The sequence below is a fragment of the Ursus maritimus genome, unplaced genomic scaffold (assembly GCF_017311325.1).
Source record: "Ursus maritimus isolate PB19 unplaced genomic scaffold, ASM1731132v1 scaffold_23, whole genome shotgun sequence".
Taxonomy (NCBI): domain Eukaryota; kingdom Metazoa; phylum Chordata; class Mammalia; order Carnivora; family Ursidae; genus Ursus; species Ursus maritimus.
Genome location: NW_024424786.1, coordinates 282,818 through 354,906, shown reverse-complemented (window position 1 = coordinate 354,906; position 72,089 = coordinate 282,818). Strand labels below are relative to the sequence as shown.

General features: G+C 44.0%; 1 protein-coding gene and 1 non-coding gene across 4 annotated transcripts in view; one reads left to right on the top strand and one right to left on the bottom strand.

Annotated features, from left to right (window-relative positions):
• Window positions 1-32,080: 32,080 nt before the first annotated feature.
• Window positions 32,081-32,153, bottom strand: TRNAR-CCU. Its single transcript has one exon. It is a non-coding gene; the product is annotated as a tRNA-Arg (tRNA).
• Window positions 32,154-68,704: 36,551 nt separating this feature from the next.
• ZBED5 (zinc finger BED-type containing 5) overlaps window positions 68,705-72,089 on the top strand; it is a 5,245-nt gene continuing 1,860 nt past the window's right edge. Inside the window, exons 1-3 of one of the 3 annotated variants that reach the window (XM_040638809.1) lie at window positions 68,705-68,933; window positions 70,496-70,608; window positions 71,657-72,089. The exon at window positions 71,657-72,089 is cut by the window's right edge and continues 1,860 nt beyond it. In XM_040638809.1, coding sequence (XP_040494743.1) covers window positions 71,793-72,089 — 297 coding nt within the window. In that variant the 5' untranslated portion in view covers window positions 68,705-68,933; window positions 70,496-70,608; window positions 71,657-71,792. Of the gene's footprint in view, window positions 68,934-70,495; window positions 70,609-71,620 lie in introns of all 3 variants that reach the window. The other 2 variants (XM_040638808.1, XM_040638807.1) reach the window with 2 other exon arrangements.

Sequence of the window (72,089 nt, the reverse complement as noted above, 5' to 3'; positions counted from 1 at the left end):
CCCTAAACAGACTTGGAAGGCAAAGCGAGGGGATAGCCTGTCTGCAGGTCCATAAGGATATAATACACGGGCTCATGCATGGCTGCAGGGCTGGCCGTTCTCCGTTGAACCCATCTGTCTGTACCAAATGTCTGTCCTGGTTTGTGGCTTCCTGAACCCGGGACTCGTACCGAAGCTGTAGTCAGGCTGTGGTGATTAATATAAACCTAGCCTCGCTCTCCTCTCAGGGCCTCAGTTTCCTCATCTGTCAAGTCTAGAGACCGCTAGTATCTGACAGTGACTATAAAGTGAGCACATCTGGTCCAAATCAGTTCCACAATTAATATATGGCCATTTAGTGGGTGTCCCTTGAGACCTGCAGGAAGGCTCATCAGAGCTCTTAAAGCACCCCTCCCCGGGGGCAGCGTGTATGCTAGTATGCAGATTCCAAACTGAGATGATCAAGAAGCTTCTCTTCCCAGGGGGCCAGTGCTTTGCAGTCGTACAGGATATCTTGACACCCAGCAGACACCCCTTCACACGCATATAAAAAATCATACTGAGCAAAATGCAGGGCAAAATGTCTGGCTCACAGAAGAGCCGGCAGAGTTCACTCTGCAGAATCACGCAGCAGCCAGTGTTCCCTTGACTTCAGTTTGGCGACTGCATAAAAACTAAACAGCTTTCCCTACAGAAGGAAAAGAATCTGGGACCCAGCAGGACAGAGACTGGAATAACACACAGTCACAGAGGCCTGCAGGGGTCAGCAGGGGCATCCAAGAACCACATGCAAGCATCCACGGGGTCCTTTTGGCCAGCCACCTCAGACCCATCCAGCAGCAACGAGCCCATTCAGGAAGGCCCTGCTGAGACCTGGGGATGGAGAGCCTAGGACCAAACTCTAAGGAAAGAGCACTGAGACGACTATGCAGAGAATCAGGACCCGGGCATGCAGGGTCAGGGCTCCCAGCCTCCCCTGGATGTCCCCACCCAGCAAAGAATCTGGTGGGATGAATGCTGATTGAATTGGGGCTGGATTGGCAGAGTGGTGGGGCCTGGGGGAGGGGGAGCAGGGAGAGGAGGAATTCAATGCAAGCCCTGTGTCAAAGGCTAAGAGAAACTTAAACTGAGGGCCTCAGAGGGCAGGGGGGTGGGGGAATGGGATAGACTGGTGATGGGTAGTAAGGAGGGCACGTATTGCATGGTGCACTGGGTGTTATACGCAACTAATGAATCATCGAGCCTTACATCGGAAACCGGGGATGTACTGTATGGTGACTAACATAATATAATAAAAAAAACATTAAAATAAATAAATTTAAAAAAAAGGCTAAGAGCGCCTTTGACTTGGTGGCTCTGGAGCCTCAGGGCTCCCCCAGGCATGTGAAATATCAGGTCCCCAGTAGCAATTCCAAACCCACCCTTGAGGCCTCTGGGCCAAGTAGGATGGGTCCAGGCAGGGTTGGAGGGTGGAAACCGACATTGCAGTCATTCGACCTATTCTTCTGGGGCCCCAAGAGAGGGCATTNTGCTCCACCCACCTCCAACCAATCTTCAGCACACCCTATCTGTGGGTAGAAAGCGGTGTAGGCAAGGGATAAGATCTGGAATCAGATGAATGGACTTGACTCCTGAACCTGAATTCATTAGCTTTGTAATGCTGAGCAAATTATGTAACCAAACTAAGTCATTATATCTTCATCTGCAAAAGGGAAAATAATTGTACCTGCTTCCCAGGGTTGTTGTGAGGAATCAGTGAGATGATGGACGTAAGTAGTTCAAGTGGTTACCATAGTGCCTGACACCCGGTATGCTAGATACGTGTATATTCCCTCTCTCTTACGTAAAATGTGTAGGGCTCGTGCGTGAGGTGAGGATTGTCTGCAGGACAGAATCCAGAGGCAGGCTAAAAATCCCTCAGTTTCACAGTTAAAATTCCATGCAGCCCATGGCACTTGGGGCTCCCAAGACTGTTTCATGTCTCAAAATAAGAAAATCAAAAAACAGGAGGTCTATTTTTCCAGGTCAAAAGAGGCTGTCGTCCCAGTCACTTGTAGTTCTGGGAAAAGGTGCCCTCTCCAGGCCTCACTCACTTGTCCCCAACTAATTTTTTTTTTAAAGATTTTGTTTGTTTGTTTGCTTGACAGGCAAAAGGAGAGGGAGAGCACCTCCCCACTGAGCAGAGAGCCTGACATGGGACGTGATCCCAGAACCCTGGGATCGTGACCATGCTTAACCAACTGAGCCACCCAGACGCCCCATCGCTTGTTCCCAACTAATTAACCATTGAGCTCGCTTCAGCCCCAGGACACTGTCTACGGTCCCTCCTCTACGCTGGGATATGAGAGAGGCGCCTGTCTCAGGGAAGACTCTGCTTGTATCCCCTCACCACCCCTCCCACTGAAAACAGAAGGAGAGGCCAAAAGATGTGCATCCCCCTTGCAGAGCCCTGAGCGCTCCAAAAACATGCTGCTCAGAGACATGGCCGGCATTACGGGAGCCGGACTGTGCAAATGAGTGTTATGGTAGACTCCCTAAAGATGCCCGTGTCCTAAGCCCCAAACCTACAAATATGTCACTTTCCATGATAAAGAGAACTTTGCAGATGAAATTGAGTGAAGGATCAAGATGAGGAGAGTAGCCTGGGCTAGGCAGGTGAGCCCAGTGTAATCACGAGAGTCCTTACACGGGAGAGGCACGAGGGTCAGGGTCGGTCAGGCAGGTGTGATGAGGCAATCAGAAATCAGAGTGATGTCCCAGGAGCCAAGGACTGCATTCAGTCTCTAAAACCGGAAAAAGGCAAGGAGTGGATTCTCCCCTAGAACTTGGAAGGAACATAGCCTTTGATTTCAGCCCCGTAAGATTTGTTGCAGACTTCTGACCCCCAAAACGGTAAGATAATTAGCTTGCGTTGTTTTAAGCAGTGGGGTTTGTAGCGTTTGGTGAAGCAGGGATTGGAAACTACTGAAAGACCCAAAGAGGTAAAACCCAGAGTTACACAGCTAGCACCTGGAGGGGCTGCAACGGGGCTCCTTCTCCTGGCACTCCAGTACTCGGGGGTACCCAGAAGCCAAGTGCTCTGTCCAAGGGGAGAAGGGACAGCTCTGCATGGTGCGCGTACCCCTCCAGGGCTGTGGACTGGTTACACCTGTGCCAGTCCTTGCTGATCCCCTGCTCCCCAGACACCACTATCTTTATAACAGATCACTGTCCATAGCAACAAGGTCTGATATCCTCAAACAGTAAACAGCTGACAAACAATATCTAAAGAGTTCTGCCATTTTTAAAACTGCCTACAGTGCTTAAAGGCTGAATTTTTTTTTTTTTAAGAGAAACATGATTCATGCAAGGGTAGCATTTTAGGGCTGCAGACTCCAATTGAGTCCCTACTGCTTGGCTGTATTTATGTATTTGGACGTCCCACCATATTTCAGAAAGACTTCGTACATACATAGTGCAAATGCCCTTCTGAGCAGGGCTGTGTGATGGATCAGAGGCAGAAGCGGTATGTGTGCAGCAAAGAGCCCTTGCCTAGGGGCCAGGAACCCGGAAGTCTGGTTCGGAGCTCAGCTAACTGGAGTGTGATCTGAGTTCACTCGCTTCCCTCCATGCTGCTACAGTGGGAGGCAGCCCAAAGGAGAGGTTGAGTCAGAGATCTTGGCTGCAAACCACAGAAAGAACTCTGGTTAAGTCGAAGGGAATTTACTGTAAGCCTATGGAAGGCTCAGGATCAGGGGGAGTTGGAACCCCAGGCTCAGTCTGAACCTGGCAGAACCCAGAGAAGCCTCGTCACTGGAAATCCAGGCAACACACTGATAGCTACGGCCCGATCAGCGGGAGGCTGCTATAGCCCCTAAAAACCTCCCACCCATCCGGCTGAGTCTTGCAACGTGAGCTCCAGACTCTCAGAAAAAAATCCGCTCCATTGACTAAGGTCAGCTCCCAGAGCATCTCTGCCTATACCTGGGTACCCAGTGGGAAGATTTTGGAGTCTTTGGCTTTAAAACGGAAGGTACAATGGCAGACCATGTGAGAAAAGTAATTCCTTCACAGTGGTGGTCCTCAAAATGTGGTCTTGGACCAGCAGCACCATTATCTGGTTCCTTTTTGGAAATGCACATTGACAGGACCCACCTTAGACCCGCTGAATCAGAAACTGGGGTGGGGCCCAGCCAGCTGTTTCAACAAGCCCTCCGGGTAAGAGTGAAGCACACCAGTTCGAGAAACGCTGCCCTCCAGGAAATTCAAGCTGCTAAAAAGATTGATCATTGGCCATCAGACCACAACTTAACAATTGCCTAATATGTAGGTTAAAAGTCAGAGGTCAGAGCAAGACTGGCAAAAAAAAAGTAAATAAAATGTTGGGAGAAAGGGCACCTATTTTTGTCCTTACTGATGTGTGTGTAAAGAGATTCACAACAAATCCCCGACCCCTCCTTCCAACCACCTTGCGACCCCTTAACTTCTCCTATAAAAACTCTGGACCTTCCTGTTTCTCAGCCCCCACTTCAGACTCCTTCTATCCTCCCTCAAATTATTCAACCCCCAGGAAGTGGTCCTCCCACTCTGCAAATCTAAAACTGTCCGTTGAAACCCTTGCAAGCGAAGAGATCACTGTCCTCCGACCTGAGAAATGTTCATCGGTTCCCCTATGCCGCCAGCACGGAAAAGCAGGCTCTGTGGCTTAGGGTCCTCTTTAAAGAGCCCTCGCCGCCCAAGCAGGCGAGGACGGATGGAAGTGTGGTCTAAAAGTTTTAGACTGAGCTGGGGGGACACCATGTGGCCATACCCGGCATGACACATCAAACCAGGGGGTTCTGTTCTTTACCTGGTGGTATTTTGTAAAGATTACGAGGCACTAACAATGATAAAGATATTTTTGAGAATTAAAGTGAAAGTCACCCACAATTATGCCAACAGGGTTATTTTTATTCCTACTGTTAAATATTTTCTGACCATTACAACCACAACACCCAATCCAATGAGCCTCTCTTTCTTGTCCACGGAAATATGACCATCAGCATTTTCTATGCTCATTCGGGGTTTCTGCAGTCATTCTCTTCAATGATTGTCAGGAGCAGACCCTTAAATGTTAGTGCAATGCAATGGAATGAAAAGGCACTGAATTTGGGGGAGGCATGTGATGAAGAGCTCCATTTCTGGAGTGACACAGGCCGGGGTTCAAAACCCAGCTCTGCTACTTCCTGGCTGTGTGATCTTGGGCACGTCTCTTACCCCTTCTGGGTCAGGAAGAAGAATGTTACCTACTGTACAGAGTAGTTATGGGAACTGAATAACTGTGCGAGAGGACACTTACCCCAGAGCCTGACCACAGCCCTAACAGCAGTATTGTTACTACCACTTTAAATGCATCCCCACTGGAACCATCACAACTCACGCCCACCAAAGACCTCTCTTGGATGGGATCCCTGAATCTGCAAATCTATGAGTTGACTCATGGCTGGAAAAACATAAAATAAGGCAGCCTAGACTTTAGCAACTAGGACCTTTGGAACAGGCAAATAGGATTCCAGTCCAGGGGTCCCTTGTCCCACTCCTCAGTGTCACTACCAAGCTATATGTATGTCCCTGGGCCAGTTTCCTCACCTACAAAGAAGGAAAGAAATTCCCTATCACTACCTTCATCTGAAATATACTGTGCTCAGAAAAGTGGAAACAAGCTTAGGATTCTCTCCAGGGCACATGACCCTACAATGTACATAAAATTCATTCAAGGGCAGCTTGACATATCTGCCTGAGATCTGCTGTATACTCTGCCTGGAAATTTCTATAGCAATTATGCTACCAAGGAAGCCCTAAGAAACAAAGGAAAACAGAGGGAAGAAAAGTCCAGAGACCCCCTAGAAGAGTATGTAAGGGGTTTCTTGCCCACTGGCATCTTCCAGAGAGCTAGACAGCCCCTTGGTGAACAAGTCTTCATGAGATCCCCTGCATGTGTCAGGCCAGGGGATAAAAGATCCATCAGGCCCTGCCTCCATCCTCAAGGTCTCATGTTTTTGTAGAGGACGGGCATAAGAGAGACATAGACCAATAACTTTTTTTTTAAGATTTTATTTATTTATTTGAGCAAGAGCAAGAGTGAGAGAGAGAGACAACAGAGGGGGAGGGAGAAGCAGACTCCCCGTGGAGCAGAGAGCTTGACATGGGGCTCCATCCCAGGACCCTGAGATCAGAACCTGAGCCAAAGGCGGACGCTTAACTGACTGAGCCACCCAGGCAACCCTCTACCAACAGCTCTTGATGGTCTTATAAGTGCTGGAATACAGCGATGTTCAAAGTGCAAGGGAATGGAGAAGTGAGCCATTAATTCTTCTCTGACTAGTCAGGGGAGGCTTCACAGAGGAGACGTCCCTTGAAAGAGTCAGAGTACGGGTAGAGAGGCTAAAGTAGGGCTGGACCCATAAGAAAGCGGTTTAGTCTACTGAACACCATAAGGCCTGAACTAGGACAGGGCCCTGGGCTAGAGGGGAGGGGAGGGGTGTGTCAGAAGTGTCTGGGAGAGCAAGTTAAAATTCAGACTCCCGGGCCCGGCCCAGAGACCCAGATCTGGTAGGTCTGAGAGGCCCAGATATCGAAGAGTTTGCAAGTCCCTCCCTGGGGGTGGTGTTGCACAGATCATCTGCATACCTACCGTGCTCATTACCACAGTCATCCTAGTCGGCCCTCCCATGGCGTCTGCGCCTCTGACTGAAAGATTCTTCCCATTCTGCTCTCATTTGGCAAACGCCTTCTCCTTCAAGACCCAGTAGCCCAAGCACTAATAGGTAAAGCCTTGTAGAGGATCGTGTTTTGTGCCAGGCACCGAATTACTACTTTCTATGGGTCATTTCATTTAATCCTCAAAGCAATCCTATGCAGGAAGTCTCCTAATAAGCCCCATTTTACAGATGAGGAAACTGAGGCACAGAACAGTAAGTGACCCGTGGTCCTACTGCTGGGATGTGTGTTTGGTCTGCATCCCCCACTGGCTTGCTCACACGAGGAGTTCTGTCTCCGCAGCCCCGAGCCCGGGACGGGCACTGCACTGCAGTTGGGTAGTAAACACGTGTCAACAAGCACTCCCCTCTTCTGTCTGTGGCCCTCAGCCAGCGTCCAGGCCACCAATCTGCCCTCTCCTTCTGCTCTCCTTCCTGTCTTCCCACTGCCCTCTCCTCTCCTTTTGGGGGGGGGGGGGTGAGGGCGCAACAGAGACTGGGACGTCCTGGTGCCTCCAGGAAGTATTCAACTGCGCTGAGCACAGCCCCGCCCTGGTGTTGACTAAGTGACAAGAGTCCCAAGGAATGTGCTTTCCCGGTTTGTTGAACCTTTCTATTTGGTAATCTCAGAGCTGGAGCGCTCTCCTCTCTCAACTGCCGGGCGGGTCTCCTCCAAGTCTCCTCCTCCTTCGGGCTTCCCGCCAAGCCTCTCCCCAGCAGTTGCCCTCCCTCTGGCTCCGCTCTTTATTGGGCCTCCTTTTTGCTCCCCACCCTGCATTCTTTCTACCTGCCCTTCCCTTTTTTCCTTTCCACTTCTCCCTAGGTTTTTCTTTCTCTTTCCTTCTCTCTCCCCTGCCCTCTTCCTCCCTCTCTGCCCGCTGGCTTCTCCCTTTCTTTCTGCTGATCTCTGTGTGTATCTGTTTCTTTCTGTCTCTACTTCTCTGGCTCTTTCCGTTGCTCTGTGTGTGTCTCTCACTGTCTCTTTCTCTCCGCTTCTCTCTCCTCTCCTCTCCCCTCTTCCCTTCCTCTTCCATCTCCCCTTCTCCTTCTCCCCTTCCCTTCAGCTCCCTTCCCCCAAATTGGGCACTATTTCTTCCCTGACTTCTCCCACACACACACCCCCACCCCACCCAGGAGGTCAGTCATCTGCCCTGGCTCCGGCCTCTCTCTGCATCAGAGCTTCCAGGCCCGTGGGGACTCTGGGCCCTTCCCTCAGCATCCTCGACCTGCCTCCCCCCCGCCCCTTTCTCCTGTGAGTCCTCATTACTGCCTTCTCACCTCAAACGGTGCCCCACCTTGCTCCTGAGGGCTGCCTCCTTCTCCCTGCTGGGGACCTTCTCCCCGAGCTCCCCACACTCTGCCTCCCCAGCTCCCTTCAGGCAGCCACCAAAAAAAAAAAAGTAGTATTCCCCAGCCAAGCGGGGAGGGGGCACCCTCCCCTTCTGCTGCCCTCGGACAAACTGCACAAGTGCTGGAGGGGAGCCGAAGGGCCGGTCCCGTCTGGAAGGCACCCAAGCAAGAGGCGGAGGGGCCTCCTGAGCCCACCCAGCCAGCCGCATCTTTTCCCTGCAGCGTAGGGCCTCACCCTGGCCTCTGGGGCCTAACTGACTCGCCGAGGCCTGGGGATTTCCTGCTGCTCCCGCCAGCCCCCCTCCAATGGTTGAGCTGGCGGGGCGCACCCTGCTCCGACTCAGGCCCTGGAGGCCGCGAGCTCTGCAGGAGCTCACAGAAAAGCCCAGATCCCCAGCGACTTCATGACCGGTCCTGCCCTGGCCTCCTCCCTGCCTGCAGAACCTTTGCTCCGGGGATGGAAGTCGTCAGGGGGCTTCCAAACTGGCTTAGGGTGACGGTGGGCGGCCCAGAGGGGGCCTAGCCAGTGAGCACAAAGGTCGCGCTGCGAGGGGAAGAGGAGAGCCTTTAGAGCCGGTACTGGAGGGGAAGAGGAGAGCCTTTAGAGCCAGTACTGGAAACCTGCAGGCAGTTCACTGCGTTCCTTCAATAAACACCTCAGTGAGGGAGAGCCCGACCCGGACCTCCTGGGTGTCAGAGATAAGAGAACACTGCCTCTGCCCTCTAGGGCTGGTGGGAGAGAAAACGAGCAAGCCGCCAACCCAGCGTGATCAACGCAGTCCTCGAAGTGGGTAATTACGGGAGGGGCCGTTTATTGAGCCCACGTGAAATGCTGTCAACTGGTCTAAGCATCTGACAGATTTCAATCCTCGTTTTATGGGTGAGGAAACAGGATCAGTTAGCGGCCCGGCTAACAAACCGTGGAGCTGGCTTCATAACCTGCCAGACTGAGTCCAGATGATGGCCTCCTACTGAGCAAGTTACCCCGGGTCAGGTCACCCACACCTGCGCTCGCTGGGCTTGGGGTACAAGTGGGCAAACCGGGGGGAAGGCTTCAAAGACGAGGGGAAGCTGCTTGGTGTTCGAAGGGTGAGTAGGAGCTGCCCTGAGGACCGGAGTACAAAGCAGGCCCCGGAGGGCTGCGGGCCCTCTCCTGGGATTTGTGTTCATTTTTTCTCTGATGAAATTTCTAAAATCGAAATAATTTCTGGTCACTATAAAATTGTAAATAACTTAGTTAATATTGAATCCGAAATTCCCTTAGGGTCCCCACATGATTGGGCTCCCAAAAAAAGCCAATTCGCATTCAACAGTAATAGTAAAGTCTGCTTTAAAGAAAGGACAAAAAAATCCTCTGAACATGGCTTTTTAGTTGCTGTCGCTTCCTGCCACTTCCTGTCAGTAAATGCACACATGCGTAGCCGTGTGGAAGGCGACTCCGTTAGTTTGCTCTGTGAGCGTGGCCACACGGATGTGAGGGTCCTGGATGGGATTTGCAGATGTTCTCTAAATGGTTGTTTCAGCATTTGTAAAGGTTCTCTGAGGCGTTTTTGGTTTTTTTGTTGTCGTTTTTGTTTTGTTTTGTTTTGTTTTGTTTTGTTTTGTTTTTTTGGTGGAAGAGAACCTAATATCCCTACGGAAATCATTCATTTCTTGCTTTGCAAAGAAGACACATCTGGCATTTATGTACCTGCTTCGGGGAACTGTCTTCACAGAGGATGCTGAGTCCTTACCTGGAGGCCAAGGCCCAGGCATCCTCCCCAAATGAATCTTTTGCTCCCCAAACCTGTGCTAGCGTCAAGCAGCCATGCGGACCCCATGTCCTGAGAGCATGCCATGCGGACCCCATGTCCTGAGAGCATGCCGGGTACGCTCCCATCTCTGAGTCTTTGCCCTTCCCTGTCCCCTACCTCCAGTATTTTCCTCTCCTCTCTGCTCTCCTCAGATTCTGTAGCATCCAAAGGAAGTCCCATTTTGTCAACAAAGCTTTTTCCAAATCCTCAGGGATTTTTCCCACCTCTGAAGCCCAGCAGTTCTAACAATCAGTACCACTCGTGGCTTTGTGCTGCTGTGTCTCTTACGGGCACACTCCATCTCCTAGANGTAAAGTCAGGACTAGATCCTGTTTCTCCTCCTCGGCCTTCTGCTCCCAGCTAACCCTTTGCCAATGTGTGCTGATTACAATATGCGGGTCATATGTGATAAAAAAAAAAAAAAAAAAAAACAGTAGCATTTCCAGCCGTAAGAGAAGAGCATGGACTTGGAGGTCAGACTGAGCCAGATTCAAATCCTAGTGCATCCATTGACTAATGAGGTGACCTTGGGAAATCCTCTGAACCTCCCTGAGCCTTAGTTTCCTTATCTGTAAAATGGGGACAATAAAAGCATTATTGGGAAAGTATAATAAGGTAATGCTTAGTGAGATACAAAAAGTCCTTACTACATATTAAGCACTGAATACATAGTTGCTGCTATTATTTTTTTGCTATTACTAATAACAAAAAATAACAGGACATTAGAGTTTGCAAATACATCTAAAATAGCTCAGTTTAATAACAGTCATACTCTACTGACATAATAAAATTGCCTATGAAAGAATTTCACATTAAAAACTAATGACAGGATGCCTGGGTGGCTCAGTCGGTTAAGCGTCTGCCTTCGGCTCAGGTCCTGGTCTCAGGGTGCTGGGATCGAGTCCTGCGTCAGGCTCCCTGCTTCGCCCTCTGCCCCTCCCCCTGATCATGCGCTCGCTCGCTCTCTCTGACAAATAAATAAATAAAATCTTTTAAATAAATAAATAAAAACTAGTGACAATTGAGCGGTTCTAGGGACTTTGCACTTGAGTAGAATTCCATGGTTCTGGGATTTCACATTCCAGTGAAATCAGCCAAATGTCTGTGACCCCCCTGCTCACAGTGACCAAGGATATCTAATTTGAACAGTCATTACATTGAGATTTCTGAACGACCTGCCAAGCTAACTCAGTCACCTAGGATGTCGGAAGTCGGAGCTACTTTGGGGACTGCCCACCCCCCCCCTCCGGGGCACAGGGAAGTGGCAGCCCTCAGAGCGTCACCTGGCAGGTGAGGGGCCGAGCCAGAGCTCCGAATCCGAGTATCCCAACCTCCAGCTCAGAGCCCCGCAATCACCGCATCAGGCTGATTCCTTGGAGAACAAGCCGCTCCGGGATCACCGGGTGCGCGGGATTTGGTCTCGAAGGGTGTTTACTCCCATGAGCTCCGCCGAACGGCTGTGGTTACAGACTACGGGAGAGAGTGTGACTTGCTCAGGAGCTCTTACATGTGAAGCAGCTCTATTGCTAAAACCTCAGACCTCCTCCAGTGACTGCTAGCTAAACTTCCCATTTTCTGATAGTGAGACTAGTTCAGGCACAAGGCCGCAAAGCGACAGCCACGACGTACGTCTTCGCGAGCGTTCCTGCTCAGCGTTTGAATCCAGCCTCTATGCGGTGACCTCACTGCTTTAAAAGGCAGCTCTGGGGAATATTAAAGAGTCCCCAGACTGCCTGGGATTCCTGTGTAGAGACACTTCTGTGTGTGGAGGCAAACAGGATGAGAAGGGCTGCACAGAAGCAGGCCCTGCTGCTGGCCCAGCGTGGGCCCAGGTAGACGCTCTCTCACTGCTGCAGCCTTGCCTGGGAGGAAAGCAGAAGAAAAAGAAATGTTTGTTGAGTGAATGACTGATTCCCAAAGACAGAATTCAGTAATTACCCACCGCACCATCAGTCATTTCTGAGCAAGTGAAACTTCACCGACGAAATCGTCACCCCCCTGGCTTTCAGGGCAGAGCCTGGCTCCTGTCTCCATGTTCTAGGGCTTTCTCAGATGACACACGGTAGGAGTTCTGGCATATAGAACTTGTGGTAAAATTTGCCCAGTGGTGCATCTTGCCTGAATCAAATTGAACAGTCATGAACTCCCCATTAAACACTTGGCAAGGGGGGGTTCCCACCCTGCTGAGCAGAGACATGCCCTGCTTGATGAAGGAGCCCCATCAAATGTGAGACCAGGACTAGACCGGGCTGAAGCGCCCTTCCTTCCTCATCCTCTGTGAAATCAGCCATCACTCATTCTGAGAATCCGGCAGACCTGCTTCTGGCTCACTGCCGCTTTATCACAAGCCCAGCCTGGCCTCCTCCCCGCACACGTGGCCTCAGAGCCTTGCACTCACGATTCACGGCGGCACACTTGACAGGTTCGCCCCTCGTGCTAACGCATTACCCGGCTGACACAGCAGGCGCCAGGATCCGCAGTGCCGCCTCCCTTAGAAATCGGGATGTGCGCTTCTCCTCCCGAGCGGGCTTTCTGGGTCTGTCGCTTCCCGTCTACAGATGCATGCACTCCCAGCTGGGCCGGTTTATTGAGCACCGACTTCGTGCCAGGGGCTTAGCTAAACACTTCCTAAGCAGTCTCTTACCTTCCTGATAGCCGAATGAAGAAGAGTTTATTAAATCCATTTTGTATGTGTGGAACACGGAAGCGCAAAGATCAAGGAGCTGGTCTGTGGCCTTACGTCGAACAGGTGGAGGAGCCAGAATCCGTGCCCGATGCGTCTGACTCCAAGCCTCAGGCCTGGCCCCTGGGCTCTACGGCAGCCTCTGTCACATCGTCTGTCATTGCCAAAGTCCAGCCTTGTGCCGCCGTGCGTGAAGGCCAGGCAGTGGCCCCAGCCTAGCCCCCTCCATCCGCCCGTTTATCCACCCCGCAGATGTTGCCGACCGCTGCGGGCCAGGTGCTGTGCAGGAGGAAACAGCACAGGGCTCTTGCCCTCAGCATGAGGACTTCAGAAGACAAACGAGGACGGCTTTTGGGAGCTGCCCGGTCTGTGACCCGTGTGTGTTCACTTTTACCTCCGGGGATCAGCTTTACCAGGAGCTCTAGGGTTGGACCAAGTCGGTTCTTGAGACCTGGATGACGTGAAGCCCAGACCACAGGGCCAGTGTCACTGCCATTGGTCCCACGGCAGATCTTTATCTCAGGGGAACTCAGAGAGTGGAGTCATCCACAACCTCCCCTTTCCCCCTGTCTGGAACTGCGTTTTGGCGACACCCTTGAATGACTTGATAGTAACAATATTTCTGGAGCCCTTACAATTCAACTGAAAGTATTTAGTGTTTCTCCAGTTACTGGCTTTACCTAGACAAGCTCTGCGTCATGGGCCCTACCACCCCCTACCACTCCTGTACTGCTAATGATATTTTCTTCCTTCTCGTGGGACACCAGTAAGAGGAGACAGCTGCTACTCACTCTTGAGCTTATGTCACACCAAGTCTGCATGCACCCTTCCAGAAGACTGTACTTCTTACAACAAATGCAACAGGAAGTGGGCACAAGATGTCTGTAATGATTTCTCTGTGTCCAGAAATTACATTCACTTGTACTTCAGTTATTCTAGTTAAGGACAGAGAAAGCATGCCCACTGGCTGCCCTTCTCAAACAGACGATTGTGCCAATTTCTTGCCCAGGGGAGGTAACTCAGGGAGCTTGACGGAGCTCATGTGATGCTGTTCACGCCAAGAGCTGCAGGAAAATGACTTCTGTCTTCACCCACTCAGGCCAAGTGGGCCATTCCAGCCACGGGGTGCAAACCATTGTGTTCTTGTGCAAAGTAGCAACATACTACTGGTATTTCTTTTACTTCTCTAGCAGCTATGAAAAGAAAATTGCATACGGTGATTCAGCCTTTGTGGGGAACAAATCCACTTCTAAAAGTTATCCTAGGGGCGCCTGGGTGGCTCAGTTGTTAAGCGTCTGCCTTCGGCTCAGGGCGTGATCCCGGAGTCCCGGGATCGAGCCCCACATCAGGCTCCTCTGCTGGGAGCCTGCTTCTCCCTCTCCCACTCCCCCTGCTTGTGTGCCCTCTCTCACTGGCTGTCTCTCTCTCTGTCAAATAAATAAATAAAATCGGCAGCGGTACACAGAGATGTCTCTCGCTGTATTAGATTGATGTAACAAGGAAAACATGCAGGGAACAAGTGTAAGTAAATTATAATACATCCTTTAGAGGAATACCAAGGAGTCATTAGAAACCATGCACGAGGATATCTAAAAATATGGCAAAATATTTTACTATAGATTGTTAAATATGAAAGGTTACCTGGTATGTATGGCATGATCCCAATTTTGCACATGAAAAAGGTTTATGGCATATATACAAGGGAATAAAGATGGTGAAATTATTTCTGGGTTTTTCTTTATTCTCCAATTTTTATTTTATTTTCTTTATTTCGCAGAGTATGTATCTTTTTTCTTGTCATTTTAAGTTGAAAAAAAAGAAGTTACTATTTTGTTTGTGTGTAGGTGCCCATATGTTGCTTCTTTATTTTCTTTTTTTAAATTAACACGTAATGTATTATTTGTTTCGGGGTACAGGTCTGTAATTCATCAGTCTTATATAATATGTTCCTTATATAATGTGCTCATTACAACACATACTCTCCCCAATGTCCATCACCCAGTTACCCCACTCCCCCCACCCCCTCCCCTCCAGCAACCCTCAGTTTGTTTCCCATGATTAATAGTCTCTTATGGTTTGTCTCCCCCTCTGGTTTCGTCTTGTTTCATTTTTTCCTCTCTGCCCCTATGATCCTCTGCCTTGTTTCTTAAATTCCACACATCAGTGAGATCACATGATAATTGTCTTAAAAAGAAGTTACTATTTAAAAAGATAAGATAAATAACTGTAGTAAGACCTTGGGAGGAGAGAGTCTCTATAATTGAGCAATAATAGAGCTTTAAGCTTGCTAACAGCTAAGAAATGGAAAGTTTTCATGTTTCATAGTAATTATTAGATAACTGCTTATCTTCTAAAGACCACTTTTCTTTCTTCTTGCAGTAGACTTGTTAGGTAAGCTTCGATAATACGGAAACATTTTTATACTGTAAACTATTCTAAAGGGTAGAAACGGGGAGGATGATTTGAAAGGACTGTTTGTACTGTGTTCCAGTTGTTTTCACTACACAGTGTACATTTAACTGCTGGCAACTACCCCTAATTTTCCACTCTGGAACCACCCCCACCCTCAGTCTCATGAGGTCCATGTATAAGGGGTGAGGTGATATTTCCCTAATTCCAGAGATGGGCATTAAAACTCAGGCCCTATCAGTCACAGTGTCATAGTCCCCAGCCCATAGTGATTGCTAAGGGACGGACTTTACCCTAATCACAGCCAATGAAATGCAATTAAATTTTTGTAGGACGGCTGAGAGAGAAAAACACATGGTCTTTTCTAGTGGATTTAAATCTGAGAGCACAAAAGGCTAACACTGCCAGAGTCTTCTTTCCACCACTTAGAGTCTGAAAATGAAGCCAATGTAGGGAGAATGAGTGCCAAAAAATAGAGTGAGATTTAGATCTGATGGTGAGCCCCTGGATCAAACTATACCTGAAGTTCTATCTATCCCTGTGCTTTTTAGTTGCATAAGTCAATAAATCTCCTCCCCGTTTTTTTGCATAAGTTTAGTTTTCTGTTAATTGCATCCAAAGGAATCCTAAATGATATGTTCTCAAGTTCCAAATCTCATGGGAATGGGCAAGCACACCTTTTAGAAATTATAAATATCCTGGGGTGCCTGGGTGGCACATCGGTTAAAGCGTCTGCCTTCGGCTCAGGGCGTGATCCCGGCGTTGTGGGATCGAGCCCCGCATCAGGCTCCTCCACTATGAGCCTGCTTCTTCCTCTCCCACTCCCCCTGCTTGTGTTCCCTCTCTCGCTGGCTGTCTCTATCTCTGTCGAATAAATAAATAAAATCTTTAAAAAAAATAGAAGTTATAAATATCCTGCAGAGGATGAAAAACGCCCCATGAGAGTGATGAAGGGAAGCTATGATAACGAAAGTGTTATTACCACATGCATGAATCTCAAACCAGAAGTCTTCTCTCTTTTTTTTTTCCTTTACTTTAATCAGCCTCTTTGACTGGATAATTATACTGCTGAATAATAACCCCTCCCTCAGAGTGTCCTTATGAAAAATAAATGAGGACAACAATACATTAAAATGCTTAGAACCAGGCCTGGCACCCAGAGAGGTCCCAGCAAATTTTAGTTTCCTTCCAATATTATTGTCAAAAACAAAATGCACACAGACAAGATGTCTATAAATTATCAAGACCTCCACAGTTGTCCAAAATAATGGTTCTCTGGGCCTCTTTTGAATTGAAACATGATCATAGCATAGGATATTTGCAAGAAAGCCTCCCCAAAGCAACAATACTGTTATATTTACAAATGGTGGGCCAAAGTACGTGCCTTCTGAGAAGAGCCTCACGGTGGGTACTTTTGGAGGACAGTTGTGGCAACAGGAGAGCTGACGCTGGACGGAGTTTATCACATGGGAGCAGGAAGGCCTACTAAGGATGACGCACAGTGGTGTGTTTGATGTGCAGACAGAGAAGACAAGGAGCATGAAATTCGCTCTAGAGAATCTGAGGGCCACGTCAGTGCATGACTGCAAGGCGCTGTATCTCCCAAAATCTAGACTTCTCTTTGGAAATGTTACAGAGGCTCCCAAGAGGATCCTGTAGCACAGAGAACATAGCTTTTAAGTCACCCGGGCCTAAATTATAATCCCAGCACTGCCACTTTCCTGGCTAAGTAACCTTGAGCTAGTCCTTAAATAGAGTCTCTAAGTCTTGGTTTTCTTATCTGTGACATTTGGATAATAATCTGTACCTTGTAGGAGCTCCTTTCCTCCAAGGCGTGCTGGTCATTAGGGAAGCTCCCAGATAGTCCTGTTCTCATGCCAGGGTTATGGTAGGTCTGCCCTTCCCTATCCCCTTAGAACCTGGGTGTGTTCTTGTGGCTTGCTGTGGAAAATGAAGTTTGAGCAGAAGTGGCTTGTATCTGTTGAGGTGGAAGCTTAAGCACCATGATTTGCTAGGTCCCCTTCTACCTGATGAGATGATTCTAGAAGCAGGTTTCAAGATTGGGCCTCTGTCAGCCTGAATCACCTGGTGTCTATAATGAACACAACTCCCCTGCCCAACTGCCCTGGATATGGATCATGAGTGAAAAACAGGTGTTGTTCCTTATTTCAGCATAACCTAGTCCATCCTGTTTGATCCACCAGGTTAGACCCTTTCCCATACATGAAGTCTTCTCAAGGTATACAGTTAACTCACTCAAAATTTGGAACCTCTCCATATATTACGGTCAATGTTAAGGTACTTCTAGAACCTTAAAAGCAAAATTAGGAAGATTTGGGAGGAGTTAAGATGGCGGAGGAGTAGGAGACACCGTTTTCAGCCGGTCCTCCGAGTCGAGCTGGATAGGTACCAGACCAGCCTAAACAACCACGGAACCAGCCTGAGACGCAGGAAGACGCATCTGGATCTCTACAAATGAACATCTCCAGCGCTGAGTATTGAGGTACGAAGCGGGGAGCCATGAAACTGTGCACAGAGATCGGAAGATAAACGGAAGGGGGAGTGAGCGCCGTGATCGAGGCGGGAGTGGTAGCCACTTGCACGGGAGAGCGGGCGGGGCTCGCGGACGGCACCCGCAAAACAGCAGACTGAGACCGTGAGCCGGGTGCGCGCGCCACCAGGCATCTCGCGGAACACCGGAATCCCGGTGCGCTCACTGGATCCAGACTGAGACTGGGAGATCCGGGAGCACGCGCGGGGCGGCTGGCGGCTGGCGGCATTAGAAACACAAAGGACAGAGACGCGCCGGCCCTGGAAGTGAGGGCTGGGACGCCGGGTGTGGGGCGTACATCCCGGGACGCTGCAGGGTTGAGCAGCACCAACAGAAACAGAGTTAAAGTGGCCAGAACATTAGTAGAGAACGGGCCGCAATCCCTCTGTTCTGTGACAGAGGCTGAAATTTGGCCGCTGCTGCTCTGACTCTCAGAAGAGGCACAGCAAACCGCCAGGGAAAGCCGCCAGAGAACAAAAGCCTGGAAATACCGGCTCAGGGAGTGCCCATCCCCATCCCCCCTCGCAGGGGACACGGAGACTCTACCCAAACAGGGCTGCCTGAGTATCGGCGCGGCAGGCCCCTACCCCAGAACACAGAAGGCAGGCTGAAAAATCAAGAAGCCCACAACCCGGGCGCCTGGGTGGCGCAGTCATTGAGCGCCTGCCTTCGGCTTAGGGCGTGATCCCGGCGTTCGGGAAAGGAGTCCCTCATCGGGCTCCTCCGCTGGGAGCCTGCTTCTTCCTCTCCCACTCCCCTGCTTCTGTTCCCTCTCTCGCTGGTTGGCTGCCACATAAATAAATAAATAAAATCTTTAAAGAAGAAGCCCACATCCCTAAGATCCCTATAAAACAAGGGGCACGGCCTGGGACCCAGTCAATAATTTGGGCTCTGGAAACCCCGCAACCTCTCTTCATCAGAATGACAAGAAGGAGAAGCCCCCCCCAGCAAAGAAAAGACAGTGATTCTGTGGCCTCTGCCACAGAAATAATGGATATGGATGTAACCAAATTATCAGAAATGGAATTCAGAGTAACGATGGTCAAAATGATGAGTAGAATTGAAAAAACTATTAACGAAAAGGTTACTGAGAATATAGAATCCCTAAGGACAGAAATGAGAGCGAATCTGACAGAAATTAAAAATTCTATGAGCCAAATGCAGGCAAAACTAGAGGCTCTGACGGCCAGGGTCGCAGAAGCAGAGGAACGGGTTAGTGAATTGGAGGATGGGTTAATAGAGGAAAAAATGAAAATAGAAGATGGTCTTAAAAAAATCCACGCCCACGAATGTAGGTTACGGGAGATTACTGACTCAATGAAACGATCCAATGTTAGAATCATCGGCATCCCCGAGGGGGTGGAGAAAAACAGAGGTCTAGAAGAGATATTTGAACAAATTGTAGCTGAAAACTTCCCTAATCTAGCAAGGGAAACAAACATTCGTGTCCAAGAGGCAGAGAGGACCCCTCCCAAGCTCAACCACGACAAACCTACGCCACGTCACGTCATAGTGCAATTCGCAAATATTAGATGCAAGGATACAGTATTGAAAGCGGCCAGGGCAAAGAAATTTCTCACGTACCAAGGCAAAAGCATCAGAATTACGTCAGACCTGTCTACACAGACCTGGAATGAGAGAAAGGGTTGGGGGAGCATATTTAAAGCTCTTTCAGAGAAAAACATGCAGCCAAGGATCCTTTATCCAGCAAGGCTGTCATTCAGAATTGATGGAGAAATAAAGACATTTCAGAATCGCCAGTCACTAACCAATTTTGTAACCACGAAACCAGCCCTACAGGAGATATTACGGGGGGTTCTATAAAAGTAAAAAGGCCCCAAGAGTGATACAGAACAGAAAGTCACAGCCAATACAAACAAAGACTTTACTGGCAACATGGCAACATTAAAATCATATCTCTCAGTAATCAGTCTTAATGTAAATGGTTTGAACCATCCCATAAAACGCCACAGGGTTGCAGATTGGATAAAAAGAAATGACCCATCCATTTGCTGTCTACAAGAGACTCATTTCGAACCCAAAGATGCATTCAGACTGAGAGTAAGGGGATGGAGTACCATCTTTCACGCAAATGGACCTCAAAAGAAAGCTGGGGTAGCAATTCTCATATCAGATAAATTGGATTTTAAACTACAGACTATAGTTAGAGATGCAGAAGGGCACTATATTATTCTTAAGGGAAGTATTCAACAAGTGGATATGACAATTATAAATATATATGCCCCCAACAGGGGAGCAGCAAGATACACAAGCCAACTCTTAACCAGAATAAAGAGACATATAAATAAAAATACATTAATAGTAGGGGACCTCAACACTCCACTCTCAGAAATAGACAGAACACCCTGGCAAAAACTAAGCAAAGAATCAAAGGCTTTGAATGCCATACTCGACGAGTTGGACCTCATAGATATATATAGAACACTACACCCCAGAACCAAAGAATACTCATTCTATTCTAATGCCCATGGAACATTCTCAAGAATAGACCATGTTCTGGGACACAAAACAGGTCTCAACCGATACCAAAAGATTGAAATTATCCCCTGCATATTCTCAGACCACAACGCTCTGAAATTGGAACTCAACCACAAGGAAAAATTTGGAAGAAACTCAAACACTTGGAGACTAAGAACCATCCTGCTCAGGAATGACTCGATAAACCAGGAAATCAAAAATCAAATTAAACAATTTATGGAGACCAATGAGAATGAAAATACAACAGTCCAAAACCTATGGGATACTGCAAAGGCAGTCCTAAGGGGGAAATACATAGCCATCCAAGCCTCACTCAAAAGAATAGAAAAATCTAAAATGCAGTTTTTATATTCTCACCTCAAGAAGCTGGAACAGCAACAGAGGGACAGGCCTAATCCACGCACGAGGAAGCAGTTGACCAAAATTAGAGCTGAAATCAATCAAGCAGAAACCAGAAGTACAGTAGAGCAGATCAACAGGACTAGAAGCTGGTTCTTTGAGAGAATCAATAAAATTGACAGACCACTGGCAAGACTTATCCAAAAGAAAAGAGAAAGGACCCAGATTATTAAAATTATGAATGAAAAAGGAGAGGTCACGACGAACACCATTGAAATTGGAAGGATTATTAGAAATTTTTATCAACAGCTATATGCCAATAAACTAAGCAATCTGGAAGAGATGGAATCCTTCCTGGAAACCTATAAACTACCAAGATTGAAACCGGAAGAAATTGATTCCTTAAACAGGCCAATTAATTATGAAGAAATTGAGTCAGTGATAAACAACCTTCCAAATAACAAAACTCCAGGCCCGGACGGTTTTCCTGGGGAATTCTACCAAACATTCAAAGAAGAAATAATACCTATTCTCCTAAAGCTATTTCAAAAAATAGAAACAGAAGGAAAGCTACCAAACTCATTCTATGAGGCCAATATTACCTTGATCCCCAAACCAGGCAAAGACCCCCTCAAAAAGGAGAATTACAGACCGATTTCCCTAATGAATATGGACGCCAAAATCCTCAACAAGATACTTGCTAATAGAATCCAACAGTACATTAAAAGGATTATCCATCACGATCAAGTGGGATTCATACCTGGGATGCAAGCGTGGTTCAATATTCGCAAATCAATCAGCGTGATACATCATATCAACAAGAAAAGACTCAGGAACCATATGATCCTCTCAATCGATGCCGAAAAAGCATTTGACAAAATACAGCATCCTTTCCTGATTAAAACCCTTCAGAGTGTAGGAATAGAAGGTACATTTCTCAATCTCATAAAAGCCATCTATGAAAAGCCTACTGCAAATATTATTCTCAATGGGGAAAAGCTGGAAGCCTTTCCCTTAAGATCAGGAACTCGACAAGGATGCCCACTCTCGCCACTATTATTCAACATAGTACTAGAAGTCCTTGCAACAGCAATCAGACGACAAAAAGGGATCAAAGGTATTCAAATTGGCAAAGAAGAAGTCAAAATGTCTCTCTTTGCAGATGACATGATACTCTATATGGAAAACCCAAAAGAAGCCACTCCCAAACTATTAGAAGTTATAGAGCAATTCAGTAACGTGGCGGGATACAAAATCAATGCTCAGAAATCAGTTGCATTTCTATACACGAATAACGAGACCGAAGAAAGAGAAATTAGGGAATCCATCCCATTTACAATAGCACCAAAAACCATACGTTACCTTGGAATTAACTTAACCAGAGACGTAAAGGACCTATATTCTAGAAACTATAAATCACTCTTGAAAGACATTGAGGAAGACATAAAAAGATGGAAAGATATTCCATGCTCATGGATTGGAAGAATTAACATAGTTAAAATGTCCATGCTACCCAGAGCAATCTACACTTTCAATGCTATCCCGATCAAAATACCGAGGACATTTTTCAAAGAACTGGAACAAATAGTCCTTAAATTTGTATGGAAACAGAAAAGGCCCCGAATCTCCAAGGAACTGTTGAAAAGGAAAAACAAAGCTGGGGGCATCACAATGCCGGATTTCGAGCTGTACTACAAAGCTGTGATCACAAAGACAGCATGGTACTGGCACAAAAACAGACACATAGACCAATGGAACAGAATAGAGAGCCCAGAAATGGACCCTCGGCTCTTTGGGCAACTAATATTTGATAAAGCAGGAAAAAACATCCGGTGGGAAAAAGACAGTCTCTTCAATAAATGGTGCTGGGAAAATTGGACAGCTACATGCAAAAGAATGAAACTTGACCACTCTCTCACACCATACACAAAAATAAACTCCAAATGGATGAAAGACCTCGATGTGAGACAGGAATCCATCAAAATTCTAGAGGAGAACATAGGCAGCAACCTCTACGACATCGGCCAAAGCAACCTTTTTCATGACACATCCCCAAAGGCAAGAGAAACAAAAGATAAAATGAATTTATGGGACTTCATCAAGATTAAAAGTTTCTGCACAGCCAAGGAAACAGTCAGAAAAACTAAGAGGCAGCCCACGGAATGGGAGAATATATTTGCAAATGACACTACAGATAAAGGACTGGTATCCAAGATCTACAAAGAACTTCTCAAACTCAATACACGAGAAACAAATAAACAAATCAAAAAATGGGCAGAAGATATGAACAGACACTTTTCCAATGAAGACATACAAATGGCTAACAGACACATGAAAAAATGTTCAAAATCATTAGCCATCAAGGAAATTCAAATCAAAACCACACTGAGATACCACCTTACGCCAGTTAGAATGGCAAAAATAGACAAGGCAAGAAACAACAATTGTTGGAGAGGATGTGGAGAAAGGGGATCCCTCCTACATTGTTGGTGGGAATGCAAGTTGGTACAGCCACTCTGGAAAACAGTGTGGAGGTCCCTTAAAAAGTTAAAAATTGAGCTACCCTATGATCCAGCCATTGCACTACTGGGTATTTACCCCAAAGATACAGACGTAGTGAAGAGAAGGGCCATATGCACCCCAATGTTCATAGCAGCAATGTCCACAATAGCTAAATTGTGGAAGGAGCCGAGATGCCCTTCAACAGATGACTGGATTAAGAAGTTGTGGTCCATATATACAATGGAATATTACTCAGCTATCAGAAAGAACGAGTTCTCAACATTTGCTACAACATGGACAGCACTGGAGGAGATAATGCTAAGTGAAATAAGTCAAGCAGAGAAAGACAACTATCATATGATTTCTCTCATCTATGGAACATAAGAACTAGGTTGATCGGTAGGGGAAGAAAGGGATAAAGAAAGGGGGGGTAATCAGAAGGGGGAATGAAACATGAGAGACTATGGACTGTGCTATAAAAACTGAGGACTTCAGAGGGGAGGGGGGTGGGGGAATGGGATAGACCGGTGATGGGTAGTAAGGAGGGCACGTATTGCATGGTGCACTGGGTGTTATACACAACTAATGAATCATCGAGCCTTACATCGGAAACTGGGGATGTACTGTATGGTGACTAACACAATATAATAAAAAATCATTTAAAAAATTAGGAAGATTTGAAGTAAAAAATCGACATGATTAGAAAGCGTTGATAATACCCAGTGCCAGTGAGAACATAGGATGGCAAACGTTTTCATAGCCTGGTATGTAATCATGTAAATTGCATAAGCTTTCTGAAGGACAATCCAGCTCTGATCAAAATTTGGCCTACATTAGACATTTCTTCCCAGAAACTGCGAAGATACTTATGCAAAGAAGTATGTATAAGGATGTTCATCGGTGCACTGTGATAAGGGTAAAAACTGGAAATGACCTAAAGGAGTAACATAGGAAGCTAGTTACATAGAGCACGACAAAGGCATACACGGACTGCTGCACATCCACGAAGAGCAGTGAGGTCAACCCGCGTGTTTGAATACAAATACATCCATGATGTATTACTTGTAAAAGAGTAAAGCAGCATATAGCCCTGATTCTGTTTTCATAAGTATATATTTACAATACTGAACAAACTACCTAAGTGTGACTAATGACTATCTTCCTGTAATAGGGCTACAGCTGATTTGCACTTTCTTTTTTCCTTCTGAGTACCTGATTCTTTTCCCTTTTTTTCACAACAAATATATATTATTATTTCTATAATCAGAAAAAGTAATGAAGTCATTTATTCTAAAAAACAGAAGGAGTTGAGTGGGATATAAGAGGTAGAGGCAGAAAGAGTCAGACAGAGAGAGGGACCGAGAGACTTTCATCAACCCTCCATAGCAGAGGTTGTCCGCAAACCATGGCTGAGGACACTGGGAAACACCCAAATTCTGCCAAAAAGAGTTATGTTTAAAATGATTGTAGCTGATCGACTCTATTAGGCCCTGAGAAAAGACATTTTGTGAAGGTTGTTCAGCATGGAGCATAGAAAAAAGAAGTCAAGGGGCGCCTGGGTGGCGCAGTCGATAAGCGTCTGCCTTCAGCTCAGGGCGTGATCCCAGCGTTCTGGGATCGAGCCCCGCATCAGGCTCCTCCGCTGGGAGCCTGCTTCTTCCTCTCCCACTCCCCCTGCTTCTGTTCCCTCTCCCGCTGGCTGTCTCTCTGTCTGTGTCAAATAAATAAATAAAATCTTTAAAAAAAAAAGAAAAGTCAAGCAGCCAAAATGTGTCACTGTGTCTATGCAATAGGACAGACTCTCCAACAGCCACATGTACTGAGCATCTGAAGTGAGGTTAATCTAAATTGAGATGCGGTGAATACTTACCATTTACATCGACGTGGATGGAACTGGAGGGCTATTATGCTAAGCAAAATAAGTCAGTCAGAGAAAGACAATTATATAGTTTCACTCATATGTGGAATATAAGAAACAGCACAGCGGATCATAGGGGAAGGGAGGGAAAACTGAATGGCAAGTCATCAGAGAGGGAGAAAAACCATGAGAGACTGTGAACTATAGGAAACAAACTGAGGGTTGCTGCACGGGAGGGGGTGGTGGCTGGGGTAACCAGGTGATGGGTGGTAAGGAGGGCACGTGATGTGATGAGCACTGGGTATCATATGTAACTGATGAATTATTAAACTCTACATCTGAAACTAATGATGTACTATATGTTGGCTAATTGAATTTAAATTTAAAAAAATTTTAAAAGAAGGTTTATAACTACAAAAAATTTTTAAATTTTTTAAAAATTAAAAAAATAAATTGAGATGTGCTGTAAGTGTAATAAAAACAGTATTTGAAAGACTCAGCATGGAAAAAAGAACGTAAACTCTCAATTTTAACAGGTTATGTGTTGAAATAATATTTCAGATATATTGGGTGAAATACAATAGATTATTTAGTTAACTTCACCTGCTGCTTTTTATTTTTTTTAAGGTGGCTACTAGGAAACTTAAAATGCCGTATGTGGCTCACATTTTCTTCTCACTGGACTGTGGTGGTCTAATTTATTGTCTAGAGGAAAGATTGTCAGCTCTTGTTTAATTCACCCAGACCAATCCATGTACAATTCATATTTACCAAATATACAATGTTTGACATCTGATAGAGCAGTTTCTAACACTTTTTTTTTAAAGCTGGACTTTTTTTCCTATTTGCCCGCTTTTGAGCACTTACAGTGTATTTGAGCCAATGTATGTAAGGTTACTTCTGTCTCAATTTTAAGCTAAAATACTAATCAGAAGGGGAGACTATTCGGAGAAAGACAAATTCAGAAAAAGGGAAACTCACTCCCTGTGACCTGGGAAACAAAATAGCTTTTCACACCCTTCTGTCAAGTCTTTTATTTCTTTTAAGTGAAGAGGGAAAAGGAAGTTGGTTCAATGCAGAGAACTCAGAAGTGCAAATCAGGCCCTTTCTCTGGGTAAAATTTAAGCAGGTAGTCAGAGCCTTTCCATGGATTTCATACCAACATAAATTCCAGATGGATTAAAGAGACACTCTTTATAAGAAAAGCTAGAAGAATAGTAAATGTACTATGTAGTTAACCACTGGGACAAGAGGCTTTTTAAAAAGCAAAGAAGAAGGGGGAGAAAAGAATGGATAGATTAGACCATGTACAAACTTGAAACTTCTAGACATAAAAAAATATAGAAATGAGACAAAAAATATTTAGAACAAATAATATAAATGTTAAGCTTTTTAAATATGTAGATCTAGACAAACTGATTTTTTAAATACTTTGAACCCCAAAAGTAAAAAGCCTGAAACAATAATTCATCCACGAAGAATTACAACCAGCAAGCAAGCCCATGAAAAAATGTTCACTCTCCCCTGTAAACAAATGAAAATTAAAAGTAAGTTATCTATCCACCTACCTGATTGGTAAAGATATTATCATGATTGTTTTATTTGGGGCTGATGATATACAGTGAAATGGCTACTAACATATATCTGATGGTTCTGAAAATTTGTGTAAACCCTTTGAAAAAAATTTGCCATATTTTTATGACTGATTAGAGTAATCCCACATCTGGGAATCTATTCCAAGAAAGAGCAAAAATGCTTGTCATAGAATTATTTGTAATAGTAAAAAAAAAAAAACAAATAAACAAAAACCCCTCAGTTTCCAAAAATAAGGAAAGGCTTAAGTAAAATATGGGATAGTCACTCCATAAAATATTATCTAGTCAATAAAAATGTTTGCTCAGACTAGGTACTAACGTGGAAAACAGGCTATGATAATCATATTCAGTGAAAAACCAGGATTTCAAATTGCATATACAGGATGGTTAGAACTGTGAAAACTGCTTATTTTTAAAAAGAAGGACATGTTGGTTGTGTTTACCTTTCAGGAGGCAAACCATGAGTTGTATTTTTCTCCTCTCTATTTTTTTTTTTTAAGATTTTATTTATTTGACAGAGACACAGTGAGAGAGGGAACACCAGCAGGGGGAGTGGGAGAGGGAGAAGCAGGCTTCCCGCTGAGCAGGGAGCCTGATTCGGGGCTGGATCCCAGGACCCTGAGATCATGACCTGAGCCGAAGGCAGACGCTTAATGACTGAGCCACCCAGGCGCCCTTCCTATTTTTCTGGACTGTATTTTATCAGTGCCTTATGAATGAATATTATTAGGCTGGGTAGTATAAATGGGTTTCGTAGACTCCCCCAAAGATGTCCTTGTCCCGATCCCCAGAACCTGTGGATAGGTACCTCACACAATAAAAGGGACTTTGCAGATGTGATTAAGGATCTCAAGACAGGGGGATGATCCTGGGTGATCTGGCCCCGTGTAATCACAAGGGTCCCTCTGAGAGGAAGGCATGTGATGACAGAAGCAGGGGGTTGTGGTCAGAGGGAGAGATTTGAAGAGGCTGTGCTTCTGGCTTTGAAGATGGAGGAAGGGCCGTGATTCGAGGAATTCAGGCAGCCTCTAGATGCTGGAAAAGGCAAGGAAACCGGTTTTTCCCTAGAGCTTCCAGAAGAAACACAGAGCTGTTAACACCTTGATTGAGGGCTTCTGATCTCCGCAACGTAGGGTAATAAATCTGTGTTGCCTTAATTTGTGGCAGTTAGTTACAGGAACAACGGGAAATGAATACCAATATACACCATTTTTATAGTGGAAACAAGCTTTCTTTGGTTACAGGAAGCTTTAAAAATAATGTGTGGGTTAATATTTGTACTTTAGAACGACTTCATCATTCAGATGTTGCAAAATATAAAAGCAATAGATCTTAATATGTTTCTGATGAACGAGTCTCATCTCTTCATTCTCCCTGTCAACACAGAAATGCCTCACTACAGAGCAATAAACATTGGATTTGGGGTAATTTGCTCAATAATGAAATCTAGTACACACATGTCTCAGAAGCAGACAATAAGCAGTAGGAAAGAAAAGCTAAAAAAGGGGATAAAGCTGATGAATCATAAATACAACACCCCCTGAGTTGAGCAACTCCAGATTTATGCAAATTCAACACTGCACAAAATTTTCCAGAAGGCACATAGTGCAATTTGAAAGAAAGAGGAAAGTATAAGATAGTTCATGGGCAATGGAAATACAGAAGAGTATTACCTCATCACTTGCTTTCAGCCTGTTTTCCCTTCGGTCCAGTCTCTTATCGCATTCCAGACTCCTGGTTTGATCTCAAGTTGACAGCCCTGCTCCTGCTGATTTGGTCTTGGTGTTTTAATCACCCGACTGACTGTCTGGCTCCTGGCCTTCAGCAAGCCCTCCAACATCCCCTCTCCCCAACATTCTAGCTTTGCTTTACCCATTTTCTCCATTGGGCACTACTTCTGGTCTTAACTAGCTCACCTCTGAAGCCCCAGCCTCCAGTCTTGGGCCCTAGGAGATGAAGGTAGGAGGTGAATAATCTCAGACCAGTGGGCAAAAATATCTTTGAAATAAAGGTAGAAGAGAAAGAAGGAAGGCAGGAGAGAAAGAGGGAGGGAGTGGGGTGCAGGGAAGGAGAGGGGGAAAGGAGAGAAAGAAAAGAAAAAAGGAGAAAGAGGGGACAGAACTATAGAACATAAAACAGCAGTCACCTTAGGGGGAAAATATTCAGAAGGCTTGGAAACCATTCCATCATACATGAAATGTTTTGACAAATACTAATTTTAGGTAAATGCTCTCATTAGCTGTCTTGGCTTATGGGCGAACTGGTTTTAGTGAGTTGGCCTATCTTGCAAACATGCCCCAGCATCACACACATGTGTATACCACATGGAGGTTTCAGCAGATCCCAAACGTGAGAAAAGTGCCTCCAGCCCTCATACTGTGGAGACAGTCTGCTCAGATCCCCTACTTATCTGGTACTGTCTGCACTCAGCAGGCAGCCTTCTCATTATAATCTGGCTTCCCACGTAGATTTTCCAACTGGGAGAGAACAGGCTGACCTGTGAGGGTGAGGGCGAGGACTCTGGTCCCACTGGCAGTTACTCTGTGTGGAAATTAATCAATCAGCATTAGCTTGGGAATTGGACTGACATGTCTGTTCTCCAGAGTCTAAAAAAATTTTCCTGCACTTAAAAAAAAGTTATGTTTGTGTCTTAGTTAAATCCTTTTGGGTGGCAATTCGATGAAACTCACTTTCCCTAGCACCAACACAATGCAAGGATTTATTATAAGATGGTAGTGGTGTGTCATAGAACTCCAGGGCAGAAAGGACAGTTAGGACCAGGACCAGAAAGCCACCAGGACTGATGCTCCCGCCCTCGCCCTGGGTCTGCATCTCACACTCCCGCTGCTGCTCCCTGTCTTTCGCACGCTCCGCGGCTGCGTGGACGATCATTTCCATTTCCCTCTTCACACCTGCTTCATTTCCCTCTCTCTACACACAGATCAGCTGCCTTTGCTTCTCAGACGTGCCGCTGAAGAAAGCTACTTGTCACCTGCCTCAGTGCCAGCAGCCAAGACAGACAAACAGCTGTGAATCCCGAGTCTAAACTCCCGCAAGGAGAATCTGACTGGCCCAGTTTGGGGCAATATCCACCCTGACCAAATTCTCTATGGTTGGGGTTGGAGGATGCTGGGAGCGAGAGGACAGGGTCATGCCCAGCTCCATGAAATTGAGAGCCATTTTCAGGAGGAGAAGGAAGATTATGGAGGAGACAAGCATCCCCCAAATTGCCACAGGTCTGCATATTCTGGGAGAGCCGAGGCACTTCCTCCAAGAGGTCCTCTAGGTCATAGCTCTTCTGACTGTAGTCTCTGGACCAGTGGCATCCACGTCACCTGGGAGCTTGTTGGAAATGCTATTTCTAGGCCCCATCCCAGATATACTGAATCAGAATTTGCATTTGAAAGAGAAGCCCAGTGCCCTAATGCATTCAGGCTGCTATCACAAAATACATAGACTGGGTGATTTATAAACAACAGAAATTGATTTCTCACCGTTCTGGAGGCTGGGAAGTCCAAGGTGAAAGCACCAGCAGATCGGGTGTCTGGTGAGGGTCTGCTTCCTGGCTCCTAGTCTTTTCAGTGTCCTCACTGCCAGAAAGGGTTCGGGAGCTCGTGGGGGATCTCTTGGATAAAGTCATTAATACCATTCATGAGGGCTCCACCCTCGTGGCCGAAGCACTTCCCAAAGGCCCCGCTTCCTAATGCCATGACGTTGGGGCTTAGGATTTCAACATATGGATTTTGGGGGGCCATCAACATTCAGTAGCACCCAGGAACTCTGTATGCATATTAAAGTTTGAGAAGCATTGCCCTACATGGCAGTCAGCCTCCCGAAATCACCAGTCTGCTTTTGTGCCCATGATCTGTAATACACATTTGTTTTTGGGGTTTTTTTTGGTTTTTTGTTGTTGTTTTAAAGATTTTATTTTTTCATTTGATAGACAGAGCACAGGCAATAGGAGAGGCAGAGGGAGAGGGAGAAGCAGACTCCCCACTGAGCCAGGAGACTGATATGGGGCTCGATCCCGGGACCAGGGGATCATGACCTGAGCCAAAGGCAGAGGCTCAACCATCTGAGCCACCCTGGCACCCCAGCAACACACATTTGTATAATCATCCCTTCTTATGCATTTTTCTGACAATAGCTCCATGGAAAAATGTGTATCCATTTTCGGAGCTAACAAACCATAATTTTTAAAATAACAAAGAGCTCCAAATCGGTGCCATAGCACTCACCACTCTGCTCAACAGATGCACAGGCTCTCTCGCTGCCGCCCACAGCATCACTCAATGAACACTTCTTCCTACACTAGTATTTAAGCTTGTGCACCTGGGTGGAGGCTTCTTTTTAATGAAAATATAGCAGAGAATATTTGTATAATCCTTCATGAAAATGGACCCAACGTGATATAAAGCAGCTAGAGCTATAATTAAGAAATTATTCAATAAGGAGTACAAGCAAGTAAAAGAGCAGTAGCCAGAGTATTCGTTCTCTTTTCTCTTGCATAAAGAATAGAATTTTCTTTTTTTTCTTTTAAAATAGTTTTATTTTGAAATAATTATAGATTTGTAAAAGAGTTGCAAAGATAATACAGAATGTCCTCATATGCCTTTTACCCAACTTCCTCTAATGTTAACATCTAATGTAACCATGATGTATTTATCAAAATTAAGACATTAGCATTGGTATACTAATATTAACTAAACTATTGACTTTTTCCCTGAGATTTTTCAAGAATAGAATTTTCTGGAAGGACATACAATATGGAGCCCATACCCAGAATGTATTTGCAATATGGCAACAGCCTTTTGACTTTATACCTTTACCTTGCACCCTATTGTTTTGGAATTCATAAAGACAGTAAGAAAGGACGAACTAGAGTTTTCTCAAACAATAAGAGTTATTCCTTAAATTACTTTTAGGTTCTTTGGGAGTAGAAGAAACCTCCAAATTCCAAAGAAAATTAAACAGTTATGAGCACAGAAGTGCCTCTCAGACGATAATTGCTTCCTGCCTGTCAGAAGGACCAAGAAGAAAATCATTAAAAGAACCAACTTGTGGGGGCACCTGGGTGGCTCAGTCATTAGTCATCTGCCTTCGGCTTGGGTCATGATCCTGGCGTCCTGGGATCGAGCCCCGCATTGGGCTCCCTGCTCAGAGGGAAGCCTGCCTCTCCCTCTCCCTCTGCTTGTGTTCCCTCTCTCGTTGTGTCTCTCTCTGTCAAATAAACAAAATCTTAAAAAAAAAAAAAAAAAAAGAACCAACTTGCGGGGGCACCTGGGTGGCTCAGTCGTCAAGCATCTGTCTTCTGCTAGGGTCATGATCCCAGGGTCCTGGGATCAAGTCCCACATCGGGGTCCCTGCTCTCTCTCTCTCTCTCCCTGCCTCCGAAATAAAGAAATAAAATCTTTAAAAAAACAAAAACGTGAAATTGGGAGCTCTTACGAAAAATCAATCATGGTGGAAAAAACCTGAGAATCTGTTAAAAGTAAGCGATCCTTCGGCAAACTACTGTCAATAAGGGGTAAGTGACCCAAAAACAACGGGCAGAAGTGTCCCACCGGATGCTGTCTACCCCGAGTCTCGCGCGGTACAGCGTGTCTTTGCCCCACCATATGTCTGCCACGGCTTCGCTAGCTTTTCAAAGGAGTCTGTGACCCCCATCAAGGGTAAGCATTAATCTGCTTGTAATTCTGAACCATTTATATTCCCCACACCTTGTTTGTGCTTGTACCACATCCTCTGTGGAGGTCTCTCTCTCTCTCTCTCTCTTTTTTAAGATTTTGTTTTTAAGTAATCTCTACACCCAACATGGGGCTTGAACTCACAACCCTGAGATCAGGAGTTACACGCTCTACCAACTGAGCCAGTCAGGCACCCGGAGACTTCTTTTATATAAGTTCACCCTATTGAATATCTACCATGTGCGAGGTGCTGGGAAAACCATACTAAACAAGCTGAGAGGGCTCTTCTCACCATTTGGCGTCTGGTTTTCGCTCACCCTTCAAGCCTTAGCTGCGGCCTTTGAGCCCCCAGGAAGGCTAAGATGCGCCCTTCATTTTTGACCTCTTGATGCCTGCCACTTACCTCTGCAATTTTGTAGTGAAAGTACCTGTGTATGTGTCTTCTTCTCACTGTCAACAACATGCAGGCTCAAGCTAACTTTGTGCTCCCTGATGTACAGCTCCTGGTGTGCAATCTAGGCTCAATAAACATTTGTTGAACTGGAAAAAAAAAAGACAGAAAAAGTTCAAGACTGATTTTTTTCTATGAAATGGAAACAAATGGTCCATTCCCTACTGATTTCCTGAGAGTACCGAAAAAGTCGCCACAGGGTAGAGACTATTATGAGACTCTATACAGAATCAAGATGAATTTCATAGTCTGATCATTTATCTTCCTATTAATCCCTAAGATCTGACTCAACAGAAAAAATGCTGAGGATGATGGCAGTGCTGCTAAATGTGAATGGCTGCAAAGAAGCCCATCCTGGTGTCGGGAAAGGACCCAAATTGTATGTTTTCACGTGATACGGATCCAGGAATGGAGTCTGCGATTCTGCAGTGTGCCCATCCAGCTCTGGGGAGCGAGACCTTTGGGGACATGACCTCTGCTTCCTTTCACGTTTCACCTGCTCCCAAAGCATCATCCTCCACGGCAGGTGGCAGTGTTCTTTGAAGGCTTGATGCAGTAAGACTTCAAACACAATCTCCAAATCTCCAATCTCCAAATCTCCAAACAAGACTCCAAAATGGGTTGATGAAATATTTCAGTAGTAATAGCTAGGAAAAAACAGTACTTTGCCAAAGCTAAGCTTTTTGACAGAAAAAGGGAGAAAAATGGCTGAAATTCAGAGGGGAAACCCTTAAGGGAATAGAGCATAATGTTTGTCCATTAAAAAAAAGGGGGGGGGGCCTGGGTGGCTCAGTCAGTTAAGCATCTGCCTTTGGCTCAGGTCATGGTCCCAGGGTCCTGGGATCAAGTCCAGAGTCGGGCTTCCTGCTCAGAGGGGACTCTGCTTTTCCCTCTGCCTCTGCCCCTCCCCCCCACTCACTCTCTCTCTCTCTTACTCTCTCTCACTTGCTCTCTCTCAAGTAAATAAAATCTTTAAAAAAAATTGACCACCCTACCAAAATTGTTCACCAAATATAATGAGGCCTTTAAAATTAATTTCCAGCTTACAGAAAGTGTCAGGACTCTATTAAAAGAAATTAAATGAGGGGCACCCGGGTGGCTCAGTCCGTTAAGCCTCCAACTCTTGGTTTCAGCTCAGGTCATGATCTCAGGGTTGAGATGGAGGCCCCTGTCAGGCCCCACGTGGAGCACAGAGTCTGCTGAAGTTTCTCTCTCCCTCTCCCTCTGCTCCTCCCTGCTTTGAGCACACTCTCTCTCAAATAAATAAATAAATCTTAAAAAAGCAAAAAAGAAATTAAGTGTTACCCCATGGAAGTGATCAGATCATTCAGAAGGTGAGACATACCACATGACAGCAGCCTGGCTCCCCAAGCGCCAGTGTGATTTTTAAAACATGGGGTGGGGAGGATTGTTTTAGAATAAGAGAGATTAAAATCCATGACAACTAAATGTAATGCATGAACTCTGATTGGATCCTGCTTCTAAATATCAGTTAAAAAGTTCATAGTGGGGACAATGGGGAAAATTGGATATGTTATTTATGGATGATATTAGCAAATTATTACTAATTTTCTCCAATGTGATCATGGTATTATTATGTAGAAGAATACCCTTATTTTTAGGAGGTGCGAACTGAATACTGAAGTGTTTGGAGGGAAAGGTCTACAATTTACTTTGAAGTGTTTCATATATAAGATTTCCTATCAAGTAAATATGAAAAAATGTTACCATTGCGTTAATTCAAGATCAAGTGTGTGCAAGTGTCACTGTTCTGTCCTTTCAACTTCTCTGTGTGCTTGAAGATTTCTGTAACAAGCAGTTAAAAAAATACATAGCTTGAAAAGACAACAGATGAAGATGGCCAGATCCACTGACCATTGGAGTTGCCGTGGGTGGGAGTTCAGCGGTCTGGGAAGGGAAGGCAGTAAAGCTTCCACGACTTAAAGGGGCTCCAGGAAGGTGAGAGTCAGCATCAAGAGACTGTCCCATCTGGGCCCACGTGAGCACCGTCAGTGGGCAGGGCCAGGCTGCCACGTGGGAGCTCAGCCCAGAATTCAGCCACTGGTTGCCTGCGCTCATGAGCCCTTCTGCTGCACTCATTGTCCTCAAGCGAAGGCATCCCACCAACAGTCGTCTCTACGGAGCCACGCCTGGTCCAGCACTAACAGGGCCCGCCCATGTCTCAGCATTTTTCTTAGCACAAGAGATCTACCTGGTGAGAAAAATCCTTTTTGCAATGGCTCAGGACACTCATAAGCCCCACCAAAGGCAAGATGGGAATCTTAATAGGTCCTACCCTCCACTGCCTGTACTAGAGTAGGACTGAATGGAACCATTTCAAACAAGAGTAGCTAATACCCACCCACATGACACGTGGCAATACCCGAACACGGTCCTGAAGGAAACTAACAGAGAACGGCCAAAAACAAAAACCAAACAACTTGTCACTTCTGAGCAAACAGTTCTCAGCCGTCTAGGATGGTGGTAAGTGCAGCATTAGAAGAAACAGAGATCGCTGTTCAGGCACTCGGAATTGAAGAGTGGTTTAGCAAACTTCCACACGGAAATGTTACATTCCACAGGTTCTGAGGCTCTCTTGCCTCCTGTTTTCTCAACGTCTTCTTGTTTTCTGAAAATGTGACTAAACCGAAACCCAGACTATAATCGTGATGATCTCATCAATTCTGTACGTCCCTGCATTTCATAAACAAGCCAAAAGCAAGAGGTGTGTAGTCCCAACATATTGGCAATTTGGAAGCTCTGCTTGAAATATTTTAAATTAAATGACATCAACAAATGAGTAATCAGCAGAATAAAGCACATAATAATTGTGTTATTAACAAATCAAAACATACATAACCCAAAGATTGCTGACCCGCACCGGCCAATAGGTAACTAGCCTCACGGTTACCTGTCTGAATCTCAGTGGCCCAGCCCCCAGTCCAGCCTGTGAAGAATTCCAGTTTCTTACAGAGTTTTCCTCCAGGACTTTACATGAGTCTCCGCGGGACCTTACGTATGAGCGTGAATCAGCTCAGGCCTCCCATCCTGCTGGCCTCTGTCCATGCAAACCGAGCCCTGAGATCTGGGATTCCTGCCCGCTTCACATCGTGTCAGTGACTGAAAAGTCCACCACTGTGGCTGCGCTGACCCTGCTGGGCTGGATGGAGACGCTGACTCTGACACCAGAGTGCCGAGCCGCTGATGCTCTCGGTGCTGCTCCACTCCCCAGTCACCCACGGGGAAGAGGAGAATGGCCCCCGTCGTCCTGCTGTGACGTCCTTGACAGCTTTGCACTGGGTCCCAAAGCATTACTGTGCTTAATAGTGTTCTAATTTTTATACCTGGCCCTTCCTCCCTGGATGCTCAGGGGGTCGACGCTGCTCCCCCCGGGGGCTGGGTGTGGCTCATCATGCCAGCCTCCATTTTCCCTTTCAGTGAACACCCCCCCCTTCGCCTGGGGTCCAAATTGCCTTCCTGAAAATCGGCTTCGGTCTGAACCCCAAACCATCAGCTGCGACACTGAGTGCTTGACCCCCCGTTCGTGGACAGGGTTTAAGTGTCCTTCCTCAGGACTTCTCCGGTTCCCAGGTAAGTCATCACTTACAAATAAACACTTGGGAGGAAGAGTGTGGCCCAACAGCACATACCAAATGTTGCACTCTCTCGGCTCCTGGCCAGCTGAGATCCAGATCCAGGTCCACAGCGCGTTGTACTTCTTATGTACAAAAGCGACTTGACAGCTAGAAACAGCACCTACGAGCGTGAACTGTAAGAGCGCTACGACAGCACACGCAAAAACAGCGGTATGTCCATTCAGACTTTCCACCTCCTTTATCCTAGTGTCTGGGAAAAGTATAGGCTATTTTTTTAAAAAACCTATTGCCTAGAAGTTTCTGGGAATTTTATCTCTCTGCAAAGAAGCAGACGTCGATGACCCTTGACGAGATGCTAAGGGAAATAAGCCAAACACAAAAGGACAAATGTTGGATGATTCCACTTATGTGAAGTACCTGGAGTAGTCAGATTCATAGGGCCGGAAAATAGAACGGCGGTTGCTAGGAGTGGGAGGAAGAGGGATGGGGAAATACTGCTTCAGGAGGACAGAGTTGCAGCGTGGAAGGACGCAAAAGTTCTCGAGGTGGATGGTAGGGGTGGTGGCTGTGCAACTTAATGCCACTAAACTATACCCCTAAAAATGGTTAAAATGGTAAATTTTATGTTACGTCTATTTTTAGCACAATAAAAAATAAAAGAACTTATGGAGCACTCTTTTTTTTAAGATTTTATTTATTTGTCAGAGAGAGAGAGAAAACACAAGCAGGGGGAGTGGCAGAGGCAGAGGGAGAAGCAGGCTTCCCACTGAGCAGGGAGCCTGACATGGGACTCGATCTCAGAACCCTGGGATCATGACCTGAGCCAAAGGCAGACGCGTAAGGGACTGAGCCAGCTTTGGGTCCAGAGTAAAACGATTTGCCAGGGATACGGAAGAAGTGCTACCCACTGACAAGGCTAAGTTGAGTGTGAAGAAGGCTGAAGAGAAGAAACACTGTTTTTTTTTTTGGCATGGTGTATAGTAATGATACCCCTCTCAGAAATGTAGCATTTTCGCTTTGGAAGCGTTTCCACAAGTGATCTAACTTGCTATCATAACAAGCCTGGGAAGTGAAGGTCTGGGGTTCAGACTCCAGGGCTACAGGCCCCACGGATGTTCTCAGATTCTTAGGGAACTGACACCCCATCTGCCAACGAGGAAACTGAAGCTTGCCCCGAATCTGCTACTACCAAACAGAGCAGAGACCTGACCCTAAGTCTTCTGACGTACTACTTCGGTTCTTCCCTCAAGCATGAATTAACACAGGATGAAACTGAAAAAAAAAAGAATTCCTAACTGTGTCAAAGCATGAAAGAATCCCTAGTCTACATGAAAACTCAAGAGAAAAGACGATATAATTTGGGGATGTATTTTAAGCTTTATAAAATCCTCCCACCCCCGCCTCTGAGTAGGAAAGTGGGTAAAAGCAGAATCTGGGGTGAGAAGTCATCTGATTCATCCATGATCTGGTGGAGAAGACTCTGTAAGCAAACACCCTGCATTTATTTCAAGTACCGTGTCTCATTCTGCCAGCCTTGGCAGCCAGCCCACTGCGTTTGCTTCAGGGGCCCTCCTTTGGAGTCATGGGCAGGGCGCTATTTTGGGATGATAAAAGTGGCCTAAAACATGCGGCTGGGGAGCTTGAATTTAAAAGGACAGACACATGCAAAGGACAGATTGAGCCATCTGGCCGCTGTGGCACGTTGGGGGTTAAGCATCCAGATGTGTGCCGGGGCTTCGCCTGGCACGGCCCAGCCTCGCCCGCAGAACATCACCCCTGTGTCCTGCCTGTTCCAGGAAGCAGCTGGAGGGGCCGGCAAGAGAGAGCACGTGGTCCCGGAGGTGAACCGGGGACAGCCTCGGAGCAGCCAAGTGAACACTGACAGACAGGTCTGTGTGTGCTGCAGAAGCCAGTTCCACGGCTCAGATGAACGACTTGTTGCGGAATTCACCACAAGGGGAAGTGAGTTAATGGCTGGGGCGCTTCACCCCCTGCCTAGATGCGTCATCAGATCTACTCGTAAAGCCTGGCTCCCAGAATGCGTCTGCTCACCCAAATGTGGTTCTGTGGGGCTACAAGACATTTCCACGAGGGACTCTCACGAAGGAGAAAGTTCTGAGGCTTTCTCCGTGCCAGGAGCAGGGCCAGTGGCCTGAGCCTGACAGCTGGTCCGGGCGTGGTCAGATCTGCTGACAGAAGCCCAAAGCTGCCGGCACCCCATGCTGGGACTTGTGACTCACCAGCCCCTCTCCCCCACAGCCCCACGCTCTCCGGCAGGCCTCAGCATGCAGCCCCACCGCCCAGTGCTCGGACTCATTCCTCCACCCGCCTGCCCATCAGGATTTGTCCTTATCTCCAGCACTAGCCTTCCCCTGCCCCCCAGCCGCAGCCTAGGCCACCACCTCCAGGTCCCAAGCAAACTGTGTCCAGACCGTCTCAGACCCAGCCCTGGCTATTGTCAGAGGCTCCCAGGCGGAGTCCTGGCCCTTTAAATTCAGCAGCCCCATACCCTCCGTGCCCAGCTGGCCCACCAGAATGAGACACAAGCAGCACCTGTTCTAGACCCATCCTGTTTACCCTGGACCTACTATTTTTGCTCTCACCTCCCCGGTTCTCAGATTCCTGGCTCCATATCCCAGTTGCCGTTGCTGCGTCTGGCCCCCTGGTCACTTTGGTGACCCTTTGGACTTCCCTTTTTAGACCACAGCCTCTCACATGTTTCTGACTCAACTTGCTCTGCAGTACTGGCTTGCCCCCCGGTCTCAGGTGAGGACTCCATGATTCAGCCCCAGCCCCTGGGTCCTCCTTCAGCTGGGATCCTTCCCAGGACAGGCAGCGGGTGAGGATTTGCTCCTATGGTCCCTGCCTGCTTCTACCCTCAGCCTTCCTTTGCCCTCCAAAGCCAGCAGCTAGGGATTCCCTGATCGAGCCCCCGGCTGCTGGCCCCATCTTGGGCCCTAATTCCTGGAATCCCTCCCTCACCTGGAACAGTTCTGCCGTGGGCTCGGCTTCTGGTTTCAGGCTGGCCTTGCCTGGGTCCCACCAGGCCCACCCCACCCCCACCGCTGCCCCCACGGTCTCACTGCGATCAGAGGGAGGCTCTCCGGCCTCTCAGGGAGTGGAGGTCTGAGAGAAGAGGGCAACACTGCCTCGGGCAGAGCCCTGACAGGGCACGGAGACTGGGAAGTCTCACATCTGTCTGCAAACATTTCTGTCTACAGGGTTGGGGTGACTTATGAGGAGAAACGTAACGAGGCATCAGAAGGCAAGGGAGGCACTTGCCATCTGGGGGGCCTTGTTTCCTACTCTAAATTGTGTGTCTGGGCTGGGGGAGGGCATGTGCTTCCTGATATCTCAAACAACCATCCAGTTCTAAGTCCCTGGAAGTTAAGAGTGGCCCCCTATGGTTCAGAGCTTTTTCTTTGCCAGACTCCGGGTCTGACTTTAGCGACATGTCTGTCATGAATGTTCTCCACCAATGAATGAATGAGCCCAAGGTTTCCCTACTCCCCACCTCTCTATTCCCTCCACTCCAGAAGGTGCAGAGACAAGGGCCAGAGCCAGCCCCTGTTCCTCTCTTCCTCCTCTCCATCATCCCCTTCCCTAAAGTCTTAGGGACCCAAAGACCAAATTCCCCTAAAAGTTCAGGCGGCCGCTTGGTTTTCTTTTCCATAAGCCAGCTTTCCTTTAGGAGTGCACACTGTGATGGAATGGTGAGAAGCGAGATTTTGGCACCTGGTCCCCAGGGTGATTCCTGCTATGCCATTTACTCATAATGCGACTCTTGACAAGCAATTTAACTTCTCTATGCCTGTGCCCCCATCTCTAAAATTGGGGTACTGAGAGTCCCTCCCTCAGTGCATTGTCATGAGGATTACAGGAGTTCATTCATAGAAGAGTAGTAGCTAGTATGTAAGCTAGCTGTAAGCTCTTATGTACTGATCACTGTATGTCAGGCCTTATTCTAAATACTTAGTATCCAATAATTCATTTTTCCTAAGCAAAGTAGAACAGGAACAGAAGGATCATTCCATTATTCTAATGTACATTATTATTAAACATTATTAATAGTAATTAATATATTTTAATATTAATTTAAAATATTGTTAATCAAACATTGTGCCCATCAGCAGGAGTTAAAATGCACTATCAACCAACACTCATCACAATTCCTGTTACACTAAGGAATCACATTGTTTTTATTTTTTTAGTGCTCTCTCTATTGGCCTTGGTAAGGTCTCTATATAATAAATATTCACACCTGGTCAAAAAATAAACTGTTCAAAAAATATAAAAAATAAACTGAACTTTGAAAAGTTAGGGGATTTCCCCATGTGAATACAAACCCAGTGTGTGAAGATGAAAAAATGAAGCACCTGGGGAACAGAGACTCAGTGGGGCCCCGATACGCTCGCAAGCCTGTCAGAGTGTGTCAGAGTATAAACACAATTGTGTGTCTCTTTTGATTTACCAGGTTTGTAATTTAATAAATTATATTAAATAATATATTAATGTTGCTGTATAGTCTTTGAAGTTATCATTTCAATGACGGCAGGATAACCCATTTAGTTAATTACCATAATTGAACTGGCCTCATTATCACATATTGGCAGGGTTTTTTTTACTATCATAAATAATCCTGTAGTACACACCTTGGCACAGGCTACTTTTTCTTTTGTTTTAGATTATTTCTTAGGCTAATTCTCAGAAATGGGGTAATGGGATCAAAGAAGCTATTTAAAACTCTAATTGCCTCCGTCATCTCATACATCTCTTCTCGGTTAGTGGAGAATTCCATTGGAGGGAGGAAACTCTCCTGGGGAAAGCTGGAAGAAGGAGATAGGAATTAACATTTGCTGTTGAATGCCAGACATCGTGCGGGCTTCAAATTCAGTGTTTGATGCGCCACGATCCTGACCTGCCCGGACTTGCCGTCACTGATGTTGCCGTGGCCATTTGTGAAGACATTTGCCAAGCCGTACGTTAGTTTTGTTCATTCCATCTCATTTAATCCACACAACCATGCTCCGAGGAAGATATTATCTCCATTTTATGGAAGAGGAAACAGGAACTCAGGGAGATTAAGCTAAGGTTACACAGCTAACGAATGGAAGAATCTGGATCCAAGTCTGTGCTCCATCTGCTCTGCCACATTGTGCTCTATCCTCCCTCCACCCCCCAGCCCCATATTTACGGATTGGATTTTTCCCTCTCTGCTCTGTATGGACAGGGAGAATGCTGGAGATGGAGATAGGGGAAGGTCAAGATGCAGAACTGCTCTGAAGACTGAATCCTCCTGGCCATCTCCCCACAGACTATTTCCCTTTTCTTTCTTGCTGTGGAAAGCATAATATTCAAGGACATGCACATTATTCCAAAGAGAGGGCTGCCTCTGAATAGAGGACACACCACCTATCAATTGACTGATCAAGTATCCTTTGAGGCTAAGTATGTCTCAGAACAGGTGTTTCTGAAGCTGAGCACATGGACTGAGTCTATCCTTATGTTAAAATAGTTCTCCCATGGAATTATTTGACCTGGCCCAGCATTTATAAACCTCGCACACATTTCAATATCTCAATCAGGGGCGCCTAGCTGGCTCAGTCAGTAGAGCACGTGACTCTTTGATCTCGGGGTTGTAAGTTTGAGCCCCATGTTGGGTATAGAGATTGCTTAAAAATAAAATCTTTAAAAAAAATACTCTAACCTCAGGGGCGCCTGGGTGGCACAGCGGTTAAGCGTCTGCCTTCGGCTCAGGGCGTGATCCTGGCGTTGTGGGATCGAGCCCCGCATCAGGCTCCTCTGCTATGAGCCTGCTTCTTCCTCTCCCACTCCCCCTGCTTGTGTTCCCTCTCTCGCTGGCTGTCTCTGTCTCTGTCAAATAAATAAATAAAATCTTAAAAAAAAAGATACTTTAAAAAAAATAAAATAAAAATAAAAAAAATACTCTAACCTCATTCTATATTCGTGCTAGCCTTTTTCCCTACCAAAGGAGACCTGCATCATTTTTCCCTCCTACTTTGAAATTGTATTTCCCATACTGAATACTGTCACAAACACATTGGATTAATAAAATTCCAGATGTTCCATGATGCATCTGGGTCAGGAATACCGTGACTATCTCAGGAACTACCAAGGAAAAAGCTACAGCTAGAGAGGGTTATGGAAAGACAGGAGCTGACACCCACACAGTCAAAGAGAGCAGATTTAGTGAAATGAATAGGTTAGAAGTCACTGCTGGGTGTGGCAGGAGATCATCTGGATGGTTCCAGAAGCTAAGTTTTGCAGTACGCTAAGCTGCACAGACCATGTATTCATCAGGCCTCTTTCGGATCCAAGTGTGGAAATCTGACCGGCTGAAGAAAGGAGAAGTTATTGGCGCCTAGCTGAAAATTCTAGGTGTAGTTGTCAAGTGTAACTGGATCCAAGTTTGTCATCACTTAAATTTTTAAAAAGTAATGCATCACTTAAGAGGTGTCATCAGGAATGTGTCCCCATCTCTTCGCTCTGCTTTTCTCTCTGCAGTGATGACAAAAATACCCCCAGGAGCTCCAAACTTCTTTTCCACAGAAATCCCAGTGGGAGGAGAGTACCTATTTCCTAATTGTTCCATCCAAAGTCCCAGGATTGACTGTCAGTTGGCCTGAATTGGCTCATGTGCTGAACATTTCAGCTTGACTTTCAAATCCGCTCTCCACCCTTCTCCCTGCTCTGAAGCTGAGAGGCCGGCCTGTGTGGATGCATCAGTAGCTTCTTTCCCCTATGCTTTCCTTTGGGCATTGTCGTAGGAAGACCAGCAGGAGACTGGAGGAAGAGAAAAGAATGAGATGAGGATCTTCATTCCCTCCAGTTCCCTTAGCAAGAGTCTGCATGGATTAGCTGTGTCTCATGGTCAGTAGTCACAGTTCCTTCCTCAGCTCTCTCTACTCATCCTTCTCTCTTTGACTTCGAGTAATGGCTCCTCAATCATGTCTGTACAACCTATGTGTGGTACCAACACCCTGCTATGAGTAACCCAAGGAACTGTACTTTCACTTAGAGTTTTCTTATACTCTGCCCACACCTCTGTGGGAAGGTTATTTGATAACCCAATTTGAGAGTTTCATCTGTTTCCAGGATCCTCACTAATACAGCTAACATACCCATGCCTATATCAAATCTATGTTTCTCATTGGGCAGGCCTGGGTCACATGCCTACCCATGAAACCAAGGTCTGAAATCAGCTCCATTCACTGGAGTGGAGGAGGGTAGTCCCCCAAAGAGAAAGGCAAGAACAACGTATAATCACTATGGTTAGCAAAGTAGGTAAAAAGGAATTCTGCTCATGAGCAAGTATCAGGACTACTCAAGTTTCTTCAGAAGCAGTACTCACATATAAAAAAGGATGCGTTTCAGAGAGTAAATGCATGCTGAAACAGCGGCGAGCATGCCTTTCATCCATGTACACTCAAACTGAGGCCTCCAAAAGAGCTGGCTACTCATTTTCTGAGCTCTGGGACTGTTGACAACTCTCTTCTGAAACAAATTGAAATTTCTATCATTGATTCACGTTGAAATGTCATGAAACAGCTTAGGCCTTGGCTGACTGAGCAATAAAGCAGGTCCTCTTGGCAGCTTAAATGAGCTGCCCCTGACAGCAGGACAGGGGACAAGGCATTAAACGTTGCCAAGAATGGGCAATTTGAGAGCTGCCTAGTGACAGAAATGACAAGGCCAGAATCATAACCACTTTGAAAAAAATGACATCAGTTGAAGGATAAACATACAGCAGGACAAAAGCAACCTCATCACAGAGCTATAAATGCTTAGATGAACATTTGGTCTGATAAACCATGAAACCCTTATATCTTAGCAGGGAATTTTTTTTCATATTGATTAACCCCCATTATAATGACTGGTTCTGCCTTGCAGGTGATGGATGAGTCACCTTGCAGGTAAAACCATGGACCATCACCCCAGGGAATCTCAGTCCTTTACCATAACCCAGAAAACCACTAGTACAGATATTGGTTACCTCATCCCCCAACTCCATGTTTTGATGGAGACCCCACTGTGCCTTTTTAATGGACAGGTTGACATTTAATGACACGTGAAGGATATTTGGCTTTCCCGGTCAGTTTTCTCAACAAAGTCCCAGATGCTGCTTTGGTTGGAGTTCACGAAGATGCATTTGCCAGGAAGACAGGCCTCCTGAGCCAGTTGTGTGCCTCTCCTACACCCACTAGTAGTTCCTTTGTGATACGATCCCATAGCATTTCTCTTCATCCATAAGGACACTTGGATATCAGCTCTCTGGAGGAAAGGAGATCTAAAGAACCGATTTGCTTCAGCGTCTCTGGAGTCCAAGAAATGAAGAGTTTGGGATCCAAAGAGAGAAGATATCCAAGGGCTCTAGCCAGTGGAATCCCTTAGCCATACTTGGTCCCTATGGGAAAATGGAAAGATCATAGCATGAGAGGCAAACAGACCAGGTTCAAGCTCTAGTATGTGACCTTGAGCAAGTCATACCTTTATGACTTTGTTTCCTTCTCATCTAGTATTATTGTTTCCAAGACACAAATGATATGATAAACATTAAAAATAAAAAATGAGTTCTCTGAGCCAAGGCAGATCTGATTGGTATTTCCAAGGACATTCCTGCTTTGAAGGACACACTTAAACAAAAGTTATCAATAAACTTAAAGGACAGAATAGAGTAGGGGAAGCATGGCATAAAGTTTTCCTCTTACCAGCCATGTTCACTTCATGGGGAAAAAATGTCCTGATCAATGGGTACAAGAGGAGAGTCTGGCACCATGCATGACATCCTTGTTTTGGAGACTGAGAGCATTGAGCTTGAAAGTCAATTCTTAGAGGAAGTCATGTGTCTTAGCTCTTCCTTCAATATCAATAAAAACAAAATTCTAGTGGGTTGTAAACATAAACACTTATTTCTCACTACACAGAGTGTCAGGCTGTGGGTCGTTTTGGATTCGTTCTGCTCCACAATTCTTCTCAGTCCAGGACCCAGGCAGAAGGAGATGCCCTCCTTTGGGATGTGCTGTGCTCATGGCAAAAAGCAGAAACTCAAATGGCCAAGCCAAATCAGATGATCACATTTAAAACTTCTCCTCAGACATAACATAAGTCATATTATTCACATTTCATTGGCCAAAGCAAGCCATATGGCCAAGCTCCAAGTCAATGGGGAAGGGATATATAATCTAACTGGCAAGGCAGAATTGAGAAACAGCAATTGATGCAGTCTACCAGACGGTGTTTGAGAAAGATACTTTCAGTATGAAGATGCGGCATCTCTTTCCTTATTTATTTTCTATAATACACGTGTAACATACATGTAATTTTTTAAAAATTGAAAAGTTGTAAAATGCTAGTGTATCTTGTGAATATTGGGATTCCCAAAGGAGGGAGCAAGCTGATACCTGGAGAGAGGAGGGCACCTATGCTGATGGAAGTAGGGGGAGGAATATGCACAAAGCTGGGAGCTCTTCAGAGAATCTGTGAGTTTATAGGAGGAGATAGCAAGGGAACTAAGTACACGACAAGTAGATCCACAAGGGAAGCCCAGGACAAGCCTCAACAGCAAGTGGATAAGCAAGTGGACTGGTGTCACTTGGATAAGCAGATCAGGTCAAGACCTGCCGAAGGCACAGAGGTCTCAAAAGATGGAAATGAAGTGATGAATGAATGTTAATGATGTTTGGAAAACAAGGACTATGGAATACTGGTTAAAAAAAATAATAAGATGTCTTCTAAGATAGCAGTTTCAACAGGGAGTCAGGCATTATTAAATCATTGAATATTTATCAAGTCCCTACTAGGCAGCAGGTACCATGCCAAGTACTGCCGGTACACTGGTGCACAACACAAGAGACGCCATTTCTGCATTCACAGAACTCAGAGTTGAATGATAGAAATGGGCAACAATCAGGGATGCCTGACTGGCTTGGTCAGTAGGCATGTGACTCTTGATCTCAGTGTTGTAGATTCAAGCCCCACATCGGCTATAGAGATTACTTTAAAATAATAATAATAAAATAAAAATCTTAAAAAAAAGAAATTGGCAACAATCAAATCTCAAATGGATGCTCAAGCTTCTCTCAATCTCATAACACTTCCCCAGTGTGTTCACTTTCTATCACTCAAAACAACTACTTCCCCAGTTCTCCCTCTTCAAATCCATTATTCCCAATATCGCTGCCCCTACACACAGCAGATAATCACTCATCATACCTAACTAAAAAAAAAAAAAGCAACTAACAGTTCCCCCTAATCTTTCCACCAACAAAATACCAACCTACCTACTCAGTACACATTCTCTTTGCTTCCTTTTTCTTATGATGGGTAATCCCTACCTACTCTCTATCCCATACCCTCTTGCATTCAGTCTTCTTTCCTGCAGTTATGCTTTGTCTCTCCTGCATTCTCCCTCCCTACCGGGTCATTTGCATTATTATACAAACATGTTGTAGTTAGGAAAGGGAGAAGGCAGAATTTTCCCTTCCAAGAAGAATTTGGAAATGAATGAGAATGCATTTTGGTTGTCACAATGAGCAAGGAGACCTAGTGGCATTTAGCTGGGGTCAGGGATGCTGTGTTCCATCTTTTTAAAAAGAAAAACTCCCTTAAACCTTACAACTTCCACCAACTATTACCAACTACTTCTCAAAACCTCCACAGAAGAACTTCTTGATAGAGTTATCTCTGTCCACTGTCTCCACTCCTTCATCTCACAATCTCTGGCCACCCACTCCAATCATGTTTCTGGCCCCACCACTTCCCAGAGACTATTCTTATCAGAATTACCAGTGACCCCCACATTGCCAATGCAGAGGTCACTGCTCGATCCTCATCTTATTTGATGTCACACAGCATTTGACCCAACTATCTACTCCTTCCTCCTTGAAAGGTTACCTAAGGTGGGTGTCTCTAACTAACAAGACCAAACAGAACACTCTTGATTTATTCTTCGCCCCAAGCAAATAACCAGCCAACAAAACAAACCAAAAAGACCTGCTACTACTCTTCCTTTTGTGTCCGGAAAGGTTATGCAGATATTCAAGCCAAAACACAAAAACAAAAAACAAGCAAACAAAAACCAAAAGAAACCAAAAAACCACACTAAGCCATTTTCTACTATTTCCTACATAAATCCATCAGCAAGTCCTATCCACTCTATGCCTAAGATATACTTCCAAAGTCTATACTTCCCTCCATCACTATTGCCCCACTGGTCAAAGCCATTGACATCCTCCCCTCTCTGCCCTCTACTTGTGCCTATCTGTGATCCATTCTTCATTCAGCTCCCAGAGTGAACTTTTTAAAATGTAACTCCCGGGATACCTGGGTGGCTCAGTCCGTTAAGTGCCTGCCTTTGGCTCAGGTAATGATCCCAGGGTCCTAAGATCCAGCCCCACATCTGGCTCCCTGCTCAGTGGGGGAGACTGCTTCTCCCTCTCCCCACCCCCCCTGCTTGTGCTTTCTCTCCCTCTCTCTCTCTCAAATAAATAAATAGAATCTTTAAAAAATAAAAATAAATAAATAAAATGTAACTCCCATGCTTGAAACCCTCCACTAAAATTTCATTTTGTTATGAATAAGTTCTACATTCCTTATCCTATCTTACAAACCCACATGATCTGACCCTTGCCTACCTTTCTGATTGCACTTGATACTAATATGTAAGCCACACTGGCATTATTTCCATCCTTGAAATATCCATCTCATCCACACTTTTTGTGCAGCAAATGTTAAGGATTTATTGCATAATGCAATTATGCTTAGAGCAGATGTTAGTGGGCAGTGATATAGGTTGCATATCCAGTTTACCACTCTAGATCAGAAAGAGCCTCTGATCAGAAAGACAAAGGAGGTTATTATATATTGATAAAGGAGGCACTCCATCAGGAAGATATAACAGATATAAACACATGCATACCTAACAACAGAAACCCAAAATACATGAAGCAAAACTGACAGAATTAAAGGGAGAAGTAGATCTACGCTAATAGCTGGAGACTTCATACCCCACTTCCAATAATGCGTAGAACAATTAGAAGACCAACAAGGAAAGAGAGGACTTGAACACAATAAACCCACTAGACCTAACGGACATATGTAGAACAGTCCACCCAACAACAGCAGAAAACACATTTTCTTTTTTTTTCTAAGGTTTTATTTATTTGACAGAGAGAGAGAGCTCGCGCACAAGCAGGGGGAGAGGCAGAGGGAGAGGGAGAAGCAGATTCCCCTCTGAGCAAGGAGTCCAATGCAGGACTCTATCCCAGGACCCTGGGATCACGACCCGAGCCAAAGGCAGACATTTGACTGACTGAGCCACCCAGGTGCCCCAATACATTTTCTCAAGTACACAGGAAACAGTCTCCAGGAGAGACCACATGCTAGGCCACAAAACAATAAATTCAAAAGAATTTAACTCATAAAGCGTCTTCTCCAACCACAGTGGAATGAAACTAGAAATAAATAACAGAAGCTAGTCTGGAGAATTCACAAATACATGGAAATTGAAACAGACTCTACCAATCAATGGGTCAAAGAAGGAGTTCCTGGCAAAATTTAGAAAATTCTATCTCACCTAGCTGCCCAGTAATTATAGTACCTACTTACTACCTTAATACCCTAGAGGAAGTAATTGCATGATGTCAAGGAAATGCTATAAATCCTTATACAAATCAGCTTTCGCTGCATAACAAACCACCACAAAACTGTTGTGCAACAATAAGCATTTATTCTCAGGTTCACAGGTCTTCAGATTGGCTGAGACAGGCTGCTGTCGGCTGTAGATGTGCAGGGAAGCAGGGACAGTCTGCTGAAGGAGCAACAGCTACCTGGGGACATTTTCTTCTCACAGCAAAGGATAAAAACTCCCAAACAATGAGCAGTGATGCTCACAATTCTTCTTAAGGCCTAGGCTCACATGTTGTGCGTTATCACTTCTGCCCGCGTACCATTTGCTTTAGCCAAAGCAAATCATACAGCCAAGTCCAACATCAGTGAGAAAGAGAACAATATTTACCCCTATCATAAGGGTTAGAGGGGAGGGAATGAAGATTTGCTGAATAATAATCTACTCTTCCACAACCCCCCCCCCCACCGTCCTGGGAGAAGAGCTTTAAACAGTGGTGCTGTTGTTATTACTTATGGGTACTGAGCAATAATGTCTTTTTATTAACCGTGTTGGTTGTATTATGAATGAATAACAGTCATATTCTTGCTGTATTTGCTACTGCTGAAAGCCATATAGAAATGTTAAATTCTTCAAAGCCATTTTATCCAGATTCAGTCAACACATGACGACTTACTAATTTATTATCAGCTGAGTAGCCTTATCACCTCAAGAACTCGTACTTCAACACAATCTCTTTTCCAGTCCTGAATGAGAACTTTTAAGATGTCCGTGTGATATATCAAAGCACTAAAACTGAATCTGACACCATCAATAGGAACAGAATGAACATAACCTTCTTTGAAAACCTTCCTAAGAGAAAAATCCCTTTGACTTGTGGAAAACTTCAACTTTCTGGAGGAATCTTAATGAACTTTATCTCTGTTCAAGTAAAACATATCTGGTGTAAATACAATATAGTGTCTAAACTTCCCTGGCCCTGAAAGACCTTGATATGCTGCTAATATTTTCACATGCAAAAAAAATGATGAAGCTGATGGTGAATGATGACATTATCCTGAATTCCACATTGTTCAATTGATGATACACAGCCTTCATTTATGCTACAACCTCCCTTCCAATAAACATCTCTCCCACAAGATTTTCATCTTATTTGTTTGATTTAGAGCTCAGTGGAAAGAAGGATATTTTTATCTTAATTTCATGCCAGAAAATATGAAGTCATGAAAACATACTGAAAAGGACAGACGTTTTTTAAGCGGGATCTTAAGAGCCAGGCCCAAAGCCTGTTGCCAAATTCAATGAAGAATTGTTTGGAATAAGAACAGAACATTGCTCTGGGATTGAGCCAGCTAGAAAGGCTGATACACTATGACATCTCTGGCATGTATAACCTCCCTGGCCTTGAAATGAACTCTGGAGGAAGGCAGCATGGCCAAAGTCAGCAATGAGGTGAAGAGTGCAGCTCCAAGACCTAAAGTACCCAAAACCTCACTATGCAAGTCAATCTAGTCGGGGGGAATGTCCATCTAAATTAGTGAAAAGTCAGAATTCTCATTATTTCCAAATACGAGGAATACTTCTGGGTTTAAACTATTGACAAACAGAATCAAAGTTTTTTCCACTTCTTCCAAATGCCATTGAAATAACAAAGATATAAAAAGAAAAACAAAGCAGTACTAGAAAAACCCAGAGGAATGCTATCACCACCAAAGAAATCTTGATGAATTTCTGAGAGATGTGAAGCAGATAGGGTAAATATAGCTTTGTGTATGCTCTTTTTTTTTTTTAAGATTTTATTTATTGATTTGAGAGAGAGATCGAGAGAGAGCACGAGTGTTGGGACCCTGGGATCATGACCTGAGCTGAAGGCAGACGCTTAACTGACTGAGCCACCCAGGTGCCCCTCGGTGTATGCTTTTTCAATTATGTCTTGAGATAAATATTTGCTCAAACTGATAAAAAGGCAATTAATGTCAGAGTTAAGTGCCCAATTCAGGCAGAAGAGGATAGGGACAGACTTCCCCCAAAAGAATCATAGGGAAAAAAAAAAAAGAAAACCTCAGCACAGCAAGGACATAAAGAAGAGGAGGCTGGGGAAAGCTCAAAATAATTACATTAAAAGACTTACATTTCAAGGACACCTCGGTGGCTCTGTCAGTTGGACATCTTCCTTCGGTTCGTGTCATGGTCCTGGGGTCCTGGGATCGAGCCCCACTTCAGGCTGTCTGCTTGGTGGGATGCCTGCTTCTCCCTCTCCCTCTGCCTGCTGCTCCCCCTGCTTGTGCTCTCTCTCTCTTTCTCTGGTAAGTAAGTAAGTAAATAAATAAATAAAATCTTTAAAAGACTTAAATTTTAGAATTTTGTCACTGTCTCACATGCTAGTCCTACAGACCCACAGTTCTCCTAAGGTGAAGCCCGTGAGATAGAAACACTAACATGTTATTTGCCTTTCTCACTGTGTTGACATTTGCACCGATGGAACAAAAATAATTGTAGGTAAACTGCTGATCCCTTAGGTACCTCGCTGGTATTAGTAGCCATTGTATTCGTCATCACCAGACACTCACAGAAGTTCAAAAAAAAAAAAAGCCTATCTCAAATAATGCCTTTGATGAAGCAGCAAGAATTATTAATGTTATGAAAATACCAACCCTTGGGTCTTTCTAATATTCTGTGTGACAAAATGGGAAGTATATATAAAGCACTTCTGTTGAATACCAAAATATGATGGGTGTCTCCAGGAAAAGCACTTGTGCAATTGTTTGAGCTGCAAGTTGACTTCACTGCTTCTTTTGTGGAACACCATTATTTCTGGAAATGGCAGACAAACTATAGTAATTCAGACTTGGATATCTGGCAGACATTTTCTCAAAAATGAATGAAATGAGTCTGTCAGTACAAGGAAAACAGCTGACAGTATTTGTTGCCAATGATAACATTCTAGCTTTCAGGAGAACATTAGAATTTTGGAAAAATCATATACAACACCATAAGCTTGATGTCATCCCCATATAACTTAAGACTTTTTTTTAAAAAAGAGATTTTTATTTATTTATTTGAGAAAGAGAGAGCACAAGCAGGGAGCAGGGTCTGAGGGAGAGGGAGAAGCAGACTCCCTGTCGAGCAGAGAACCTGACATGGGGCTCAATCCCAGGACCCCAGGATCACGTCCCGAGCCAAAGGCAGACGCTCTACTGACTGAGCCACCCAGGTGCCCCAACTTAAGACTTTTTGATGAAATCAGTGGTAATACTATTGAATGATTTTTTGATGTTGTATAATTAAATGCATCAACATTTGAAAGATCTGCATAATTCAGCGAGCCAGTATTTTCCAAAAGACCAATGTATGGTGTTACAAAATCATGCATGGGTAATTGAAAAGTTCAAGGTAGGGGCACCTGGGCGGCTCAGTTGGTTGAGTGTTCGATTCTTGATTTTGGCTCAGGTCATGATCTCAGGTCCTGAGATCAAGCCCCATGTCGGACTCTGCACTCTGCAGGGAATCTGCTTGGAGATTCTCTCCCTCTGCCCCTTCCCCTGTGTACACTCTCTCTCTCAAATAAATATAATCTTTTTAAAAAGTTATACTTCAAAAAAAGAAAAATTCAAGGTACAAAATAGACCACCTGATTTTAATATAATAGAACACAAAACATTCACTGCTACAGTTTCAGATTCCGCATTTGAACCATTCTTTAAGAAATTTGCACGCATCAAGTTTTGGTGTAATATCAAAGAAGATTATCCACGTATATATGAAAAAGTTCTTAAAATACTCTTCCCTTTATCAAACACATATCTATGTGATTGATACTGGATTTTCTTCATATACCTCAACTAAAACAACATATTGTAATAGATTGACTATAGAAGAGATGGGGAAATCCAACTATCTTCTATCAACTCGTTATTAAAGCAAATTCTAAAAATGTAAAACAATGCTACTCTTCTCTAATTTTTTTGTTTTGATAAACAGAGTAGTTTTTCATAAAATGCTATTTACATTAACATGTAATGAGCTTAGGGGCACCTGGCTGGCCCAGTTGGTAGAGCAGGTGACTCTTGATCTCAGAGTGGTGAGTTTGAGCCCCAGGTTGGGTGTAGAGATTACTTACAAAAAAATCTTTAAAAAAAAATTTAATGAGCTTATTATTGTTATTTAAAAATAAATATTTTAAAATTTTTTCTAATTTTAATTTCTACCATAGGAGCTATCAGTAGATATAACCCTCACACACAAACGCTTTTTAGGATCCTCAATAATTTTTAAAGGTGTGAAGTGGTTTGGACACCAAAATTTGGAGAATCAATGCTGTGTTCTCATGTTTACCATCTGTTTCTTTCTTTTCTTTTCTTTTCTTTTCTTTTTTTTTTTTTAGTTTTATTTGTTTTTAAAAGAGTTTAATCTCTACACCCAATGTGGGGATTGAACTCACAACCCCAAGATCAAGAGTTGAATGCTTGGGACACCTGGATGGCTCAGTCGGTTAAGCAGCTGCCTTCGGCTCAGGTTGTGATCTCAGGGTCCTGGGATCCAGTCCCACGTTGGGCTCCCTGCTCAGCGGGGGAGCCTGCTTATCCCTCTCCTCCCCATTCCTGCTCTCTCTCTCTCTCTGTCTTTCTCTCTCCAATAAGTAAAAAAAACCTTAAAAAAAAAAAAAAAGAAAAGAGTTGCCTGCTCTACCAACTGAGCCAGCCAGGCACCCCACCACTGTGGGGTAAAAAAAAAAAAAAAAAAAGATGTAGGGGTGAGAAAGTGAACACTGATAGTGTCCTAGCTGCCACCACAGTGAAAGGGAGGACAACACATCACAGCAGTGATGTCCCTTAACTTTATCTCCTTGTATCTTTCATGAGTCTAAAGTCCTGAGGAACATGGACACCCAACGATCCATCAGTAGATTCTGGAAAAGTCACAGTTTGAGAGTAGGCTGAGGGAAGCAAACAGAAGGGTTTCCATACAATCTATTCATACATGGAACTGCTGGCCTGGCCCCATACAAATTTGAGAAAAAGGTGGTGGTGGGAGGGGCATTAAATAAATAACCTATAATGAAAAGGAAAAAAATTACCTGATTTCAGTTTATGACTCTCCATCCTTAAGCAAACATACTAGGAGTTTGTACACTGTGGCAGTCACTTTTTTCCTTTAGGAGTTATAAGGTCAGGCCTGGCTGTAAAGATGAGGAGCAGTGGTAGGCAGGGTTTAAAGGCGCAGGCAAAGCCTCAGGACAAGCACTCGGATTCTCACAGATGATTATGGTTAAGCATTTCGTCATCCATTTATTCAGCAAAAGTTCAGTGTATTAACCAAGGCTCCCTGAATTCTGGACCAGGAAAGCTTCGGTATTGAATGTTTTTAAAGTTTAGGTATATATGGATCTGCTACAAGATACACTGTCCTTCACCTACTGCAAATTTTCTGTTCCTTTTAGAGTGATCCATTATTCTCAGTCTAGTAAACAAATGATTACTAAGTCAGTGATAAGGTAAAAGCATTTCAGTAAATTAACAGTGTTCCAATAATTCCAAAACCATAAATCATTCTACTAAAATTTTCAGTGAAATAACTTGAGTCTCCAAATATCCCACATAGTTTCCTTGGTGAGTGATAAAATTAACTATTTTCTCCATTTCGATTCTGGTGACTTAATTTGAAGTTTTAAAAAACACATTATTGATAAAGTTGTAAGTCCTGGGAGAACTAGAAAAATGGCTGATGGTCCTAACTGATAACACACTGTCATAGTTTCTTATACAATTTCCATTTCTCGTTTTTATTTTTGGTAACTAGGAGTTAGGGTTTGAGAACATCTGGCCCTGGTCTGCAATCTTTGAAATTCCCACCTCCCTAAAGTGACTTGCCAATATACAGCAGCCAGTGGTAAAAATATTAGAGATCTGGAACACAAACGCTTCTCACTTCCTATGGTAATCCCAGCAAAGTAAGACTCCACGTGTGTTTATGAGAGAAAAGGAGGCACAGGGACACAATGAGAAGGTGAATGAAGAGTGGTATTATGTCTATCTCAAGACAATGTCTTCCACTATCATTCTTGGGCTACAGAGGACAGACACTATAGAGCATGTCACAGATGTGAGTGTCTTCCTCACTAATGTGTTTCTTTTTTTTTTTAATATTTTTTTAAGATTATTTGTTTATTTATTTGACAGAGACAGCCAGCGAGAGAGGGAACACAAGCAGGGGGAGTGGGAGAGGAAGAAGCAGGCTCCCAGCAGAGGAGCCCTATGTGGGGCTCGATCCCAGAATGCTGGGATCACGCCCTGAGCCGAAGGCAGACGCTTAACGACTGCGCCACCCAGGCGCCCCCACTAATGTGTTTCTTAATGCTTTAGGGGAGGAAGTCTCCTCTGGGATTTATTGGAACACCAACAAGAAGGGGACACCAACTAAGTAGGAAAACTCACTTTGCTGTGTCTCCTTCACTCTTACAGTACTACCACTCTCCCAACACGTCTGACACCAGAAATGAGGGGTTATTCCCAAACCAAGCAAGTCTGTGACACTAGCTGGGTATCTAACAACCTAATTCAATTCTGACACTATCTACCTGGACATAGCAGCAGATCCCACAGGTTAAGGGCTTAGTTCCACGTGACTGTCCCCCTCTTCAGATGGCAATCATAAGTCGTAGGTCCTCAAGTTACACACAACTTCTGTCTGACTTGACTAGAAATCATCCATGACCTCCTCCCCTTTGGATTCATGTATTCACTAGAACAGCTCCCAGAACTCAGGGAAACATGTTTACCACTTTATTATATAATAAAGAATATGACAAAGGATAAAGATGAACAGTCAAATCAAGAGGCATATAGGGCAGGGTCTGAGAGGGTCTCAAGCACAGGAGTTTCTGTCCTTGTGGATCACCTTCACAGTACGTAGATGTGTGCTTGTCAACCTGGAAGCTCTCTGAATCCCTTCCTTGTGTGTGTGTGTGTGTGTGTGTGTGTGTGTGTGTGTGTGTGTGTTTTAAAGATTTATTTATTTGAGAGAGAGCCCATGTGCAGGAGGGGAGGGACAGAGGGAGAGGAAGAGAAAGAATCCTCAAGCCAACTCCAGGCTAAACATGGAGTCCAATGTGGGGCTCAATCCCAGGACCCTGAGATCATGACCTGAGCCAAAATCAAGAGCCAGACACTCAACTGAATGAGCCACCCAGGTGCCCTTCCTTTTACATTTTTATGGAGGCTTTATTACATGGGCATGACTGACTAAATCATTGGTCACTGGTGATTGAACTCATTCTCCATCCCCCTCCCTTCCCTGAAGGTAGAGGGGTGGGAATGAAAGTCCTTACTCTCTAATCACACCTCTAATCACACAGTTGTTTCCCTTGGCAACCAGCCCCCCTCCGTAGGTGCTTTCCAAAAGTCACCTCATTAACATAACTCCAGGTGTGGTTGAAAGGGATTTGTTATAGATATCAAGACACCTTTATCGCTCTTATCATTTAGAAAATTCCAAGAGTTTTAGGAGCTCTGTGCCAGAAACAGGGATGAAAACCAAATACAAGTTGCTTATTGTAAGTCACAATATCACAGCAGGGAAGTTCTGGCACCAGATTTCATTGAATGCGCGCCATCACTGAGTCTAAAATTTAATCATCCAAGCAAACTATTAGAGCCATTCCCAGCTTTACCTAATCCATACCTAACCCACTTTAAATTTGGAATATCCAGTAAATGTACCTATATCAATATATTAACCCTGACACAAAACTATATTCTGTTCTTTCTGGCTTAACATCCTCAGAATCTATTCTCACACATATTTCTTGGGTTCCTACCAATAGAAATTAGCAAACTCCTGCATTTATTTTGTACTCTAAGCAATTTCTTCCCAAGTGAGAATTTCCATTTGTCCTACTTGAGGATTCTGAGATCTGACTAGTTTAGGTCTAGAACAGGAAATAATGGACAGTGAGAATGGGCCTTGAGGAGAATAAGCATCCCCTTGCAAAGCAACTGCCTTGAATAAGGTGATTTTTTAGTCCAAGAAGGAAAGGGCAGTGCTCTCAGTCATAAGAAGAGGGGCTGCAGCTGCTTGCTCAGAGAGACTTGGGCATTTAACTTCATCCAAGTTCAATATAAGTTTTAGAATCCCACAATGCTCTGACTGTCACATAAATAATTTGGTGGGTCAGTGAATTCAATTTCCTTTATAACTCTGCAACCTACCTGGTCACATTTTTAATAAAGTTGGTCTTACAGTTATAAGAAATAGACTTTTTTAGGATTGCCATAAAAGTTCTCTGATTGTCTGAATGCAAATTTAAAGCCTTGAATTTGTCTTTTTCTGTCATTTTTTTCGTGTGGTCATAAGATATCATTCTACCCCATACTCCCTACTTCAAGAGGTACTTCTCCCCAAGCAAGTATCACAGGTGATACTTCAATTAATCATGATCCTAGTGCATGTTATAGATGATCAGAATCCTGTTTTCCATTGACAAGGAACCAAACACTTCATTCAAGGCCAAGGACATCTACAAACATTCCAAGACCCCGAGTAGATGCCTGAAACCACACATAGTACCCAATCCTACATATACTGCTTTTCCCTCTACATACATACCTACCTATGATAAAATTTAACTTATAAATCAGGCACAGTAAGAAATTCACAACAATAACCAATAATAAAATAGAATAATTCTAACAGTATACTGTAACAAAAGTTATGTGAATGTGGCTTCTGTGCGTGTGTGTGTCTTTCTCTCTAAATATCTTATTGTACTGTACTCACCCTTCTTCGTATGATGATGTGAGATGATAAAATGCCTTCATAGTGAGATGAAGTGAGGTGAAGGATGTAGGCATTGTGACTTAGCGTTAGGCTACTACTTACCTTCTGACAATACGTTGGAAGTCGGATCGTCTGCTTCTAGACCCCAGGTGACCACTGATAACCAATACCATGGGAAGTGAAACTCTGGATGAAAGGGGACTACTATACACTAAAAATCCTAAACGAAGACCTAAATAATAGTTCTAAATAAATGGGAAAACACAAAATGCTCCAGAATGTGAAGACTAGATAATATAAAAATGCTAACTCTCCTACATTTAACCTATAAATTAAGTCTCATCGCAACCCAAATCCCAACATTATTATTTATCAAAACTGAAAAGCTTATTCTAATTTGTTATTGAAAGAAATGCACAAGATACAGCCCTATAATTTGGGGGAAAAATAATGAGGGGAAACTTTCTATACCAGAGATCAAGATAGATTATAAAGTTGTGTAAATAATAAAAATAAAATACAATATTGATGCAGAAATATGCAAATAGCTTTATTTCGAAAGAGAATCAAGAATTGTAAATGTCTGGGGCACCTGGATGGCTCAGTCAGTTAAGCATCTGACTTCCGCTCAGGTCATGATCTCAGGGTCCTGCGATGGAGCCCTGCATCAGGCTCCCTGCTCAGCAGGGAATCTGCTTCTCCGTCTCCCTGTCCCTTGGCCTGTCTCCCCTGCTTGTGCACACTCTCTGAAACAAATAAATAAAATCTTTAAAAAAAAAAAAAAGAATTGTAACTGTTTGATCATTCTGAAAGATGGCATCTCCGATCACTAGGATGAAAATGAACTAGCTAGCATAGGACTTGAAACAATTGGCTAAACATTTGGAAAAATATTGAAGTAAATCCGTTTCTCACAGCTGTTCAGAATACACTTAAATTAAAGAGCACTTGGTGCATTAAAAAAATAATAGAAAAAATAAAAAATAACTTTTTTATAATCTTGGGTAGAAGTGATGGAGGCATTTCCTTCTTGAGCAAAAGACACAAGTCCCAGAAGCCATCAATGAAAAGATTGATTTCGTAAAAATTAAAAACTTTTCCTCAGTAAAAAACACTAACAATGTCTTAAAAGATAAACAGTAAGCTGGGAAAAACATGCTTAATACAGAATTCATAATCATAATATTTTAATAGATTTTACATATCAGTAACAAAGAGAAAACCTCCCAATAGGGAAAATCAGGAAGCTTCTGAACATCATTTCACAGAAAAGTAAATATGGGTTGATAAACTTATAAAGAGATGCTTAACCTCATTAATAATCAAGTAAAAGCAAATTAAAAATCAGAGTTCTAACCTATCAAATTGCAAAATTTAGAAAGATTGATAATATACAAAACAATGTTGGAGATAGGTACTCTCATGTGCCACTTAAGGAAGTGTAAACGGGTATAGGCTTTTGGGGGCACAATGGAACAGGTACATACTTTTTAAGGCTTAAAGTTTAAGCCAATGATTCCACATTAGGGATCTAACCCACAGAAGTACACACATAGATGCACAAAGATGTATAAACAAGGACATGGATTGTAGCATTGTTTGCAATGCCGAAGGATTAGAAACAACTAAAAATCTTTCCATAAGGGAGCAATCAAATAAATTAGAATACTCTGCAACTCTTAAAATTTAAAGAAAATTTAAAGAAATACGCTGACATGAAAGTGTCTTCAAGGCATATTGATAAGGCCAAAACATGTTGCAGAGTGATTTATAAAATACGTATGTCAAACAGTTATAGACATCTGTATGTATACATATGTATCTGCGTATACAACAAACTTTTAACTGTGATTACCTTTGGTGTGTGAGGGAAACAGGGGGCTGGGAGGAGATAAAATAAGATCATACTTGTATTTTTTTGTTGTTGAATTCTGCACTTAAAAATTATAATAAGAATAACTTCTGGGCGTCTGGCTGGCTGTCAGTGGAGCACGCAACTCTTGATCTCAGGGTTGAAAGTTCGAGCCCCATGCTGGTTGTAGAGATTACTTAAAAATAAAAATCTTTAGGGGCGCCTGGGTGGCTCAGTCATTAAGCGTCTGCCTTCAGCTCAGGGCGTGATCCTGGCGTTCTGGGATCGAGCCCCGCATCAGGGTCCTCCGCTGGGAGCCTGCTTCTTCCTCTCCCACTCCCCCTGCCTGTGTTCCCTCTCTTGCTGCCTGTCTCTCTCTCTCTGTCAAATAAACAAATAAAATCTTTAAAAATATAAAATTAAAAAATTAAAAAAATAAAATCTTTTTAAAAAAGAATAATTTCTTATGAAATGTTTGTAATTACAGTTTTTAAAAAAATACATGCGACATGGGAAGCACTCAGAGCTTCTCAGAGCATGGTACTGCATAAATGCAAAACAATGATATCATCCTTGTTATTATCAGTGTCCTTACCCTTCACAGCTGTCAACACTGATATGCCTTTTGTCAGAGAAATTTAAACGAGATTTACAAATAGAGGTTCATTTATTCACAGAGCACACCTTGGAAGCAAGGCTATAATTCCAAAATACAGACATAAGAAATGACTTGCCTAGATTTTCAAACAAGTCAGGAAATGATTCAGAGCTAGGATTCCACTCATGTATGAATAAATATATATACTGGCTCTTAGCACAGCACCATAAATAACCCCATCCCCTGGCATTTCAGTCTCTCCCCAAGTAATTGAGTGTTTACATGACTTGCAAACCTTCACTTTGGCTTTAAAAATTGCTTATGTCTGGCATTCTTTTTAAAGGGATGGTTTTTAACAGTTTAACATCAACCTTCCAAAGAAAGTAAGAGAGTAAGATCAGCTTTCACCTTCTGTAAGAGGACAACCCTAGAAGAACATAGTGTTTTTCCAAATGACAGCTCTGATCATATTATTTAGCCTGAGATCAATAACTTTGCAGGAGTCCTCTATAACTGCATTATCTTAATTCTGAAAACTTTCTAAAGAAAAGGATTGATCCAAGCACTGCCTCTGCCAATAACCATATGTATGACCTTGCACAACTCCATCAACTTCTCTAAACTTCCGATTCCTCATTTGTAAAACGGGAGTAAGAATATCTTCCTGCTCAACTACATGGGTTGTCTTGAGGCTCAAATAAGAGAGATTGTAAACGTGCTCTGTAAGGTATGAAGTTCCCGGTAAACCATTATTAATGGACAAAACCTGAGTTCTCAATACAAGTATCTTTCCTGCCTCACTCCCTCAATTCCAGAATGTGAGAAGACATGTGGTTTGCCATATTCAATCCTCTCAATTTGGGCTGAATAATGTGTCCTTTCTAGACCAACAGGTCTCCACGACAGCGTCTACAAAAGGCGTGACATCCCTAAGGTGGCATGTATGTGAAAGGTATGTCACAATTGAAAGAGACAAAGGGACTTAATTGTGTTAGATGTTACTCACTGCAGTATCTACCATACTCCTTGTCTGAGGGAACTGCCTCCTCCTTCAGCTTCTGCTGCTCACGCAATGCTTCCTTAACCACAGCCAGAGCCAGACTGAAAGGTGGGTGGTTGGGCAGTTGCCCGAATCATTATTCTATAAGGGGTACTGAAAAATCACTGGAGTAATTAGTAACTATAGAAACAGCAAAGGTTTTCACAGGCATATTCTTACACAGGTGGAGGAATAGAAATTTGCCCCAGCTTGAAATATAGTGCAAGAAAGAGGAAACTAAAAACAGTAGTATTATCTAACGGGTATTTAATGCTTCTTACATATATTATCAAATGCTTTCCATGTATGATTTCGTTTAAACCCAGCAATTATTTGCTTGTATGTTATTGTTTTTAAACCTATTTCTCAGATGAGGAAATCGAGATGTGCCCAAGACTGTGCAAGGAGCAGACAGTGGAAGTGCCATATGAAACCAATCTTCCTCTAGGACCTATACCCACTATGCCTCACAGCACCCCCACCCGCAAGTCTAGCTAAGTCTGTCATATGCTTTTGTGTCTTGCATTTATGAAAAAATGATTAGATTAAATTGATCGGGCAGACTAAATCTGAAACCAAATAGTTCATGGATAGTGCTGTTAGCCAGGAACCAGGGATCAATTATAGAATACAAATTCCAAACCTTTTAGCATGTCTTCAAAGAGCATGTCTGGTTCAGACAAATTGCAAAAGTGAAAAGAGAATAGAAACCATTAAGAAACATGAGGTATATTGCCAAATTGCTTCAAAATATTGACACTGCTTAGGGACTTGTTTGTGATTTTAATTGATTGAAAGTGAGGTATCTCATCAACCCCATCAAATAAGGGTTGAACAAATATTTAAAAACTACTTTTGAAAGGTGCGTCACTCAGAATTCAGTTGTAAATAACAGATTTCACTATAGCTAACTTAAACAGGAAATGATTTTCCAGGAGGAATGAGAGATTTATAAAATCAATGGAAGGGCTAGGAGAACAGAGTTGAAGCTATGCTTTCAGGAACAACGTCCAGAACACCATTACAGAAATGGTCCAACATGGGCACCAGGCTTCTGCCACGCTTACGGAGTTGGGAAATCAGGAAGCCATCTCCATAGCTATTGACTCTGACAGAATCTGAATCAGCAAAATGGATACCCTGCTTCCTGTCTCTCATCACCTATGAAATTTAGGGACTGAACACTGGGGCCTCTGCTAGAGCTGGCTCAGAAAAACCAGTATCTGCCAGTATAAATAACAGAAGTGGTAGAAATACAGCTTCCACCTCAGAATGTTCACTTTTAACTTGCATATCTCATTAAAGTACATCTGTTTTATGGAAACTAGGTTTCATGATCGAGGAAAAACTAGGTTTCAGTCCAAGCTGTAAGGACTTCTGGAAAATATAGTGTCTAGGTTTCCAGCCTCAAGCAATAAGACTTGCAGGAAGGGAGTTGTAATTGAGTTGAGTGCATCAGTTTGTGACGTCTGCTACAATCAGATGCCAAATTATTAGAGCTAGCCTAGAGCACCCACCCGTCTTGTTCCATCCCTGGCAACAGTTTAGAGTAAGATTTCAACTTAAGGGCAGCCCACCCACAGGCTGGCCAGTGGCAGGTGACTTGATGAAAAAACATAACTTGGGACCAGGTTCTTCCCTCAGGATTTTGGGGTTGGGACACTGAAGGATTGAACCAATGAACTGAGGGCTTTAGTGATTTTAGGTTAAGTAGATTCAGAGTCAGAACGATGATGGGCCATGTGTGAGCAAATAGCAATATTTATACACATATTCATTGAGAAATATGGAGGCAAATACCAAAAGAGAATGGCATAAAAAGTTACAAATGGTTGCATCTGAAGAAGGGGCTAGAGAATTGCTGTTATCATTTTTAATCCTTTTAGTACTATATGAGAATCTCGAATGCCAAGCCAATGAGTCTATCACCCCAGCAACAGGGATAGCTTTGAGTAAGGGAATGACTTTCACGTAAGTAAGTAGAGTGCTTATCTGTGTGCAAGATAAATTTGATAGACTGATGGTAGCCAACGGATTGGTTAGGAGATTAATAATACGATCCCGAACTAAATTGATGGCAGTGGAATTGGAGAGACAAGGCTGGACAAAGAGATATAACAGTGGAGGACTTCCTGGCAGCTGATTAGATACGAGGGGCAAAGAGAGTAAATTTAGTGGGTAGCTACTTTTCCAGAATCTCTTCCTTCTAGGGACTACCTCTCAATCATTCCTTGAGATTCTGGTGGTGAATCAGAGTAAACTCATGTTCTCAAAACTCAAGGAGATAAATATCCCAAGTTGACCACTTAGAGTACTCCTTCCCTCAATAGTGTTCGGTTCACAGGCATAGCCCAAACAGAATGAAAACTTTCTGGGACCCTTTCTCCCAGTGTTATTAGGGAAGACCCTATCTTTCATCATAAGTTTTGGGATGCCAGAGGCTATTACACCTGCCATTCAGAGAGGGCCTGTCAAGAGATAGAATCCAACAGAGTCCTGACAACCTCATTTGAGCCCATCCATACCTGTACCAATGGACTTTTTAGTAATGTGAGCCAAAAAATTAACTTTTTTGCTTATGGGTTGAATTTTAACAGAGAATTAAAAAGGGCTTAATTTACAATATTTATAGTGCCTCTGCCAAACGAACAGTTTTGTGTCCAGTACAATGAGAGGTAAAAGGGTAAAGGTAGAGGTAAAAGGTAGAGGTAAAAATCTGACCTCTAAGTCATGCCCCGTACAACTGGAGATCTTATTCCAGTTTTGTCACCAATTATCAAAGTCATGTAATAGATCTGGGATTGATTCTTCTCTCTTATAAAGCTGAGGGAAAGGGGGATTGATTGCATTGTCTTATTTTCTAAAGATTTTCTTCAGCTCTAAAATTTTATGATTCTAAACCATAATAGAAGAGAATTAGTGAGTCACTGAAGATACTAAAATATGGAATTTTGGTATACAAAACCAATAGAATGGAGAAAGACTAGAAGCCAGCAAGACTATAGTAATAATTTAGAAGGAACATTTCTGGAGCTTGGTGTAGAGAACATGGAAGAACGACGGGGGGAAGGGGATGGACCTAAGCAACATTCAAAGAAAGTAACAATTCGATGCCAGTCTGTATGGAATATGAAGGTGAGTCAAGAGTGACTACTATTGACTCCAAGTTTGCTTGGAATATTAAAAGAATAATAAAATCTTTAACATTAATGAGGTCATTGGGAAAGTACAAGTATTAGAGAGAACTAATAAAGTTTTAAATATGCTTAATCTGATCTATTGGTATGTATTCAAAGAGAAGGTCTACAGACTTGAAAATCAGGAACTGAAGATCAAGTGGGAAGTCAGTTATGTAAGCGTTATATTTTGAGAATCATTGAACATAGAAGGAATAGTGAAAGTCCTAGGAGAGAATAAAAGCTACAATAAACATTGATAATTGGCATGATTTGTTATTAATATGCAAAATATGTTAAAATTTTAAAAACTCATTTCTTAAGCCTTTAAGCTCAATTTATAAATGTTGTTAGTCTATTTATAAATCTCATCTTAGCATAAAAATATGGACAATCATTTTCATTTATTCTCTCTGATTTAATTCACAAGCGTAACAGACTAAATACTTCCTAAATATTTAACATAATTTGCATATTCAAGTAGTCAAGTTTTCTTAGCCATTTTAAACTACAATTAGAAATATACTTAATAGCTAGCCAGTGAAATCTTTATAAGCACCCAAATAAATCTAATACCAATAAATCAATCTCCTACACATGATCACAAATTCTCTTACATGTTTCATACGTCTTAAATCAAAATACACAGCACCGCAATACTGATAACCTTCGCAAAAATAATGAAAACTGTACTATTTTACCACCTTTATACTAAAGGTTACACACAATGCCAGATGTGGAGATGTGCCACTCAGATCCTTTTTCAAGAAGGACTTGCTGGGGCGCCTGGGTGGCACAGTGGTTAAGCGTCTGCCTTCGGCTCAGGGCGTGATCCCAGCGTGATGGAATCGAGCCCCACATCAGGCTCCTCCGCTATGAGCCTGCTTCTTCCTCTCCCACTCCCCCTGCTTGTGTTCCCTCTCTCGCTGGCTGTCTCTATCCTGTCGAATAAATAAATAAAATCTTTAAAAAAAAAAAAAAAGAAGGACTTGCTGCCCTGCTCAGGGGCAGGTGCAAGATCAGCAGATGGCCCCCAGCTGTCAGCTCACTCAGGGTTTGCCTCAGCTGGCTGCCGTCTTCCCTGCCTGGGACAGCCCACACAGACTGAAAGATGGAGGAATGTAAGGGCAGGGGGTGGGACACTCTGACCTACAATACTGGCTCCAGCGCTTCCTGTCTCATCACATGCTCTGGTAAACCTAACTGCGAAGTAAATTAACTCATGCAACCAAAGCAAACAGAATTGCTATCTCAGACCTCTTACAGCAACTGAGGCTGCAAATTTGGGATATCAGTTGAAATTCTTGTCACTGCTTCCAGTGATGATTTTACTTGAGCCCCACATAACAAACAGAGTTCCTTTTTAACAAGGCTCTACCTACTTACCTAATATTTTTCTGTAGTCTTATTCACAATAGTTTTCTAATACACGTTTGCAAGTGCATGTACACACACACACACCATTTAGATCCACAGGGCTGTAGTTCCCGCAACCAGCATTGCACCTAACCTAAGTTCTGCTACCAATTAGGTTTGGGAACTTGAGCAAGTTATTATCAATCTGCTCAATTTCCTTATCTGTAAAACAGGAACAGTCATCTGATAGGGTTGATGTGTGTGAAGAGTAAATGAGTTAATACCTTAAAAAGTGTATAGAACAGCTCCTGGCTTGTACTATGCACTCAGTAAATGTTAGCTATTATCATTATTGGTCTGAGTTCTTTTTTTTTTTTTTTTAAGATTTTATTTATTTATTCGATAGAGAGAGAGACAGCCAGCGAGAGAGGGAACACAAGCAGGGGGAGTGGGAGAGGAAGAAGCAGGCTCATAGCGGAAGAGCCTGATGTAGGGCTCAATCCCATAACGCCGGGATCACACCTTGAGCCGAAGGCAGACGCTTAAGCGCTGTGCCACCCAGGCGCCCCTGGTCTGAGTTCTACATAGTCTATATATATTCTAATATGTCTCATCGACCAACATTACATGATACTTTATTGACTAAGCAATTACAGAAAAAATTCTTACGTTTCAAGTCCTTAATTATCAGACCCTCCAGATGTTGAAGACCTAGGTTAAGTCCTAGACTTTACTTGAACTTGTGTAAATGCTATTTTTCCCATCAACTGAATGTTTCAGGTTTTCTCAGTTCGTGAAGATGCAAACCAGATGTGTGAAGATTAAATGGAGAACTTATATGTAAACGTTTATTCTGAAATATAAAACATATGAAAATATGGGATATTATTCCAATGTCATTATCAAGCTAGACAACTCCTGCAATGCTAAAAGGAAATTCTTTGCTCTTCAAGTAGACCTGCACCCCCCCTTCCCAAAAATGATTCCCACCTTTGACCACAACGTCCAAATGAAACTTGAAATTTTGATTATTTGATTTCACGGGAATATTTTTTTTTTATTTTTTATTATGTTAGTCACCATACAGTACATCCTTAGTTTTTGATGTAGTGTTCCATGATTCATTGTGTGCGTATAACACCCAGGGCTCCATGCAATATGTGCCCTTCTAATACCCATCACCGGCCTATCCTAATCCCCCACCTCCCTCCCCTCTGAAGCCCTCAGTTTGTTTCCCAGAGTCCATAGTCTCTCGTGGTTCATTCCCCCTTCTGTTTAACCCCCCCTTCATTCTTCCCTTCCTTCTCCTACCGATCTTCCTGCTATTTCTTATGTTCCATAAATGAGTGAAACCATATGATAATTGTCTTTCTCTGCTTGACTTATTTCGCTTAGCATTATCTCCTCCAGTGCCATCCATGTTGCAGCAAATGTTGGGTAATTGTTCTTTCTGATGGCTGAGTAATATTCCATTGTATATATGGACCACATCTTCTTTATCCAGAGATAAAAAGCTTCTGCACAGCAAAGGAAACTGTCAAAAAAACTAAGAGGCAGCTCACGGAATGGGAGAAGGTATTTGCAAATGACACTACAGATAAAAGACTGGTATCCAAGATCTACAAAGAACTTCTCAAACTCAACACACAAGAAACAAATAATCAAATCAAAAAATGGGCAGAAGATATGAACAATGAAGACATACAAATGGCTAACAGACACATGAAAAAATGTTCAAAATCATTAGCTATCAGGGAAATTCAAATCAAAACCACACTGAGATGCCACCTTATGCCAGTGAGAATAGCAAAAATTGACAAAGCAAGAAACAACAAACGTTGAAGAGGATGTGGAGAAAGGGGATCCCTCTTACACTGTTGGTGGGAATGCAAGTTGGTACAGCCACTTCGGAAAACAGTGCGGAGGTCCCTCAAAAAGTTAAAAATCACAGGAATAATTTTTTTTTTAAATAATGAAGACATATGGATAGACTACTATAGGGCAAAAATCTGAAGACGTTGAATTGGCTTAAAAATATTTAGGACCAAATGGTATCTTCTATTATCAGTCCAAGAAAATCACTTATGCCGTCCTCCTGAAGATGGTAAGGGGTAGGCTTCTTTTTACGCCTAAGAGATTTGTTCACATATGGAAGAAGCGTATTTGAGAAAAACAGAAGCTGCCCTTTGCTTTTGACCACAAGCTGGAGATTTTGTCACTGGGTGCAGTGCCTGAAAACATGACCCAACGTTCATTTAGCTATCTCCACGGGGCCTCGAAAGGTTAAAATATTACAAACAATGGGACCTACTGTTTGATGCTACTCTTACTCTAACAAATTACCCCTAGACGTGTATATAATTTAAGGGGCCAGTTTGGAAAACCCGACTCCTGGTCTCCACGACGGATCGCCAAGAGGGAAATACACAGCCCACCACCTCTGCTGTGCTGTTTTTCCTAAGAGGGGAGGGGCGTGGGAGAGCATCAGGCTTAAAGCACCCGAATGCTGCAGCTAGCAAACCGTGTAGTCCAGAGGGCTGGCCTGCAGCAGGCGGCCGGAGGCACCCTCTTGTGAGAGGTGCCAAGACAGCAAGCGGACCCTCCCCGTGACACAACGGAGACACCGTTATCCCTACACACGCCTGCGCGGCGGCCCCGACCGCATCTGGGGTCACCCGAGAGCTCTGGCGGGAGTCTCAGCTCTCGGCCGGCTCCCTGAGCGCCCCCGACACAGCAGCGTCGGGAAGGGCGAGGAAAGGAGAGGGCGTCTCCCGCCCTACTCCAGAGGGAAAACGAGGCAAAGAGAAGGCGGTTGCGTAACCTGAGCCTGGGGTGCGGCTCGGGAAACAAAGAGGTTGCGAAAGCAGCCGGAGCCCAGGCTCTGCGTGCTCCTTGGAGTAACTGCGAATCCACACAAATCACCGCCGCCCGGGCAGAAGGCCAGTGCTACGAGCATGCAGATTTCTGGCGTCCAGTCCAGCCCCACAGAACGATAAACTGTCTGGCAGTACCCAGGAACCTGCATTCTACACAAGCATCCGGGCTCACAGGAACCCAGGGAAGTTTGAAAACAATCGCTTCACGTCTAGCACCAGCTGGGACTCCCTGCTCGCGGGAACCCAGCACCGCGGCGGCCGCTGGGCCGTGCATCAACTGAGCTTGGTCCTTTCCTTTGGTCCCGCCCCGCTGCTCAGCGCGGATTGGTGGCGGAGAGCAGCTCTGGAGCTGATTGGGCGGCAACGAGCCGCTGGTGGAGATTGTAAGTTCGGCTGCTCCAGAGTGCTAAATTTATCTTCAGAGGAGCTACCGCGCCAGCCGCGAACCGGATCTCTATGGAGGTGGCATAGGCGATGTCCCAGAGCTGAGAGCATCACCCTGTCCCCGAATCCTTCTTTCCTCTATTTTGTTTTCATTCCCCCCTCCCTCCCTTCCCCTTCCAGTCCGCGACGACTGGCTCTTGACCCTGTTCAGGCCTCGGTGAAGGTGAGGACCAGAGCCGCCACGGCGGCTGAGCGGTGCGCTCTGAAATGGCCGCTGCCTTGAGTTGTTTAAAATGGCGGCCGCAGGCTCAGCTGGGGACCGCGGCGCTGCTGTGCAGCCCAGCCGCAGCGAAGACTGGTCTCCATCACTGATGGAGGTGACGTAGAGAGATAGTGTCGGGTGCTGAGGACACTGCCCGGGGACGCGAGAGAATTTTGGAGGCGAGGGTGGGCGAGCCCCCGGATGTGGCGGTCTGCTGGCAGCGCGCACCTGTGACAGGGAGGGAGCGCTGGACCAGGCAGCACATCGAAGTGACCGTTTAAAGAAGCATGTAGGTGCTGGAAGGGGCAGCCGCACCCCCTTTGCCTAGGCTTTTTGACTGGACTGCACTCTTAAGCCGGCCCTCCTGCCCCTGAGGGTATTGTTCACAGCTGGAACCGCCCGGAGGTGGGGTGAAGGGATGGTGTTACCTGTCAGTATAACCCAGAGAAGAGACAAAAGAACAGGGTTTCTCCCCACCCCCCCACCCCCGCCAGCCTTTTCGGGTAATGGAATAGAAACTTGACTCTTCATGGAGTCCAGACTCTTTGTCCTCGAGAGATTCGGGGAAGCACCTCTAGAAGAGGTGGGGATGAGGCCTCATTGCAGGAAAACAAAGCTTCTACTCCATTGTGTCCTCCTCGGGTAGCCAGGGAGAGGGATCCTAATCCTAACCCGCAGCTCCACGAAGTTCTCTGTCGCTAAATTAAAATCGGGATTGTGGAAACGAGAATCTACTGCTTTTTTGCTCCCAATAATGGAGTAGGGCTTTCTGCTGCTTCCAGGTTGAGACCCTCGACTTTCTGGCAGCTGTAATCCATTTCTGTCTGTGCAGCCCGTTGGTGCTTGGGAAATTTAGGGTATTCGGGAACACACAAGGAATGGCTAGGTGCGTGGGCTCTGCAGCCCCAACTTTTTGGGTTCTGTTCTTAGTTCTTCACTTACAAGATGTGTTAAGTTAGCAAACGACTTAACTTCTCTGTGTCTATTAGTTCATTTCTTAAGTTCTGTTATTAATAGTCCCTGACTCTCACGTTTGTTTTGAGGATTAAATGAGATCATCTATATGAAGGATCTAGCAGTTACAAGCATCATTCAATAAACATTAGTAACCGAACTTAGGAAATTGGTTGAGGGGACAAAAATGGTTATAGCAAAAATGCATATTTCATATAACACCTCCCTGTATAATTGGATCTTAGGTTACTTTTAATGCTTACTTTTAGAGACATTAAAATGTGGCCACTTTTAAAAGTTAGGTTTAGTTTTTGAAAGTTTTACATGTGTTTCTATGAAGTCAGTAGTTGGGAGAGTGTCTCAAAACAATGAAATAACGAGGGTATTAAGTGAGATGAAAATATTAGCATTTTTACTATGGTAGGCATCTTCTATTTCAGTCCACTGCATTGCAGTGAAGAATCACTTGCACTGCCTGGATCTAAAATAAATTGTAATGAACAGTCATCTTAGGGGTTTATAGTTAGTTCTGCTTTTGCAGTATCTAATTTTAATTTTTCTCATTCTAGGCTTTTGGTTACTCCCTTTCCACCCCATCCCTTAATTTTATTCTTTTGAAGAGTGCATTTCAAGCTGCGAAGGTGGAGAGTGTGATTGCAGAAGGGAGTACTCCTCATTTCAGGTATCTTACCATCTAGCTATTAATAGGAAAACCATTTTGCTTTAGGATGTAACATGAGAATTCAAAGCTTACTCTAGGTTTAAGTCAAAAGCAGATATATTTGGGTAGACACTAAATATGTATGCCTTAACTTGCAAAGTTAAAAGTCTTTTTTAAAGGTCTTAGGATTTGCATTACCCTTCCTTTTAATTATGATTTTTAAAACTATATGAAGAATAAACCTATCAAAATGAGAGTTTATGTTTTTTAGGTCCTGGTTAAGTCTTTACCTGTAGTATAATGGAATGCAGAGTAATCAGTAAAATAATTACTTTCAGTGGGTCTTAATTTGGATGATATAAATATTTGTGTGATTTTAATTCCAGAGAAATAGGAACTAACTTTTGGTCTACATTTTATTCAGTGTTAGCATAGTATTTAGGATGCAGAATTCTGTGTCTTTCAAAACTTTGGAATGTGTTGGTGTGTCTTTAATATAGCTTATCAAAATAGTAGTCCTGTGGGAGGCTTCAGATGTATAATAATATCAACAGTGAATGTATCTAATGGCAGTAGGCATCAGAAAGCTAAACAAGATTGAAGATACTATATGCCATGAGAAGGGGTTGGTAAATTATGGCCCATGTTTTTGTAAATAGAGATTTACTGGAACACAGCTGTGTCCATTCTTTTTGTATTCTCTATGTCTGCTACCATGCTACAACTACAGAGTTGAATAGTTTCAACAGAGGCCATATGGCCTGTAAAGTCAAAAATATTTACTGTATTGTTCTTCACAGAAAAAGTTTGCCAACCCCTGCCATGGGACATATTCCTCAAGGTCCCTTCCTTAAAAAAACACTTATCAACTCTTCATTATTTCTTAGCCTGATGGTTCCCAAATTGTGTTTTATAGAACATTAATATTCTCCATGTTAATAAGTGTTCTGAGAAAAAGATCAGTGCTAACAATAGTTTTCTTTATAGTTTATTTTAAAATATAAGTTTAAGACTACTAAACTCATTTCTATAGCTTTATTTTTATGTGATAATCTACGTTTAAGAAAAGGTGTGCCATACCTGAGAGCACCAGGAAGTCGCATGAGAAATCACCTGATACACGAACGTGTGATGTTCCATCTGCGCATTGATGCATAGGCAGCATTTACAAGTTAACCGATGTGTTGCTCTCTAGCATCTCTTTGATGATTGCTCATCTTCTGTGTATCCTGTCGTATAATTTCAGCACGTTTGTGATACTCGATGTTTATTCTAAATTAACCATGTTTTGTACCACAAACACATTGCCTATGGATCTGTTGCTGAAACAAGGAAGTCTTAAACAAGAAGTAGAATCTTTTTGTTATCAAATTGTGTCTGAATCGAATGATCAAAAGGTTGGAATATTACAAAGTGAGGATGAACAGTTGCAGCCTTCGGTTTCTAAAAAATCAGAAGGTGAGCTTTCCAGGGTCAAATTTATGTCCAATTCCAACAAAATA